General features: G+C 39.7%; 2 protein-coding genes across 4 annotated transcripts; both read left to right on the plus strand.

Annotated features, from left to right (window-relative positions):
- Window positions 1-3,360: 3,360 nt before the first annotated feature.
- On the plus strand, window positions 3,361-4,521 carry htr1d (5-hydroxytryptamine (serotonin) receptor 1D, G protein-coupled). Its single transcript, XM_070920227.1, has one exon. The coding sequence runs from the start codon at window positions 3,361-3,363 to the stop codon at window positions 4,519-4,521; it is 1,161 nt and encodes a 386-aa protein (XP_070776328.1).
- A 20,281-nt stretch (window positions 4,522-24,802) lies between these two features.
- ppp2r5ca (protein phosphatase 2, regulatory subunit B', gamma a) lies at window positions 24,803-47,428 on the plus strand. Of its 3 annotated transcripts, XM_070919808.1 has the most exons (16): window positions 24,803-24,829; window positions 24,925-24,990; window positions 26,006-26,156; window positions 36,609-36,808; window positions 38,724-38,834; window positions 39,174-39,266; window positions 39,360-39,490; window positions 40,199-40,258; window positions 40,473-40,581; window positions 40,892-40,945; window positions 41,088-41,258; window positions 41,365-41,492; window positions 42,232-42,333; window positions 42,493-42,565; window positions 43,790-43,906; window positions 44,760-47,428. In XM_070919808.1, the coding sequence occupies exons 1-16, from the start codon at window positions 24,803-24,805 to the stop codon at window positions 44,892-44,894; spliced, it is 1,728 nt and encodes a 575-aa protein (XP_070775909.1). In that variant the 3' UTR covers window positions 44,895-47,428. The 3 variants fall into 3 exon arrangements, with proteins under 3 accessions (XP_070775909.1, XP_070775910.1, XP_070775911.1); XM_070919809.1 differs by lacking the exons at window positions 24,803-24,829; window positions 24,925-24,990; window positions 26,006-26,156 and adding an exon at window positions 30,963-31,132; XM_070919810.1 differs by lacking the exons at window positions 24,803-24,829; window positions 24,925-24,990; window positions 26,006-26,156; window positions 43,790-43,906 and adding an exon at window positions 30,963-31,132.
- Window positions 47,429-72,089: the final 24,661 nt, after the last annotated feature.

Here is a 72,089-nt window from a genome sequence, read left to right on the forward strand (position 1 = left end):
CTATAAAATCTGTAGTACTCTGGTCCTAGCAGTGTATTCGACAACCATATTACAGTAGATATATATATGGTAATATAAAAAGTATATATATATATATATATATATATATATATATATATATATATATATACTTTTTATCCCAGACATTCATGGTCCCCAGATGACAGTTTCTGGATGGATTGCCTTTGGTACACACATTCATGCCCCCATTGGATGAATTGTAATCGTTTTGGTGATCCCTTAACTTTTCATCATCAGCTCAACATTTAATTTTGTCCAGTATTTTAGTTTATGACCACAATTCTGCAAAACTAACGACATTCCCATCAGCCTCAGCTGTACTTTGTGTTTAGTGCTAATTAGCAATGCTAACAAGGTAAACTTAGATGGCAAACATGGCAAACATTATACCTGCTAAACATCACAATGGTGGCTTTATCATTGAGAGCGTGTTAGCATGCCTCACAGAGGCACACAGTTGACTCTTAGTCTTGTTAACTTTTTAACATTTAAAAGCAAGTCATATCCCTTACAGTAGTCATGTCTTTTATTACTAAGGACACTCGTTCATTTCTGCCCAAAAAAATATATTTTAGAGTTTTCTCCAAATCATTTAGATCAGTGAATGAAAGTTATTTTTCATCTGTGCACCATGAAGGGAGCAAAAGGAGGCTTTCCAAAATAATCCACTGCCTGCAAACATACCACATCAAGAACAAACAGGGCTCCAAACCGATTACTACTGAGTTTAGTTCATAAGAATATTTATTGCTCACCTGAGAGTCTGTAAATTAATGCGCTAAACAGACAAGGCTGTTTTCATCTACTATTTAATATGACTATTTATTGTCACAGCCGAAGCAAAATAATCCCCCTGAAGAGCCCAGATGCCGATCAACACTTCACTTAATGGAGAATTTGCAGAGAATTTGTATCAGGAACAAACATGCACCTGGAAATCAGACTTGACACTCGTAATGTGCTGGCAGGAGGATGTGTTAACAGTGAAAAGCAAACATCTGTAATTACTGTGGCAAACACCGTTGTTTGTTTTTCTGCAGCTTTGTTCCTTAATTTTCCAACATCACTTCATACTTTGTTGGTGTGTAAAATACAAAATAGTCCTAACAAATAATTAACCACCATACAAACCTTATTCCAATAACCACATCTTGAATATTTCTCCCTAATCTGTTCCAATTTTAATTAAGCAAAATCCATCTCTTGTAAACACATCAGTCACTTTGACTCTTGTAAATCATTTTCATTTTCAGTGCAAATGTGCATTTGCAACATTTAGGAAAAGTACATTTTAGTGAAGCATTTAGAATTTGTCACCAAGTTCATGAAGGTTTTGGGCTGTGATACAGTGACAAATGCTTTCAGCAGTCATAACTTAAACTTATTTCCTCAGAATCATAAGTGGTCAGCATCCATGCTGCTGCTCTTCAATAATAAATTAAAGCAAACCTAATATATACATGAAAAGCTGGGGGGCGGGAATGCCTTGTGTGGTGATTAACAGTCATTTGAAGTCCTCATCCCCACTGGGACATAATACTGCATTTCCACACTTCAGTTCTTATCTCTTTCATTGTACTTGAAAGTATGTTGGCTCTCCATCCTGTGATAATTTTCTGTTACTCGTACCTGGGGGCAACCTAGTCTTTTTGCACCACTGTGTTCCAGTTTCTGAGCACCATTAACAGTAATGTGAAGCAAGTAGAGTTTATATGTCAAAGGTCTATCTGGGGCCTCTGAAAAATAAAAGTTATTATATCTTTTTGTGCGTTAGACAATATTTTTTGAATATTTACAGTCAATTCAAATTAAATCCAGAGGCAATCAGGCAGAGAGAAAGGTGTGAACCAATTGCACGTTTGTTTGTTTTTTGGAGATAACATTTTCTAGTGACAGAAAAGAAAGGAAATGACATGCAACAAATGTCTCCAGCCAGTTTTAAATTAGGGAAGTTGCAATCACATGGTCAGCATCTCAAACCAATAGGCAACTGGGATAATACCACAATAATCTGAAATATATTATATATATTATTGGTATTAATTGCTTTTATGTTGAGAATTTACATGCATTGGATACCTTTGTAAAGCACTGCTGTTGTGATTCATATAGTGCGAATAGCAAAGCAAACTGGTTATAACTTTAGTGAAATGTTTTATATTTACCTTGCCGGGAGAGTTCAATGTCAGTCTTACAGCAAATGTAATAAATGAACATGAAGGCTGGAGGTGTGTGGGTGTTAAGTCTGTGTATCAAGTCATAATGCTCCATTTACAGGTCGAGTTTACAGGTGCATTTATTGCCCCGTATGTATGGGACTTGTCGTGTAGGTGGTTTGTTTGTGTATGCACCGTGTGCGGGAGGGGGTGATGGTGAAGCTGAAGATAACTAATCTTCCTTTCTATTTCTCCCTCTCATTTGTCTCACATAGGATGCTGCAGAGGAAGCTTCATGACATGTCAGACAAAGAAAAAACCCTCTCAGCCGTATGGACACTGCAAGTGAAAGTTTATCTGACAGTGAAGACGAGAAGCTAACACACAAGCATTTAACGCTGGGAACCTTTGCTGATCACAGCATTTCAGCAAGCTTCTATATAACTGCCAAAAGCTACATGGATATTGAACAATTACCTGTAAGCGGGCTGGATGACTAGGATTTTTTCCTGGTTTTGATGTGTCTCACGTAACTATAATGTTCTGGCTTTCCAATATCATCAAAGACACGAGGCACAGCCAAGTTTCAGCACAGACCTCAATCTAGGAGGCTTCACGTGGACTTGAGAGTAGATAAGAGAGAGAGACAACAAGCGAACCTGTGTATCTGTCGTCATCTTCTTCCTACATTACATGCAGTTCCCCGCTTAGCTTTATTGAAAAGGAGGAGCCCATTAAAGCATTTGATAGATAGGAAGGCTTGGTCTGCGGGTGTTGTTGCTGGCTGGCTGCTGGTTGGAGATGAGATAAGAGCACTGGAAGGAGAGAAGTGCCTGTCTGACAGGAGCTGAATACAAATTAGGATTCGTCTCTCCTGCAGCTACACCAGAGCGGCGAATCAATATTGGAGAAGCGAAATGAACAAATTAGTTGGCTTCGATTACAGGAGCATTAGTTGTGAACTGAAATGATGGAGCTAGATGTTTGCTAAAGGTTGATATGAAATCACATCGCAATACAGGGGATGGGAAATAAGGGAAAATAAGGAGCTTTTTTTTTCTACAGTTAAAGCCAACTGTGCCACACCACTGTACAGCCTTCCTCAGCGCCATGCCTGAACTGATCCATGTGCAGTTTTAGATAAACCTCGGAGAAAAGAAGGTTTAAAAGGAGCAGAGGCGAGATGGAGCTGGATAATAGCTCACTGGACTACTTTATCAGCAACTTCACAGAGATTCCTGACACCACTACAGCTCCACCCTGGAGCGAGGCCACGTTACTCGGCCTCCAGGTCTCCCTGTCTGCGCTGTTAGCCATCGTCACGCTGGCCACTGTGCTTTCAAATGCCTTCGTCATCGCCACCATCTTTATGACCAGGAAGCTCCACACGCCTGCCAACTTCCTGATCGGCTCCCTCGCCGTCACAGACCTGCTGGTGTCTATTCTAGTCATGCCCATTAGCATCGTCTACACTGTCAGCAAGACCTGGTCGCTGGGGCAGATTGTTTGTGACATCTGGCTGTCGTCTGATATCACGTTCTGCACGGCCTCCATCTTGCACCTGTGTGTGATCGCGCTGGACCGCTACTGGGCCATCACAGACGCACTGGAGTACTCAAAACGCCGCACCATGCGCCGGGCAGGGATCATGGTCGGGGTGGTGTGGGTGATCTCCATATCGATTTCCATGCCTCCACTTTTCTGGCGGCAGGCCAAAGCCCACGAGGAGCTGACAGAGTGCATGGTGAATACAGATCAGATCTCTTACACCCTGTACTCCACCTTCGGCGCCTTCTACGTTCCCACAGTGCTTCTCATCATCCTCTACGGACGGATCTATGTTGCCGCCCGCTCCCGTATCTTTAAGACACCATCGTCCTCTGGGAAACGTTTCACCACAGCACAGCTCATCCAGACCTCTGCAGGCTCCTCTCTCTGTTCTCTTAATTCTGCCTCCAACCAGGAAGCACACCTACACTCTGCAAATGCAGGAGGTGGAGGAGGAGGAGGAGGAGGAGGATCGCCTCTGTTCATGAACAGTGTGAAAGTGAAGCTGGCAGACAGCGTGCTGGAGAGGAAGCGTCTGTGTGCAGCTCGGGAGAGGAAAGCGACCAAAACGTTGGGCATCATCCTGGGCGCCTTCATCGTCTGTTGGCTCCCGTTCTTTGTCGGCACGCTCGTCATGGCCATATGTAAAGAGTGCTGGTTTGATCCAGTGCTTTTTGATATATTCACCTGGCTGGGATACCTGAACTCCCTCATCAATCCTGTTATCTACACCGCATTCAACGATGAGTTCAAACAGGCTTTCCAAAAACTCATCAAATTCAGACGGTGCTCCTGAAAAAACTCACTGTGGATTAAAACTGACAAGGAGTGAAAAAGACAACAATAATAATGATAATTATGAAAGTTCTGCGCATTTAAATGTTCCATCTTGTAAACACATGCTAATTGTGACATGTTCTTGTGTTTTTTTTACATCAAACTGCACCGTGCCATAGCTCTTTAGATTCCTACAGAATATCCTTCATATAGACTTGTGCATGCATGCTTACAAAAGAGACAAATCTTGACCCCCAAGAATTGTGGAACTCATCTTTGAAAAGATAAAGAAGTCTATCTCATGTCACAGTGACACTGCAGTTATTTCTTGGACAAAAGCAAAGAGGATTGGTGTAACTGTGTGGAACAAGCAAACTCAGAGTGACTGGATTTAATCCTGCGGAAATGAAAAGCCATGAAATATATATGTTGTCTTAATCTCTGTGTCATACTGTATGCTGCTGCTCCCATATAATGTTTCTGTGGCACAGTAAAGTACTTAGAAAGACTACAAACTCTAGAGATTCAGTAAAACTGTCGCCATGTATGCAATTATATGTGAAAGTAGTGTGTGTGTGTGTGTATGAGTGTGTGAGTAAAGGTAGTTACTTTACTGTAATATATGCGTGTTTGAGGAAGGGAGGATTGTAGAGTGTCTGACATTTATACATACGATTCTCCGGTGAGGCTCGCCTCGTCATTACAGAGGCTGAAATGGAAACAGCATTTTCACTCTGAATTTTAAGTAACACCCAACACCATAGCAACAAATAAACCCTTCCAAAAAATCTTGTGAAAATACTGCGCTCGAGCAGAAAGGACAAGGCAAGGGCACATGAACAGAATGACTAATTTTTAGTGATTTAATGTTTGTTTTCTTTATGTAAATGCTCGTTTCACAGTTATGTCACTGGCAGATGCTGCGTACTTGCAGGAAAACTTGATCACTGATGTTAAAAATGGCAAAGATGACGCGACTAATTTCAGTGTCTAAAATAGCGTCTTCATGAAACTGCTGTCTGTAATTTTAGTACATCGATATGGTCACTGCTGACAGCAGTGGGCTCACAGGAAGCAAAGAGACAATGACGAGATGGAACTCAAAGTTGACAATAAAATTTTACTGATAATTTGATTTGAAGACACAAAAGATTTGATAAGAAACACATCTGATTTGATAAACATAACCATCACACTGTGTATGCTATTTACCATTCAAGAGTTGCATTTGTATGAGCAGTTATCATTTAACATGACTAATGTCGACGCCTCTGCGTTCTTAACTCTCCTCCTCCAAAAGGTCTTGAAACTAAATTTTAGTTGTCACATTTTGAATCAACTCTTGGATCTTAATACATGTATAAAGCCTATGTCTGTCTTGATGGTGATCAACAAGCAGCTAAGCATCTGTGAGGTTTGTGTAGGATAAATTAATACTATTAACTAATTTACAACAGCTCTTCTACTTGACTGGAACTGATTTTACATTTAAAATACTTCACTTAAAATATGTAAATGCCAAACACAGTTGTGATGAATGATTAAGTTAAGAAATAGATATGAAAATGATGTACTTAAGTCTTTACTCAAATAATTAGCTTCTTTTTCAAAACAAGCTAAATTATCAAATCACTTATTGTATACTTAAGATGAACAATATTGTCCTCATTTTAGTTCCATCAGAGACATGTATCCTAAACACATTGAAAACTCCTAACAGCATGAATAATTTAGCACCTTAACATGAGTTTCTTTATCGAATTCTGCATCAGATACAAACAACAACTTTTAATGCAAGACAAGTTCAATGTCAACCTTTTCTACAACAGTCATTCTGATTGTCCAAAAACAAGGGATACAAATTCAAAGCGATTTCTTAAAGAGATGAGAAGATGAGAGACTGTATCATATGCACCATATTTCATTGAAGATATGGTAACGTGTCAACTTTTTATGTGTGACAGACAAAAGGGAAAGTCATCAAATCATGTAATACGAACAAGATGGTGAAAAACAGAAGTGATGGGTGAATGGATTTGAAGAAATGAATCAGTTTGAGGTAGAATATAGAAGAGTTAGTAAAAGAAAACAACAGCTCCATAATAATATATCAAACATGACCTTTGCTTGACAGAGAAAGTAACAACAGGAGTTGGTGGTGAGTGGGACATTTTAAACCTGAATTGTTATTATATTTGCTGCAGGTCGCTGTTTTCAGGAAGGACCACTGGTCACGGTTCAGTTTGTGCCAGCTGCCTTCAATATGTTGCAGGCATCAGTTCAAGAAGCTGCTGGGTGTCAGGAAACTCTTATGAATCAATGACTTTGAAATGTATTTGATGGTTCTCCGTTCAGTCCAGTAGGATATGGAAAGTCACACAAAAAGAAACTATATCGTAAAATAGTTTTAGTTTGGATATAAATGCGTTAAAAGATGCTGTATAGGCTTTTTGTCTGTGCAAGTGACTCGTCCACAGAGCAGAGTCAACCATCACCACCTCTGGAGCAACAAAGCAGAGCCACCTAATGGACCTCCACCTGTTCCTGCCATCAATTCTTCATGTCCGTCTCTCAGAGTGCCTGCTGTGTATACATATGTACATCTCAGTGATACCATAACCTGCAGCGCTCTCACTCTCTCTCCACTGGTCTGAAAATGACTGGCTGGAAGAAGCAGCGGAGTGGAAGGTCTTTGAGATAGTTAGTGATTGTGCTGGATTCAGTCTGCAGGAATACATTTATTAATTAAGTGTAATTTATTTGTTTACATTTCCAAAGAGATATGCGGTTGAACCACTGGCCCACTATGCCGATGAGTATGACTCTAATAAGATATTATAGGTGTCAAAAGTCTGGTTGATTGGTTGATTTTTAGCTAGCAGCATGGCTCTATGGATGGCGATGACGGTCAGTCGGTGCACTGCAGACTGAAATATCTCAACAACTACAAGATGGATTGTCATGAAATTGTGTACAGACATTCAGGGTCCCCAGATGATGTATTTTACTGACTTTGGAGATTCCCTTTAACTCTAGCCCCACCGTGAGGTTGACATTTGCTGAGTGAAATGTCTGAACAACTATTGCCATGAAATCTGCTACACACATGTCCTCCTCAGGATGAATCATATTTGGTGTTGTTTGGTGATCCCTTAACTTTTCATCTAGTGTCATCATCCCTTTAGCCTCAGATGTACTTTGTGATTTGTGCTAATTAGCAAATGCTAGCACACTAGACTAAGGTGGTTAATATAGTAAACATTATACTTGCTTAACATCAGCATGTTAGCATTGTCACTGTGAGCATGTTAGCATACCGACGTTAGCATTTAGCGCCAAGAGTCGCTGTGCCTCAGTACAGCTGCACAGAGCTGCTAGCGTGGCTGTAGACCAAATCTATACTACAAACTGATTCTAAGCAGGTTTTTAGTATGTAGCGCGTTCACACTAGAAAAATGACTAAATAAAGTATACGCAATATGCACACTAAATAAATGTGCTGTTGATGCACACTATTTTCCCATAATGCAATGCACAAATGGAAATGGAGGAGCAGCTCACAGTCGGAAAGAATTAAAATTAATTATGTGTGGTGATGAAAATCATGGAAAACAAACACAAATAATTAAATCACTTAAAGTCACTGTTTGATTGACAAGCTATTCTCAAATATTGTATAATTTCCTAGAATAAAATGGTAAAGTATGTTGATATTTTTGTATACTAACTGCTATGTAGTACATATTGTATAGAATTAATATGTAGTAGGGATTTGGTACACAACTTTAGTCTTATTTGTATCAGTTAAGTTCAGCAAAGTCATCTCCATGTTGGGTGAACATTAACCGACAATATATGTCATATATATCAATTGTTGTCACACCGACAGCTAAGTAGGACAGAAGGAAGACAAAATGCATTCAAACTTGTCCTTTTAACATACCAGCTACAGCTTTAAATAAATAATAAATTGTCATGGAAGCTAATGGATAGTATAACCTTCAAATTGTCAAAGTAATTACACTGTGAATATACCAAGCTCTGTGAAGAGAGATCACATTTCCCTCGCGGTGTAACAAAATTAATGTTCTCTCCAAATTTATAGGTGGGTCACATTTAACAGCGTTAGACAAATAAAACCTAATTATTCAGGATACAGCATTAATGATACCACAATTAGCCCACTAGCTATTGATTTCTGCCTTTGGGAATCACTGAGGCATACAAATGTGTCTTAATTAATTAGTATGTAGAGAACAAATTGAAATAAATTACAATAAAGGAATACACATCTGTCCCAAGATAAGGCACAAAAGAAGCATCCTGACAGCTGAGTTGGGTAAGTTAATGTTAAGCGATCGCTACATCTTGAGTTTAAATGAGGCTGCATGTGTCTCTCTCAACAGCGAACTATTAAATAAAGGCTAAAATGCCAAAAAAGTGTACGCTTAAAGAAGAAAGGGGGCCAAAAGTAGTTCTGTCACACCGGATCAGCATGGATGGGAGATGGCTTCAGATAACGTTAGGCTGCCTAGAGCAGTGAAACCAAAAAGGTCAGGATGCACTTAACCTCATGGGATGGGGACTGTCACTTCTCGACTCATGTAAGGAGTGAAGCTGAAAGGAAGCACAGAGGAAAACTGTTGGAGGAGGGGAAATGAATGGAAAGAGAGCGACAGCCCTGCTAACAAACAAAATTATCCCCCTGAGACCAACAGACACTGTTAACCAAGTCAGGCCAAAGGGTAATAAGGTCCCACTTCAACATATACAGCACATTACTTAGCCAGCTGAAAATATCAAGTCCAACAGATATATCAACCCCACATTCACTGCAATGTTACTGTAAAGAAGTTGCCTTTTAATAAGTCAGCAGACACCTTTATCTTTGATTTTTCCATGTATATAGGTTGAATCCAAAGTTCCTCCTCACATTAATTCTCAGTCGGTTCGGTGTCACGATTATATGTTCAACACAGTTTTCTTTAATGAAGGGAACAATACAGAAAGGGCAACATGGTATGCAGCAGATTAATGTGACAGTGTGTTTTATGAACGCCCCCCGCTGAAGCACGAGGCATGGTCTGTTGCACTAACACACAGTAAATATGGGGTCCGTACAGATCGAATATTAGATTTTCATATTTTCACATTCAAATTTCAAATAGCAATACTAAGAGTTATGCTAGCAGCTCTGTGAGGCTGTACTCTTGAGCTAAATGTCCCAATGCTAACAGGCTGATGTTTAGCAGGTTTAATGTTCACCAAGTTCACCATCTTTAGCGTGTTAGCATGCTAGCATTAGCACTAAACACTAAGTGCTGCGGAGGCTGATGGGAATGTCATTAGTTTTGCAGATATTTGGTCATTAAACCAAAGTATTGGAGAAATTTAAGATTTTATTCTGATGGTGGAGCTAGATGAAAAGTTAGGGATCATCAAAGTCATTAGGATTTATCCTCTGGGGACCATGAATGTCTTACAAAATTTAATGACAATCCATCTTATAATTGTTGAGCTATTTCAGTCTGGACATTAGCATCCTTAGAGCTAGCCACTAGCATGGCTAAAAAAGGGACAGCCCTTATAAGTAGAGATCTAATATTCTCACTTCAAATTTTTTGCATTATTTGGAAAGATTTGGCTGTTTGAAAAAATATCTCTTTAACCTGACAATATCCTTACAAAAAAAACAAATATCAAAACCCTGTTTGTAATTGTCAACATTGTTAGAGAGACACACTGTCAAATGCTCCTTCCTTACTTTCTCTAGTCTGACAAAAAGAGTTGCAGTAGCCTAGAAAGAGAGGATACAGTATCTAAATTATGCAATCGTTCTCAAGATGAGACGGAGGGCTGTCCACAATTGGCTCACATTTTGATTAACAAGCACATATGCAATCTGACAAGCTTCTCTCCACCTACACACATGCATAGTCACTTAGACTGCACCTCATGTATCTAAAACACATGCATACATTCAGTGTGGTCTGTATGCTTCTCATGTATACACATCACCTTTGCTAACTCATCGTACATGATCGCAAACATGCAGGATAAATAATTTGAGAGGCTTGTGCAAGACAGTCAAGTTAAATCCCATCATACGTGCTGCGAACAAAAAGAAAACAGGGAGTGGTGGTAAAATGCAAAAACACGCTGGCTCCTTTGAAACTGGAATGAAATTAATTATTACACCACCATTACTACTGCAAAAGAAAATTATTTTTTTCATACAGTAACAGTGAAATATTTGACTCCAGGGAGACAATGAATGAGACTGAAGAATAAATAGAACCGCCCTCACAACCAAAACTGAAGTAATCAATCACGTGATATTTGAATCATAGCTGAGATTCAAAATTAATAACCTAAATCAACACTGAGACCAGTGTCAACTGTGTGTACTCTTACCTTTTTTGCAGTATTCACAGTACAAATTAATAAGTAATGCTGTAAGATTGTTTCAAAGATTACTTTGTTCTGTTCCCACTCCAGTGTGTGTGTACATACACGGCTGACAGTTTTTCCACACAAGCCGAGAAGTCATATTTTATGTATGGAGCCAGAGCAGCAGGAGTCCCTAAAAACATTTCTTTAAAACATGTATGAGCCTCAGACTCATTGCTGTCGACATCTGTATATGGCACGAGGTCAGTTTCTTTTAAGGTGTCATGGTTTATTTCATATACAACATGAGGGTGTGATGTAAAGTATGCTGCAAGGTCATGACAACTGTAAGTTTACCAGCAACCTTTGTGCCAGTTATGCAACCCCCATCTGAGGCTTTGATTTTGACAGGATGGCGGGGCAGGATACCGTAGGAAAGAGTTAAAGTCAGGGAGAGCACTGAGTATTTGCTGATTCCACAAGAGGCTATAGATTGGACTAAAGGCTAACCAAGCAAGAAAAAACTCGACTGACTCAGAGGCAGCAGTGTTGTGCAGCAGGAGGAGTTTAGTTGATGGGGTGAGGGACTAAAAACATGATAAATAGCTGTAGGGGCAGAATTCATAAGTGAGTAAATCAGTGTACAAAATGAGTACAGCTCATCTGCCTCAGGGGGCTTTACAATCTGTACAGCATACAACACCCTCTGCCCTTAGACCCTCAATTCAGACCCCCCCCCCAAAATATTACCTAAGAAGAGCAACAGAGGAGGGATCCCTCTCCCCGGATGGACAGACATGCAATAGTCGTGTATACAGAATAGATTCACAACAGAAAATCAATCTACAAAATGTAGATCGTAAAACATAAGTGAAGAAGATGAATCCAGGAGGACAAGTGAGCGGGTGTCACCCACTAAGTAGGATCTGAGCCACGCCACCTCCTCTCCACCATAGAGACCTGAAAAGAGGGCAACAGCATTCGCACAGAGAGCAGCATTTAGGGCACAGAAACATAAACAGCAGAGGTTCAGAGAAATGTAGTCGATAAACATGGACCATAGTACTGATGTTAATAGATTATTTGAGACTGAGACCGACCAACTGGAAGTAATGAGGCCTGAAGTATGGAAGGATAAGTACTATTTGAAAGTTAAAGCAAAAAGATAGCCTCAACAGAGTCAGACTGTCTGATGTCAGCAGGAAGATTATTCCAGAGAAAAGGAGCACAAGCCCCCATGCAAGGACATTTTTATATTTTTATCCTAAATCTCTCTTACTTTTTTCTTTTCAGCCTGATTAATGCCAGCTGTTAATGAGGAGGAACACGTATGTGAGATAAGATCATTAGCCTAATCTATGTCATGTTAAAACTGCAAATTCAGATTAATTCTGATTTGGTCTAGACCACTTGTAAAATTACTTTGAACCAAAATGCCATTCTAAGACAATTAGTGAATGCCGCAAATTAATCTCTTAAATCGCTCGTATGGGCCACTTAAGAACAAATCTGTCCGTAGGAGTGGTTCTTGCATGAGGCCCGCTGTCTTTCTAAATTAACTGCGATGAAGTGCAGTTAACCCGTGAGTGCATGTCAGCAGAAGGTTTGTGAGAATATAGTATTTGTAGGGAACAAAACACTTCTCATCTCCTCTCTCCATTTTCTTTCTGTAATACTTTCAACACATAAAAAACAAGACTTTCTAGGCCCGTTTGCAATCAATTTGGACCTGTTGTCCTTTGAAATGGGTTCCATAAAATCTTCAGCAAGCACTCCCTCAGACAACTGCCTCTTTCTCCTCCTTCAAAAGGATCTGTGATGCAGCCGTTTAGTCTCATGTACTTTCGACAGTCAAGGAGAAGTCTCATGATGCCGTTTATGAATTTTTAAAGCAAGAGGAGAGTAGAAAGAACACGAGAATGAACAGATACATAAAATAAACTTATGGGTTAGAAAATAGGGATTGTTAGTGAAGAATAAAAAAAACCCCACAGTCAATCAATCCACAATCCTTCAGTTAAAATATCCTTTTGAAACAACAGTTACACACGGAAGTTTAAATTAGTACCTTCTGTGTATAATATTTTATGGTTTTATCACTTTACCGAAATGTAACTTTTGTGATCATAACAACTGAGCTGCCCAAAAACTGAAGCTGCATTCAAGTTGTACTGTATAATGTCAGTCGTGCAGTTTTACGTTGCCATGACACAATTAGCCTTTGATATTCTCTTCTTTGGGCGATGGAGAGGTGCTGGACAGGAAAAGGTCAGGATATTAAAGGTGACTAAAGGTCCCTGCAACATTTGGGTAGCTGAGGCTTCAGCAATTAGCCAACATACGGTAAAGCCTTTCCTAAAGGAAATGGGCAGTCACTATGGAAGAGCAGATTAACCTTATAGACCCCTTTTGTAAATAAACCTGCCTGGTTACACAGTGAGGGCAGGTGAGGGATTGGTTTGGGGAAAAAGCTACTATAACAACAGCAAAAGACCCTGAAACTGAATATACCTTTGTACATGCATGCACACGTTCACATGCACTGACCCAAGACAATGAGCTTGCATGCGCAGGTCACAGATACAGATACAAAGATGCACAAACATAAGCAATTACGAAAACGTCTTCCTTAACAACTGCGCAGTGACGGTGTGTACGGCTCACAACAATGTTAATCACACTGAGGAGCTCCTGGCAGAGAAGATGCAAGGTTTTAAAGTGGGGGGAGAAGAGAGAGAGAGACAGGGGGGGAGGAGGGTGAAGGAAAGACACACATATACAAAGACACGCACACACACACACACACACAGCCCAGAGGTTGTCTGTTCCAGTCAGTGATCTGTCTATTTTAGAGCAGATGAACCGCAGTTGAACCCAAATGGAATGAGGCATGGCAATCATCTTTATTATTTATGAAGAATACATTGTTCAAATTATTTAAAGCAGATGTTTTCAAAGTCTGTGGATCTAGAGTTGGGCAATGAAACAAATTAAATAATCTCCAATTCTTTTTTTAACATTATTTTTAATTCACTTTTTTTTCTTTGACTGGAGAGGATGCGGTATGAGCCCACTGGAATCATTTTAATTATGACCTCCAGGTAATTTGAATAACATTTTGCACAAAGTTAGAATCAGTGCCTTATATACACAACCACACTAAAACATTATGGGGTTGGATGAACCGTAACTTGCTGCTCACAGACCAGATGTAAAGCATTAAACACAACAAAGCAAATACATGGCTGCCTTAGTGTTTTTTGATGATCCTTATCTCATAAACCAGAAAAGATCCTGTAATAAGGAGAAAAGATTTAATTATCCAGAGTCAACTTAATTATAGACAGATCCTTTCTGACATCAAAAGATCTCTTTACAATGACAAACTATATTGATACATGGTGCTAATATAGAATATATGTCTCATATTTGGACCTGGCAATATCTTTACAAAGATGATTGTATTTAATTTCTTTAGATTCTCCCTTTAAAATGAATAACACATTAATAATAATATAGTAGGAATATTAATTTGGTTAGCTTTGGTTTAACCTTGGTTTCCTACCATGCTGTATATGTTTTCCCAACTGTAACACAACTTAAGAAGCCATATTTGGAGATTGTGGAATGCATGTTTTACTATGGAGTCCTCTTTATGGACACTGGCAATTCAGTTGCAGCTAGATTTAAATTACATTAATACAACAGGACGTAAGCTATCAGTTATGGGCTGCCACTGCCCTGCTGAGAGGACAACCCAACCACAGTGATCCTCCTACACTGTCCAGTGACAGCTCCAATAAATACTTCATAGCTCCTGCTCCTTCAAGGATAAAATAAAATATGTCTTGTTTTTCAGACCTACACTGCAGCAGTCAATCAAAACAATGCCAATGCCAATATATATTTTAACAGTTAACATGTTGGAATGTTAAAAGATGGGGGGGGGGGGGGGGGGGTCTACTTTACTCTGTGAAGTACACATTTATCACATTCTAAAATACCTCTAAGAGTCTTTATCCATGCAATTTGATCATACACCAAAAGTACAGGAAAAATAAAAAAATGATAACCTGATGGTAGTGCTGGAAGAAAGGGGACCACCAAAGTCATCTAAATTCTTATATAAGAATACATGTACATTACTTAAGCAAGTTTGTTTTCTGATGTTCCCTTCCAGCTAAGTTGTGCACACACACTTGCAAAAACACACACAGGCAGCCATCAGATCACTGCTCCATCTAAAGGGTATCAGAAATCCTCCAAGAATTCTCTCTGCCTAACTTTGCCAGAAAAATAATTTCATCCCAATTTCCTCCTTTGTTAAGTGCTTCCATACAACCATGGGGTGCAATAAAATGTGATTTCCATACTTGCTATAAGGCCGCAAAGTAGCAGTGGGACTAATTTGCGTGGAATGGCAAAACGAAAAGTCTGGTTTTCTGCACATTTTGAAATACCCCCATTAAGGCTAATTATGTGAATCCATAGCTGGCAAGAATCACATTTTACATTTGTGAATCTGTGCCTTGAGCTGAGACGCAGAGCCCAAAAAACATTTTATTGCAGTGATAAAAGGTTTTAACCATGAATTAACAAAACCCTCATTAGCAATCTACAACTCCCCCACATACAGTAACGTTCAATGATGTAATTACCCATTCAAAAAGCTGTTTATTTACAGACAGATGATTGATGTAAAAATGCTTCATATTATTATTCCCCTGTTGATGGTTTATATTTTTTATCCTCAAAACTGCCGATATACAGCATCATCTTTTCCATCACTCTGAGGTCCTACTGTCAAATTTAAATTTCGACTTCTGCAGGGTGATTTTGAACTTCATTCAGGCGATGGAGCCGCTCCAGACATGAAGCTGCATTTCTTTTTCTGTGGCAGTCGAGTACATTTATAGGTCAAGTTGGATGGTATCTGATTTGAGACACGAGCACAGCCTTTTATCAATGTGGAAAAGCTGGCCTTTCTGTCAACCTCTGTCTCGGTTCTCTAGCCGCCTGTATTCCCCAGATTAGCCCGGGCAGCTGGCTCATTTTCTGACCCGAGTAACTCACCAGTAGAGAGGAGCTGAGGCTGAGAGAGAGGATCGAGTGAGGAGGAGATACGATGAAGAAATGTGAATAGGACAGAGAGAGAGAGAGAGAAGAGACGGTCTGAGATAGTCAGAGGTGCACAAGAGTAGGGTCAGAGCGACTGCTGACTGACAGAAGGACCGAGCAATATTTCATTTCAGAAGCAAGCTTCTCAGTAGGACTTTATCTCTAACGAAATGTGGTGAAAATGCTAGAAAACCTACCATTAAAAGCTACCATCATAATCCACTAATTTCCCCACTCACTCATGATATTATTAGTAAAATAGAAGAACTAACTTATAAATAATACTGCTTTTAGTTTTAGCAAAAATAGAGTAGAAGAAGCATCCAAAAACATCCACCTTGTTGTCAGAAGCAAGTCTTAAGTCCTGCTTTCTTTCTTTGGCAGCTCAACCCTCAACAAAGTCTTACATTTCATGTCAGCACAGCAAACACAGTTATACCATCACAAGCTGTATCTAGGGAAGTGAGTAGCAGTGGAAATATTGATAAAAGCAGAGGTCATTTTAGTTTGCTGCTGTGTAAATGTGCGTTTTTATGTGTGAATTCATACATAAAAATTGGCTAAAGCTAAATGCTAGATGTCTCTCTTCATTTTGACGCTCATGTGTTATTAGAACGAGTATATTGTAATGCTTCAAGAGTTGAACCATTTTCACAAGTTTAAGAAGTAATTTAAGGGGCTGCGTTCAACAATTTTCAAAACCAACAATCTTACAACTACGCAGTGATTGGCCAGGTGTGCAGAGATAAGAGAGATAAGAGCTGAGTTTTAACTTCCCTCCCAACAACTCTTTTCTCATTTTTCACACAACTGCTTCTTTCACAACACTATGAATGCCTTGAATGCCTAATGAACCAACTGCCTGTCTTAAAAGAAATGGTATAATATGCCTGGCCTCACCAGACATTTTAATTTTAATGCTAGAACCGTTGGATTGCACCATTCAAGCCAATCAGAATATAACTGGTATAATTCTGACTGATTTCAAAGCAAATCTCTATGCTGATGATATTTTATTAACATTATCTAACCCAATTCACTCAATACTACACTTGTTAAAACTTATAGAAGCAAATATCTGGATACAAAATTAATTGCAGTAAAAATGAGGCTCTCACTCTTAACCAACTAACCTTTGCAGTGGCTCTGCAACCTTTGTCTGGAAACCTGAAGGTATGAAGTACCTCGGAATAAATATCAGATCGCCAATTAACAAGATATTCGACTTAAACGGCCCTAGAATTTTAAAACTAATTAGAGAGGATATAAGGATATAAGGAGATGGACAGTCCTACCTTTTTTGCTTTGGGGCAGAGCAGAGGGGATGAAGATGAACTTTCTACCCAGACTCTGCTTCCTTATATCAGCCATACCATTACAGTTTCCCCAGCAATGGTTTAGGTAAATTGACAAATTACTTTCAAGCTTCCTATGGCAGCACAAGAAGCCTTGAATCAAGTGTTAGAAATTGGCCATAGGGTTAGGGTTAGGGAACAAGCCCAGAAACAAGGTTGGTCTTGATGTTCATATTTTCTATTTATCATACAATGCAAGATTCATATTGTCATGAGCATACACAGATGAGAATCAACATGCAGTGGGTGGTTGGAGGTGGCTTGAGTAGAGGATCATATTTGAATTATTTGAAAACAAATAATCTCTTTAACGTCATAATGGTACCTTCCCAAATATTTTTCTAAAATAAATAATCCGCTAATTGATTTTTCTTGTGAAATTTCAAAGGCAGTACTCAAACGATTGCCTATGAATGGCGCGTCTCTTCCATCATGTCCAGTATGGAATAATCCATTGTTAACTGCAGGCGTTATAACACTGGCTAAACTGGCACTGGCACTTGGCAACACCAAAATATCTATAATATCTATCCTTAACAAAATTCACATCTAAGAGTGTCCTTGATGGCAAACCGATTGATGCTGCTACTGGGTGAGGAGCTGTCTCAGCTATATATATCCCCAACAAATTACAATGGGAAGGAGACATTGGTTCATGCCTGTACTGTACTGTACTGTACAGTAATGTACGCCTTACGGCATACTATTGTATTAATTCAGAAATCTGAATCTAAGGTAAATCTGATTAATAAAGTAGAGCATCTCTTAAGTCTGAGCCTTTCCCTCTTTCAGCCTTTCCTCTCTTTTAATGTAGCTCTAAGAGGCCTTTTCTTCCCCTTCCTACTTCTTTATGATAGATAAAGGGAGGTGAAGACAAAAAAAAGAAAAAAAAGGTCCTGACCCCCACACAGAGGGGATTCAGGTACACTGTTGATATGTTCCCCACGGTGTTAGAGGAGATTTCATCTATAAGAGTGATCCCTTCTCCACTCTGCTACAAGAACCTGAACTCCTGAGCTCGTCTCTGTCATAATTTCAACCCAAAACTGACAAACTGACAAACCAGCGTTGGAACAAACAGCACAATGACATGACAGCTGTAGCTGCAGACTGTCAATCCCTCCCAACAGAAAGAGTCAAAAACAGATGACAGCTGACTGTATGAGATAACTTACAGAGCAGAGTTCATCCTGACCCTGGGCATATTGCACTGTACAGTAATTGGTGCTTGTCAAAGGGATTGTGTTATGTTTGAGAGGATGTTTGTGGGTGCATGTGCTGATCTGTGTCCGTGCAGGCATGCGTGGGTGTGCAGATGCTCTTATAAAAGCAAAAGGTGTTTGATCTATCTGGTTGTGTATAATCGTCATGGCTAGATATTCAGAGGTTAACATTTGAATAATGAACAGAAAAATCTTTTCAAATTTTCAAGATTTTCCTTCTTTCTTTTACAACTTTGACCTTTTTCGGCAACATGGGCTTGAGGTGAGATCCTGACATAAAGATGTTGAATTTAAGGTATAAAAAGATAGTTTAAAGAGTATGCTTATTTGCTTTTTTGCTGAAAATATGGACCACTCTCATATTTGTCCATTGAATATGAAGCTGGAGCCTGAAACAGGTTAGTTTAGCAAGGGGTAAAACAGCTGGCATGGCTCTGTATGAAAGGTAACAAAATCTGCCTACCAGCATCTGTAACATGTCACATCTCGTTTGTTTAATCCACAAACATAAACTCTCTCTAACTCTTTGCAAGAAAGCAATTAACCCTGCAATTACCAAATAACATAACTGCAACCCAAAGCCTTTTAAGTGGATACACAACCATTATGATGCGGTCATGATTCAAATGTGTGTTTGTGTGCGTTTTTTCCCTTGTATCACATAAACATTTAAAGCCTGTGTATGTTTGTATACAGGTGGGGAATACACATGCGTGATGACCCTTCCTTTTAATGTTTCATAACCACCTGACAGACAACAGAGCTCTTGCAGGCTTTTCTTCATTCCTGCAGTCTCTCACATGCCTTCGTCTAGAGCTCTTACAGACAAAAGGCGAGAAATATCTGCGGTAAAATCATGTTATCACCTCAGTCCCAGCTCGGGAATCAGGGGGAAAAGCTGAAACCACAGGTTTGTTCACAAAGACTTAGCTGTGTAACAGTGATTCAGTTTCATTCAATACTGATTCAGTACGGGCCTAATTCATTCATTTAAATAGTTAATAAAATGAAATAGTATATGTGCAGATCCCAAACCATATCATACTACTGTAACTCCATGCGGTGCGAGTGTTATGCCAGCTGTATTCACTCTTGTATGCATGTGTGTGCTTTCTGAGAAACAAACCAGCAGGCTTTTCTTAAAAGCCTTCTGACCCACCACAATCCAGACTAAACTCTGTGAGAGAAGACAAACATCTTCTCTCTCAGAGTGATCAGAGATTTTAAACGTATAGCTGAGGAACTGGGCTTTTGTGGCTCTCACAGAAACCTTTCTGTGACCAGAATTTGATTCTTATTCTCTGGACTTTTACACAAATTATTTTTGTAGGAAATGTTTAATATCTAGATTAACCTTAGTTAGTTTAGTTCAATGACTGCAATGACACATAATGCTTTCAATTAAACCACAAATGCAGGATTTTTTAGAAATAAATCAAATGCAGAATTTCTGAAAGGCGAGACTTTTTATTGAGATAAATTCCCATTTCATTCTGGTGTTACAGACTTTACGAGCATAACCAGACCTAACAGCCCTCACTGTGAGTCTCCAACGTTTTCTGGTGCTGAAATGAATGAGGAGCTCGGATACCGGCACAAAAGGGAACGTGCGATCTGATTCTGAAAAGGCCTTTAATTGCTACATCGAGACAGAGATGCATATGGTGGTAGGAGCCTACTGAAACAAAGTGTAACTAGTCAGCCAATCAATAGCCATTATGTCTGTTTCAGAGCTGAATGGTTGGCGTAATTGTTCTTAATGAAGTTCTGGATTAGAAGCCACTTGTCTGACATCAACCATAATGACATGTAATGGATTGGAGATGAAAAAACAAACTTCCACTTTGAGGATGTTACCTATATTCCCATACCTATATACCCATATTCTCTCTGTTAACAGTGTACAGGGATCTACCTGAAATGAAGAAAGATAAAAAAAAGTTATGAATAACACTCAATGTTTATATGAAGTTGACAAGAAGATGTGTGTCCTTTGAACAGATCAAATTTCTTTTCACTATAATAATGCAAATATCTTTACCATAGCAGTGTTGTTTTGTGAGTATATGTGTGTATGCAAATGTATGTATATGTGGTTACAAACTTTACTGTACTCAGTATCGCCATTGCTTAAAGGCCCAAGCAGTCATTTTATGACCATATCAATGTGAGTTATACATTTTTTTAATACATAACAAAACGTTTTGTGTATTTCTTAAATGCTCATAACTCAAAATATTGGTGTGTTTTAATTCAAGGAATACAAATAAAATTGATGTTGATGTTGCATTAAAAGATTTGTTAATTAAGCTGAGAGTGAAAACACGTCCTGCCGTGGCAAGATGTAATTTCAAAAAAAAAATTCTGAAAGCTAAATGTGCACAGTCAACCTCAATCTTTTCAGGTTGAATGAAAGTTGTGTAAAAGCACAACATCTCTGGAAAAGGCAGAAATCAAGCTGCAACACAAATGCAAAGGGTAGAGTCAAGGGAAGAGCTATCTGGGGAGTGCTCCAACACCCCAGGGAAAGGAAAAGAGGTTGATGCTGGTGCAGCATGAGCCGTGGGCTGCAGAACACGAGATGAGATCCAGTAGAGTTGGCATGAAACAGCAAGGTGACTAGAAAGTCGCTACAGGCGAAAAGACGATAAGGTCACCTTGGAGAAACTGGAAAGTTGAATCCCAGAGGAGGATGTTCCTGAAGCAGGTCGTACATGATGTTCTTCCAGGCCCATCAAGCGAGCCATATGCTGGGACAAGGTGAGGGCACCAGGATGCTATCTCTGTACACAGAGTGAGAGCGCTACATCATGCTAAACATAATGTCATGTCAACATCCAATCGTTGCTAATGTGCTGAAGGTAGCATGCCAGTAACAAGAATGGCTTTTCCTCTTGCCCCGGGCCTCAAACCAAATTACATTTTTGCTCCACAAGTTGTAAAGAACTAAGGAACTTTCAACATTTAGTAGTTATAACATAATTATTAAATATCATAAATAATAACTGTTATTGTTTTATATGATGTGAACAGTCCTTGAGGCTGAATATGTTTTGTCAAGTGTGGTTTCCAAGGGTGAAGATGAACTTTGAAACTATACTCTTAAGCCAACATGGCTGAAATCCTCCTTAATCCCGCCTTCTAAACTCTGACTGGTCAACTGTTTCTCCAAGATGCCATTGGGCACAATATCACTCCCATTTGACCCATCTTGGTGAAAAAATGTGAGACCTGGGCGACAGTTCAGAACTGGAACCAGGCTAAGGATCTAAGTATAGCAAGACTTTGTTTAATTTACAATTTATTGTATAATGTGTTTTTCCTTTTTCATGGCTTCAAATGTATCCATGTTACACTTGACCTGGCTTGGTCACTCTCCCGTATGTGACATCACATCCAATTAGTCTTTCTTGAGGTGAGGTCCAGATGTTACTGTAGTGTTTATAATTTTATCATTGGGGATCGTACACCTGCGATACAACACCGTGATTACAGTCAACCAAGCCATCTTTCCCCTACTACCCCCTGGTTCTCCTTTGTTCTCTCCAGCAGTCTTCTTCCATCACAACAAGCTGTCCATGTCTCTCTCCCTTTACCCCTTTCTCTCTCATGGAAAAGTAAACAAGCTCTTGTTGAGCAGCCCCACTCATTAGTCCCATTGGCTGGACAGCTGTCTCAATAAAGATTCATTAATTGAAGGGTTGTAGAAATACAAATTGTCCCTCATATCACATCACACATATCATTACATGAGCGGCCTGTAAATACTACTTCATTTACTGCATTTCTTTGAGGGGAAAAAAGGACATATTGTGCTGCACAGTCATCCATCCACCCAACCATGTACGCACACATGCACACACAGAAGAAAAAGCAACCCCCCCCCATGTTGTTACATTCACTGCTGAGACAGGAAATGAGGGGAGCCATATCACCCAGTAATAACGCCATGCTGACGATGAAGCTCTGACCATGGATAGAATAGAGAGATGGAAACACAATGATTCAGAGAACAGAGCACTCTCACAGGCTGATCAATACACACCAGTGTACTGCATCGACAACCAGAATAGAAAACAATCCTACTCTGTAGCCCACACATGCATTCATTGCTCATGTCAATCTGTACTTTCTTCACCAATCAGTCACGATAAAAAAAAAAAAACTCAATGTAGATAAGTGTCCTGTGTAAAAAAAGGACAGGTAAACTGTAGTTTAAACACTCTGGCTTACATGGGAGTTCATTAATCTTTCAAACTGCAGGCAGAATTGATAAATTCAAGAAGAAGAATCTCATTGAGGCTGTTGCAACGCAAATGAGCATTAAAGGATCATGGGTGGTATTTGCCCATGTTTTTGCCCAATTTTACTAAAAAGAAATGTTGGGCCGTCAAAGCTACATTATGATAATCTCTATATGACAGCATTTCAAACAAACCACTCCCCAAATGTAAGATTTATCAATTTCCTCATATCCACCTGCCTTTAGGTAAATGAAAACCACTAGGAATAAATGTCACACAAAGTTCAAAAGCATGCAGCACTGCCACCATATGGACTGAGTTATTTATTACAACACCATAACACAGGAGTTAGACAGCCACAAAAAGCCAATGAAATCACACTTGAATAAATCAAATATATAGTTTTTCATTTAAGGGATTTCATCTTTACAATTCTATTTGGTTTCTGTATAACTTGGTTGGTGTTTATATTCAGTGTAGTTGGAGATGCGAGTCTTGTAGCATTAAACTACAAACAGTTTACATAGACTTGCAAAAACTTGCATCAGGGTAGACATGAAACATTAATTTATCATTATTATGCCATACTCCACAATACAAACCAAGGTTACACATCAAACAAATGTTACCTTACAAACTTCAAATCCATGTGATATCATATTAGCCAAGATAGATGTTCATTTGAAGTTGATGCCATGATGAAGTTTCTACTTGATGACAAAATAATTCTACATATTGCTGTAGTTAGCCTTTTAGCTAGTATCTTAACATTAGCCACCTACATGTCCAGTGAATTTGTTGCAATGTCCACACAACAAATCCAGCAACTACAACAAAAAAATGTGAATTGGTTGTTTAGAAATTTGCAGGCTAGAACGCATTAGCTAGATTTTACAGCAGTTTAGCTGCATATGGTGGTTGGCGGTTTGCGCGCCAACTGGTAAGATTAGTGTATTTGGTGAAGAAAGGTGACACAACTTAATGTTTCTTCCCTTTTTGTGTGAGTTTATGTGTAACTTTCCTAACAGTATATCTAATGTCAGTACATACAGCCACTAACGTTAAATGTAGAATATTGAAAGCATGAACTATGGGAAGAAAGATGAATTTAACTTCTATCAGGAGAGAAAAAGTCGAGTCAGGCTGATGTAAATTAGCTTAAACAGGCCTTAGTGAACAGGGAAGTCAATACAAGTCATGTAAAATTAAAGATGGCACATATAAACCGTTGAAACACTCCCTCCGCACTACAGTTGAAGTACTGAGCGAGGAAGACAGTACGCGCCATCTTGGAATTTACATGAGTTATGCAGTATCTACCAAAAATACTCATACCGCATCGGAATAAACGGCGTTTCTGCTACTTTACACTTTCCTGACATCTACATTTTTAATCCTGGTAGGTGGCTGAGAAGTCCATCTCTACTTTGGTGAATGCGTATTTACAATATTTATTGTTATACTACTTTAATGAGTGGTGAAAGCCTGAAATGGGTGGCTCACTAACGTAGCACTCCACGACCCAGATTCGATGACGGTCTTGGGTCACAGCCAAAGACCCCGGTCAACCCCTCATCTCTGCGGTTATAACTCTACCTCCTCCTTGATACAATACTGCCCTCATGTGGCACTTACCAAATATTACAACCGCCATAGGACACACATCTCTGGCGAGGCTGGAGGATACACCGGGTACCAGAAAGTGCAGCCACGGCAGCAGTAAGTTGGACGTTAACAGCGAACATAATCGGCGTTTCCCTCAATTATGAACTATATCTTTTTAACAACGCATGAGTTGTGGTATGCAGCCACCGCGGAAATAGGATGACATCTTGCTGTGGCTCGGACTCAGTCACATGGTGTTTGGATGGTCAGTCGTGAAAGCCACATCAGAGTGTACAGACGTGTGCAGGCGTCTGCTGTCAGTGTCAGACCAGTCTCAACTCCGACCTGGGGCTTCTCATCTCAGCATGCCTCACAAGAGCAAAAAAGAAAAGGTTAAGTGTTTTTTTTTTTAATATTTTTATTAAATGTTAGCATAATGTAATTTAAGTTGTGTTTAATTTTGTCTTATTGATTCCCCACTCTTTAGGAATCCTCCAAATCCGGAAGGTCCAAAAAATCTGGAAGTAAAAATGGGCCTGCAGACGACCAAGATGTAAGTATTTATTTAACTTTTCACTATCCAGAGATGACTTTCATTGGCTACTTAATAAAAAAAAGTACAATACATAAGAAATGCATTACTAAAATATAAACTAAGCTGCACAGAGTGTGAGTATTGTGAAGATACTCCAGGATACTACAATAAATACCGTAAAGTAAGGTCAGTGTAAACTAATTATGGAGTAGCATTTCACTGGAAACTTCTTTTGGCCTTTGGTTAACCAATGTTTAGACTCTACTCAGAAGCTTTACTGTGATACATACATACAAATATACACATCATATAACATATCACAAGCAAGGATATTACACAGATTTGCATTAATTCTCACTTTTCTTTTTTTAACTTTAACATTTGCCTTTACACATGCTTTCGATGCGCAGTTGTTTCTGAGAAAACTCACTATTCATCTGTTGTTTTTAAGTTTAATGACCTTTTGTCCTTGACGTCACCGCATGATCTTATGACTTTATTTTCCCTGAAAATACTTGCATTCAATCCCCGGTTCTCCCCATCATGACTTGTTTGGCCTCTGAGTATAATACCAGGCATTGTAGCGTCTATTTTTGTCCTTATCATTTCTGGCGCACAGCAGTGATGTCGAGCACAGCACACTGACATTGGAAGAGACCTGATTGATTGACTGCCGGACCTGCTGTTTGTTCCCATTGACATCTTTATCAGCTCCATCTGTGCTCAATTATTCTGTCCACTGAGGTCCATCCCAAACTCTGTCAACAGATGCAGTACAGTACACCGCCGACTGTGATCAGGTTGCCTCACTGAGAATTACCTGATCTGATTCGGAAAGGAACTTGACCCTTAACCACAACACCCTCACCCCCTCTCCTCTCCTTTCGTCTCCTCTCGTCTCCTCTGCTCATCTCAACTCCACGGTGACACTTGAATAAACTGATTCCTGTGTTGTTTCATTGGGGCAGGAACTACCTCACCTTACCGTGCTCCAGTAACGGGAGCCCTTCCTCTGCGACTCTTGTTTCTGCAGGGCTCCAATAAGAAAGTGCCTCCCGCAACTCAGCTGATGAGGGTGAAGCAGCCGGGGTCACACTCGGCCGTGAAGAGGGAGAAGAGGTTCAGCACTTCCTCTTTCCCCCTCAGTGCAAACAGAGAGCTGCAGAAACTACCTGCACTGGCAGGTATGCCTCCCTCAATATACAGTATCTCTCCCTCTGCGCTTTCCTCAAATGCAGCTCCACTACATTCTGCAGTAACTCATATACATAGGCACGCTTTTATTCTTCTCCTGGAAAACACTAGATGACCTTTATCTACGATTGCATGTTTGGCCCATGTGGATGAAGGGAATCATATTAACAATTCATGGTCTTGGTGGATCCTCATAACCGCCTTTTTAACCTTGAGGTCTTTGCTCACTACATAATTTATAGCTAAGCAGACTGCCCATCAGCTTTATCTGTAATGCAAATGATGTGCAATCAGCTGCATCTCCAGCCGTACCTGGAAGAAACAGATATTACCCCCGCAGGGCTCGCTCACGTAAGACTGACGGACAGGAGACCAGAAGACAGTGGCTGAATCTGGGCCGTCCAGCAGTAACTCAAAATGTAAGCCCTAATCAAACAGAAACTGTAAACTCTGACATGTCTTGGAGCATCAGGCATCTTAGAGTCCTATCACCAATAAGCAAACTAACCGTATTAACTACTGCAAGCTAGCTGGTCGCGCTATCAGTGTTTTAAATTACAGATCAGTGACTGACTCTATTAGAACGTATCACACTGACACCGATTCTGAGGCGATGCAGCGAGTTTGAGGTTTGAACATTTACATCAATCTTTCATGGCTTCTTTGTTTACACACAGCATTACAGGCAGGATCTGGCCTAAGTGGTTTCCTGTAAACTATACCCAGCTATGCTTTGTCCTCATACCTGGATGAGCTGGGTGACACTACGGAGAAACAATAGAGGTGCACAGCCCAGAGGATGTGCAAGTCTGAGGGAGACGCGGCCACAGTTGGCAACGTGTGACAATTATAAAATAATAATAATAATTAGCTCGTTTCATTTGAAGAAACACTTTGAGAAGAAGAAGGTGAGGAAGAGTGGGAGGAATAAGAAAATAATCCCTCTGACCCGTCAGTCGACGGTAGTGACCTGGAGAAACATGCATGAACAGGCAGGGCCTCGGATATCATCACAAATTCCACTGCTGACAGTTTGAGGACTGCTCTGTGATTTTCGGCTCTACAGTTAGAGGTCAGATGCAGTAAGATAATGACTGTTGTACTGAAGTCATAGTATGTATGTAGTATCTATCTTTGTGATGAATAGTAGACACTAATATTTCAGACGTGAACATATCTGGAACAGAGCTATCTTGATAATTAATGGGTTAAAATCATCTTTTAATGGAAAATTGTCAAATATTACTCAGCTCCAGCTTCTCCAAAGTGAGGACGTTCTGCTTTTCTCTGTTGTATAGCATTGTAAATTGAATATCTTTTGGTTTGGACTGTTGGGGAAAAAAACAAGACAAATGAAGATGTCACTTTGGATACAATGACATTGTAATTAGGATTTTTCACAGTTTTCTGGCATTTTGTAGCGATTAACGGTTGACTAAAAAATCAGCAGATTAATTGATAATACAAATAATCTTTTGTTTCAGCCTCACCAGAAAGATATGTGATTGTGTGACGTTTTTTATTTATTTATTTCTGATTTTTCTGAATTGATCATTATGCAAAAGAAAAGATGGTCTGTTGATGTGTGGAACAAGCCTAAATCACAAACTTAGTGTGCAACATGTAGATTTTGTCAGTCTTCCTGAAGAGGAAAGACTTTTCTTGTTATGTTGTTAAGGTAAAATTGAAGATAAAGTCCATTTTATGTTTTCTTTCTCCTTATATGATGATTTAATAACTACTTTTTAGTAAAAATGTCCTTCATTTCTTCTGGTTGGACTTGAGTTGGGTTTTAGGGAGCCTGTTGTGTGGCACATTTTATCGGTAGAGTTTGGCACAGGAGAGAAAATTCTTTATTTTACGCTGTTTTCTAACACCTTTTTGCTTCACCTCTTCTCCATAGTATATTTGGTATCTTTTAAGTCCAAGTGGGCTCTGCACTTGTGTGTGCATGACATAAATAAACAACTGCAGCTCCTGTAGCTCAGCAAAATACAACTACAGAGAAAACTTCTAAAACATATCTTGTCACAAATATCTTGATTGATGGATCAAATATGTGACATTTTGTCTCACTGTTTTGTCTTTAATATAACGTGTCCACAGTTGACAGAGTCTTACTTGCTGGTGAGGACAAACTTTTGTCAGTAGGGTAACAATGTATGTTTGATGAAGAAGGGTAAACAGTATGTCATTCCAAGTGTTAGTAAAACATTTAGTGGTGGGTTTGTGTTACAGATAGCAGTTGCTGCCATCTTCTGGCTGAAAATGGAGATTCTGTTGATTCCTCACTCAACGCAGTCAGCTTTTACAGTAAAATGTTTAGAATTTTCACAGTAGTTTAATGTGATGTCTTGCCTTTTTATTTGAGTTAAGCTGCGTTATTCTGTGTTTTTTTCTTTGTGTCAACAAGAAAAGACCAACTCTCAGTACTTTTTGACTTCCTGACCTTGTCTGTGGCACTCAGCTGCAAGACTGTTTGTTTCTAGTGAAGATGTGAATCTCTAATCTGGTTACATATATATATTGTTTTATTTTTGAAAAGGGCTCATTAATTTCCTAAAACAGCTGGTCAGCTCAAGTTTTTATCAAACAGGAGTAAATATTGCATTTGTTGGGGACTATTTTCATCTGCAAATCTACACACATTGGGTTAATTTGTATTTATGGCATCAGGATGGTGTGTGTGTGTGTGTGTGTGTGTGTTCTTGGTAATGAAGGAAACATGTCACCCAGTGCACAGAGGAATAACATATGTCACTCCACACAGATAACACGTGTTAGTAGGATCAGTTCATGTTGGTTTTGGTCTTTTCATGGGATTTGTTGACATTAAGAACGACACAGAAGATAATAAAGAATCCAGAAGGAGGTATTTCTGTACCTGTACACACTCCTACCCAGCCTGTCCAACCAGTAGGAAGTAAGTGGCAGCTTTCGGAAAACACCGGCGCCCGTTGTCATGGCTGTGGAATGTAATGGCACCTCATGGAGAGGCTTTGGCCCCTCAGTGAGAGAATGCCAAGAGTGATACGCTTGGCCTTCCTCTCCTCTCCTCTAGTCCTTTCCCTTTCTCCTTGTCGTTTTAATCCAGTTTTTACAGTTTTGATACAGACTGCAAAACGTTGTAGTATAGAAAGAACAAAAAGAAATAAAAACGGTACGAATAAACACAGCACAGTGAAGTTATCACTACATGTGCTGAGGCAGAAAGTACCTGCCGAGAGGAATTCTTACTCGCCAAAATGATCCAGACATATTTTTGGGTCATATATCTTTAAAATATATGCTGTTTTGTTTTCTAATTAGATATGCATTTAAACAAGGCATTCAGACCTCAACATTTTACTGGAATTTGGTGCTTCGTGAGTGGTAGGACAGCTGTAACATCCTCCTCATTGGTGGATTCTTAATTAATTGTTAAATAATCATCTGACATCGTTCATTGATGGAAAACAGCACAGTCCCTTTGTTATTAAATGACTGTGAAATGACGCAGAACAAAGTGGTGTTGAACCCCACTGTTGTGAAAACCCTGGTCAGCCTTGTGGCATGAATGTGGTTTCACTTCGTGTGTTGTCTGATAAATCACATGAAATGAGGGAAAGCTACTTCATTATGGAAAGATGACATGCAGATTATGCATTTGTATCCTTGGAGTTACTTATTTTGGTGTACAGACTCATGAAATAATTACTCACTAAAGGGTTAGTCTAAATATACATAGCCTACATAATTAAAAGTGTGATATTTAACTTGAATGATATATATATTCAAACAGATGTTTAAGTCACTAGATAAACTTTCATATGCTGCTCGGAGCTGCAGCGGTTTCCTGCGTTGTGTTCCCATGCATTTAATTTTCTGTCCTCTTGCTTTCATTTCCTGTTTACAGCTAATTTTTCTTAAGCTCATGTACGTCACCCAGAATAACATAATGCAGCAAATTCTGCCATAGTGTGTGAGTCATAAAACCCTCTCATAAAATATATTATATAAAGCCACTGAAGATGGAAGCTTCATTTTGTTCTGTTATTGGAGAGTACAAAGTGTGCAGCCATCTATTTTTTCATCTTCCCAAACTCTTACAGGACTGGAGCTAATCATTAATTTGATTTCATATTATTTTTGTACATTCAGGATGACACTACACCAAACATTTACATGGTCTTTCATCTTGGGTAGAGAACAATCACACCGCAGCCTTCTACTGAATTTAGTTTTTCCTGCTAGAGAGCTCTGGAATTTAAGTCCCCAAGAGTCCTCGGTCCTCAGCCCCTCATGTGGTTTCTTCGTGTCTCCTTCTGTTCCTCACTGAATCCAAAGATTTGAGGCCCCCTCTGACCTTCTCCTCCACCTCCCTTTGATAGAGAAACCAAGCAGAGCTGACAGGAGGAAACAATGAGAGACTTTGAAGATTCAGCCAGGGTCTCTCTCTCTCTATAAGCACATTCAAAGTAAGTTATTTCCAGCTGCTTATCCAAAGTCAGATTATGCTGAAAACCCTGCTAATGGTTAAACTGTGGAGAAGACTTAAGTCAATCTGATCTAAGATCTGTAGCAGGGCCTGCCTTGCAGAGCGTCACCAGAGACCAGCGAGTGGGGAGGAGGAGCCGGGCTGAAAATTCCAAAGCATGTCCCGCCCTCTGTGTGTCATCTCAGCCAATCACCGCCCCTCTCTCCCGGTTGCCTTTGCCCTCATTGCTCCAGAGCAGCCCGAGCTCAGCCAATCAGCCGCCTCCTTCACTGCTTACATCACTAACTAGCCAGTTCCCTCCAGCAGCGGAGAGCTTCATTTTCTGATCTGCTTTTGTGCTAAAATGGAGGCTGGCCTCTCGCCCTGAGTGGATCGCCTTCCTGGTTGAGGTTTAGATGTTGACATGCAATAAATCTGGAGACAGGATGGTTGTGGATGCACCTAACTCCAATGGGCCTTTTCAGCCGGTGGCTCTTATGCACTTCAGAGGTACGTAAGGACGAATTATTCTTCCTGTATTGTCCTAGGGAATTAAGGGGAGAGAGAGCTGTGTGTTGCTGTGCTCCTGTTCCCCTCCACTGGTTACTGCTTGGTTAGTCAGCATTCAGACGTTTGAGGTAACATCTCTGTTTCTGGGCTTTGGAAAGCAGCTGTATTGTGTTTGAAAGCGAGATGAGGAATTGTTATTTGTACAGCTTGTGTGCGTTACTGTGAGGCACTGGAGCTACATAAAAATCTGGTTTTACTAGCTAGCTGCTCTCTCTGCCCATCCCCCCGCCAAGCTAGTGATGTCAAAGGAAGTGAGGTCATAGCCTAGGGAAGGGTCTTCTCAGTTTTTCATGTTTGATTCTAATTGTGTGTTTCCGTATTTGTGTGTGTGCAATTATTAATGGTGGCCTCTGAGGAAAAGTTAAAGACTAATCAAACGGCATCTCCCCTCCTCACCTCCTCCTTGGCTGTTCTTCCCAGCCCAGCGTTTTTGTCACACTCCAGTTCATCTGAGCACAAATTGGTCATAGTGTGTAGGCTGTAGACAGCCACAGCTCTGCAGCAGCAGCAGCAGCCCCCTTCTCCATCTCCCCACCCTTTTCCCTGGTTGCCCTCCTGTGAGCGACATGCTTAGGCAAGGCAACCAAATCTGAATGTCTCTCTTAAGTGTTTATCTTTGTCAACAAAGCACCGCTGTCAATTTGACTCTGCCATTTATGTCAGAGCATACAAGCTATGTTTGAGGGTTACAGCATCGAGCTTGGCCTCTTAATGTGTGTACAATGTACTCAGTCATGTTTGAAATGCCCAGCCTGTTACCACTGTACTTGGGTGCAGCCCAGTGTTAGATGAAGCCTCAGGCAATTATTGATTACACTCTATTGAGCCACAGAGGCGACTGCCTTGAATGACAACTCAGTGTTGGGGAACAATCGGACTCTCTTTCCTCTCTTTGTGTGTCTCTATCATTGTGACCCCATTCAGACCAAATGTCTCGTATCCAGATTTTTCCAGATTGTGCCCGTAGCGGCATTAACAACCTTCTCACATCACATCCGTTTCAGAGGAAACTGAAACTACTACTAAACCAAATAATGTACATGCTCATTTGTACATGCACATGTATGTGTACAGGATTGTGGTGTCTGACCTCAGGCTTGAAAACCAGCGTCAGTGTTTGTTTAGTTTAGACAAATTAACTGTGTTTGGGAGCTTAACACGCACACTACAAAGTGTTGTTATAAATGTATTTGCATTCACACGGCACTATTTTGTCACCTGAATCCCTGACCACCTCTGAATCAGGCTCAACATCCCGAGTCCTCAGTATGTTTTAGGTGCGTTCATGCCTGTGGGACAAAATGTGTCACTAAAGATGCATTTTTGTGTGAACAGGGTCTCTGAATCTCTTTTTCTCTGCGGCTGTTTCTTTGAGATGCAAGACATCGTCTTAATAACAAGCGCCATGAAGCACTTCTTATTAGTCACAAGGGAGCCTCCAAATTGCAGATATGCGTCTCAAGTGTGGCAATGATGCACACCTTTGAACTATTTCCAAACACCACACAGGCGATGATCCATGAACTGCACTCTACTGTATATATCCCGGATGCATTCTCAGGTGTTGCTTACAGTGCATCCAAAACTACTTTTAATGAATGAATTTGTCCAACCGAGTTCCTCATATGCCTTCAACTGTAACACACTGTCCCTCTACATAGCTATAAATAGGAGTCAGTCAATGTTTACATTGATCATAACATACTGTCGATAAAGCAGATTGCCAAACCAGTCCTAACTTCAGACTAGCAGCTGTTCATTTGACCCATTTACAGAGAAAAAGTAGAGACGTGGTTCCAATGTGACTCCAGTTATTTATTATCTCCGTTTTGAACAGAGGGGGCATTAAGATCTTTCTCTGTTCTCCACAAGTGTGTGTGTGTGTGTGTGTGTGTGTGTGTGTGTGTGTGTGTGTGTGTTCATGCACATGCTTGTTCCCCTCCTAAGGCTTCTGTTGGTTACATTAATAGAGGTCACATTGTGGTTAACATCAATTTTAGGATCACAATACTGGTCCTTTATCTGTTACACAACAACCCGCTGGGTATTTTAGGAGTGTACAGAAACTTTATAACACAGGCAGACAGACTTATGTAATAGGAGCAATGCCAAGTCTAACACGGTCAGGGGTGCAAGGCAACACATTCCAGTCCAGCTTCATGTCCCAGTGCAACCAGCACCAATTACAAAATATCTTGAACCTCATGCCAAGGAGAGAGATGGTTCACTAACAGAGTTTGGTGTTGAGAATAGAAATAAACACTAATAAATAAAAGGTAATCTAATCCTCCTACTTACTCTTGCTCCTCAATTGACCCAACAGGCCTTATTCTGAAACGTGCCATGTCCTCTTAAGAGAAGATTCTTAGTTTTTTCTGACTGCATAATAATGATGATGAATGTCTTGGATGAACCTCTCTCTCTTATGAGTTTTTAATCAGGAGTACTGGCACTTGCAGTGTTTTCCTCTTGTGACACCGGCCGCACTTTTGGCCATCAAATCTTTATGGAAATGGCCGATAATGGCAGCTCACACACTTACCCTCTCTCCTCTGGAATTCCCAACCTCTCACCGTCATCAAGATAAATTGGCCGGCTTGAAACTGACACTGCAGAAGTGTGTGTGTGTGTGTTTGTCCAAGCCAAGTCTCCATTATGTCTGAATAGGATATCTCTCTTCTTACTTAGAATCTGCCTATTTGTAAGAATGTCAAGCACTTTTCTATTCTGTGGTACAGCCATAGTCACTCTTTGTGTACATTCGCTGGAATTAGGGCATGAGCGAGGAGGTTTAGCTGCCTATTATTTCTCTGTATCAAGTTTTTCCCGCAATATTTTCCTTCTTCTTACACACCAGCATGACTGAATTGGCAGAATAATTTTATGCCAGTTTGTTAATTTGCTCATTACTTCCAGTCTAATGAAAACAAGATGGAAGGCAGCAACGTAACACGGAGACCAAATTAATTCATCTCAGAATAACGTAGGTTTGATATACATTTCTGCATTCATATAGCATGTCTGCAGTGCTCTGTTCGCCATCATCAGTTGGATATTACTCATCCTTTTCTCCTTATTTGAACCCTGTGCCAAATTCATAAATCATAATTCATCTCACAACCTAATTTGCTTATCTCAGTAATTGGAAGCGCCCCATCCACAGGTAACAGTTCAATCATGGAGGACTTGGTTTCCCTCTGACGTATATGCCCAGTACATATCTGATCTGATCGGTTCACCTGTGGCATCAACATCCTCATCATGTACAGACAGCCTGCAAGCCTCACTGCCAGCCTATTGTTAACACCACACCCTTTACTGATTAGTAATTATGGGGTATAGGAAGCTTTTGCAGCACTGGTATGATTTATTGATGTTTGACACCATAAATAGGCATACAGCCCAGACAGTCTATCTAGATAGATATGCTGTATATTTGTCATGGAAGGATTTTATGAATTTGCTCACTGCACTACCATGCATCCTTCTATTGCATTGGAACTGTGGAATTCCTTGTACAACATCTTTTATGTAGAGGTGAATTGAATTTCAGAGAGTACCTGTTGATATGAGGCCATTGTGGTTACGTGAGTACAGCAAAATCCTGATGTAAAGCTACTGTATTGTAGGTGTCAGGTGCTGTGTGTGTGCGTAGGCAGTGATTGCCAAACTCCTCATCTTTTATCAGATACAGAACATAGGTTACCAGCAGAGGCTCCAATGAAAGCACAAATGCCAGTCCAGCAAACTAACCACAAGTCTGTTTTGTTGTTTGGTAAATCACTAGCAACCAATTGAGAGCATCTTGATTTGACATACCTCTTGTCTATGTCGCATGCAGCTGTTTCTATCTGTTAAATTAACCCACACCTGACTTCAGTGAAGGAATACGTTGACGTTATGAATTTGCCTGTTTTATTACAGCCACAGAATCAAAGTCAGTCAGGGAAGAAACATGAGATAACAATCTTTAAAAACATGTCTGTTATTTTATGGAGAACTATCTAATCTATAAAAGGAAGCAGAGTATATTGTGAATTGTCATTTTAACTATGAATCATACTATACAACACCATAAACCTCTTTATCAAACTTTATTTTGATAAATAGGGCCTATGCTTAATTACATTCTTGCAGATAGTTAGATCAGTCGATTGATACCAATCTCACGTCTGTCCAGTAAATATAAGTAAATCGACAGCCAGGTAGCTTAGCATAAAGGCTGGAAATGGGGGAAACAGCTAGCCCGGCTCAGTCTTGTGACGAGACGACTAAAAATGGGGTATTATGTATGAACTAGTGAGCTTTGGAGGTGTTGGTAGGTAGACTGTTACCTTTGGACGGAGGTATGCTAGCTGTTTCCTCCTATTTCCAGTTTTAATGCTAAGCTAACTGGATGCTGTTTGCAGCACAATATTTAAAGGACAGATGAGTGAGTGGAGTTGATCTTCTCATTTAACTCTCCGCATTAAACTGAATAAGCACATTTCACAAAATGTTCAACTCTACCTGTTTTAAACAGTTTATAGCATCATAAAAAGCAACTCAAATGAAATCAGCCATGTGTATTTTAGATTTCCCGATTTCATTTCTAAAGGAATTAATCGTGCCATAAGAGCAATTATTTGGGTAGCTGAGGAACATCTGTAGATTTTCCTCAAATGTGACTATCAAAGATGAAACCAAACATAAAAAAAGAGAAGCAAGGGACATAAAAGTTGTGTCACATAACAACATAATTATGGTGTCACTGTGTGAGTGTGTTATTACTGCACCACATGAGCAGGTAGGAATTTAGAGTCACTGAAATGGATGTTTTCTCTTTGTGTTGTCATGTGAGAGGTGTTGACTGTTTGTTTGTAGTGCTCGGGTGGATTCGAAGTGAAACAGGAAGTCCTCAAACCACCATGGACAAATGTAACGACAGATTTGAATAGCTAGTTTTCCTTTTTATACATTTTTTTTTTCTCAGCTTGTGTCAAATGGCGAGACTATGACCGTTTACCTAGTTCTCAAATCCTTCATCCTTTTCTCCTTCTCCATCCCGTCTTTTCCCCTGCACTCCGCTCTGTCGTTATCCTCCCCCTGGGCTCTCACCATCTCAGCCTTTCTCTCAATGCACTTTAGTCTTCATGACTCATTTGCCAGTCTTCATCACTCTCTTGCAGCCTTGTATTTCTTTTTCTATCACATGGCTGTTTTAACTGTCATCCTAGACAGTTAAAACCGCCCCCTCCTTTCTCTTGTGACCCCTCTTTGAACATGGCTCCGCTCTCCTATATTCTCAACTGCCTTATTTCATCACCACTGTATAGCCTTGTTATGCATTCAACTCTCTTTTGGGAGTCCCTGGACTCTTTTCTCTCCTTTTCTTCCCTTTACCCAACTCACTTTCTTCCTTCTCTTGTCTCCTCAGATGTGGCCCCCGCAGAGCAGGAGAAGCTCTTCATCCAGAAGCTACGACAGTGCTGCGTTCTTTTTGACTTCCTGTCTGACCCGCTGAGCGACCTGAAATGGAAGGAAGTGAAGCGGGCGGCGCTGAGCGAAATGGTGGAGTACATCACCCACAACAGGAATGTCATCACAGAGCCCATCTACCCGGAGGTGGTGCACATGGTCAGTAGAGCTGGAGAGGTTACATTTGTGGTTAAAGATGAAGATGAGAGTGAAACATGGGCAGAGAGTAGAGGATGTAGCTGCGCGGCAGAGCTGGTAGAAGTTGAGTACAGATTATATGATTGAACAGTGGGTTCGTGTCCCAGCTGATGTTTGTGATCAGGTTTTGATGGGGCTTTTTGCTTACGGCAGAAGATCTGGTTTTCTTGAGTTGTTAACTTAAGTCATCTTTTTTGAAAGTATTTGTTCAGTAAGTAAGCTTTCAATTTTCAATCAAAGATGCACAAGATAGTGACTCTATTGAACTGGACTTAACTTCATCTATAGCCACCATCAGGTCAAAATTAAACTCCAGTACTTTGGTTTATGACTAAATACCTGCAAAACTAATGACAGTCCCATCAGCCTCAGCTGTACTTTGTTTAGTGGTAATTAGCAAATGCTAGCATGCTAACACTCTAAACTATGACTATGTGAACAGGGTATTATTGGCTTCACATTAGCATGTTATCATAGTCATTGAGAGCATAATTGTATGTTGATGGTAGCATTAAACTCAGTGCACTGCTGTGTCTAGGTACTATAATCCTAAATAAGTAATTAACAAACCTGCCTTTTCGCCTTTTATGTAAAATCAAACAGATTTTGAACAAGGGATGTTTACACCACGTGTACTGGACTAGTCTTGTTTATACTCTGCATTGTCAGTTGAGTCAAGTAAAACTCTGTACATGAAAGCTGTCCTCCCCAGAAAAGTCTTTCATTTTCTGCAGAAGTGATTTGTTTGAAATTAGAGGAAAATTTGCCGTATTTATTTACAACTAATCTTCACCAGCAGAGAATCCAAGCAAACTAAAATGATGATGATGATGATGATGATGATGATGATAGTTTACTTACCATCTCATCACAATCTTTAGTGTTCAGAGATGGAGTTATAAACTTGATAGAAACACTGCAGTCTAGTGAGATACCCATAGCCAACGGCAGAATTGTTATATTCACAGTTATGACATTTCCATTTATAGTTTCCATTGTGGAGTGAATGCACAGTCATCTTCACAGCCTGTTCTGGGTTGAAGTGCAGCACAGCCCAGATAGTCTATCTACCTTGTAGCCCGTCTTTTCAAACAAGGCTCCCAGTGTTTTAGTAGGCCACCTGCACTGTCCCATGATCTGCCTGGCAGGGAACAGCAGCCCACAGGGGAGTCAGTTGACACTGTGAGAGACCAGAAACACAACACACTTGGATTATTTGTGGGCCAAAGCCTTGGGGGCCAGTTACAAGGACAAAGTTAACATTAACCTAAAAAGAAAAAAAATATTTTAAAATACCTAAGATGAAACATTTCATAGACCTTTACAAACATTGCTAAAATGTAGTTAAATGAGTCTGTCTTTTTAAAGATGGTGATGCTTTTTTAGATTTTTTAGAGCAATGAGAAATCAAGAAACGCTAAACATGTTCCTCATCATTTAACACAAGGGCTAGGAGTGAGTAAATGAGCTGTACTCCTCATATGAAACCAGCATTTTTAAGCAAACTTAATGTACTTAATGGAGACTTGACCCAAAGAGGGTTTTCATGAAAATAATTTCAAAATCTGTTGTGTTGAAAATGTTCTCCAAATTCAAGATACAGTCTATTCATGTGGTTTCACTGTTCGTTTCACCATATGTCATGGCAGTAAACATTTATTCAAGAGTGGGAAACTTCTGACAGGAAGTTCAAGTTCTAGCTGTGCGTTTGTTCTTTTGTAACCTGTTCTGTGTCGTACTTTTTGGCATTGGTACGGTCGCAACATGAACTTAATGACTTCAGGTTATTAAAACAGCAAAAGGAAGTTAACTTAAATAGCGTCCTGTCAAGTGGAATAAACATTTGTGGTATCATTTTCATTTCTCTTCTTCCCAGTTTGCAGTGAACATGTTCAGGACATTGCCTCCATCGTCCAACCCTACTGGAGCAGAGTTTGATCCAGAGGAAGACGAGCCAACACTTGAAGCTGCATGGCCGCACCTCCAGGTTGACATTTAAATCAGTTAATCACCTGCAAAACAGTGGGAGGTTTATAACTGGTTATTCTCAGCCTAGAAGAGCCAGAAGCATGCAATTCTGTAATGATTACTTTTATGTGCGTGTAAGAAGAAAATAATGAACAACAATCCTCATATTAATGCCCATGAAGAATGAAAAACAGAATTTACAAAATAAGTTTACAAAACAGTGGCTGTAACAGATTTACAGTTGTGTATTTGGTGTTGGAGCATTTGTGAACTAGCTCAGCATTGAGCCGCTCCCCATTTAGCTTGAATTCCTTCCCTGCATTCATTCCTTTCTGTCTTTTTCTTGTCCCTGTTGCAGCTCGTCTATGAATTTTTCCTTAGGTTTTTAGAATCGCCCGACTTTCAGCCTAACATAGCGAAGAAATACATCGACCAGAAATTTGTTATGCAGGTAAGAAAACAATATTTTGGCAAACTCTCAGACTTTACAATAGGGAAAACAAGACTGTCATTGTGGTAACATTACTCTTCTCTTGCATTGTAGCTCCTAGAACTATTTGACAGTGAGGATCCCAGAGAGAGAGACTTCCTCAAAACTACCCTCCACAGGATCTATGGAAAGTTCCTGGGGCTGAGAGCGTACATCAGGAAACAGATCAATAACATTTTCTATAGGTCAGTGCAGTTCTCCCACTGCTCTGCTCATTTTGGAAAACTTGTAAACTAAAGCAGTGTCTCCACCCAAAGTACCTGGAACTTTTAGACCCTGGAACTACTTTTCAAGGAACTAAAAAGGTTCCTTCAGCCCATTGTTGTGTGCGTTTCCACCGCTGTCGAAAGACCCTCAAAGATTTGGCAAATTATTCCACTGACGTTTGAAAAATAGACGGCTGTTTTTGCACACGACTATACAACAAAAACGGGGATGCCATATAAAGTGTCAGACAGGCATCAATATTGGTGCGGCTCTGCAACAGCAAGCATGGAGGAGTTTGAAGTCATGCTGCTGTTGGTCGTGATTTACTGCTTTCGTACGCATCCTTCTGTAACTCAATTTTGTCGAAGCACAATGAACAAAAAGCAATCTGGTTTGCGGCTGCAGGTTTCTAAAAATGGTGACTGAAATAAAATGCTGTGAGTAGTCGATCAGAAATGTCCAGCACGGCAAGCCCCACCCCCAAAGTTCCTGTACTTTTGGAAAGGACTACCCCCAGAGCAGGGAATTTTTGGGTGGTAAAATAATGTCCCCAAAGGATCCTTGTCCCCGGGGAAACCTCCTGCGGTGGAAATGCGGCTCAAGATAAATAGTCAACATATGAATCATTTGTTTTGTTAGTTAATATAAAGTCACTGAAAAAAGTCCCTGTTTGTTTGTTCTTCTAGGTTTATCTATGAGACAGAGCACCATAATGGTATAGCTGAACTACTGGAAATACTTGGAAGGTACGGCCTTTAGCTTAAGTTACAAGCTTTGTTGAATGCTGCTGTAATGTCCTAGTGGCTTTTATACAACTTTTAAATGATATTCAGTGTTCCTCTTAATAGCATTTTATTTTTGTCCTATATGTTAAAGCTTAAGTTTAATTCCTCACTATCTATTCAATCATTCCAGACTGCTTTTAGGTGTTCTGATATAACTTTTGTGTTTATTTCATAGCATAATCAATGGATTTGCCTTACCACTCAAAGAAGAGCACAAGATTTTCCTGTTGAAGGTTTTATTGCCTCTGCACAAAGTCAAATCACTCAGTGTCTACCATCCACAGGTAACTTTGTTGAACACATAATGAGACATGAGAAGCTAACTTTGTTTTTGTTTTTCAACTGTGAAGCTGTATGGAATTATGGAAGTTATTTACAGGTCACATTGCTTTTGAAAATATATTTAAATATTGTCTGAAGGCGCTTTGAGTACATTCCTCTTCTTCTCGGGAGATGCAGCAGGTCACCCAGCAGGTTGAGTTAAAAACACAGGCATCACATGTCCGCTGCCGTGTTACCTTTTAGTGTGCTTGTGTGTAAATTCAAATACTTTTGATGACTTTTAATGATTGTGTTTGCTTATGTGTTTTGCAGCTGGCCTACTGCGTGGTGCAGTTTTTAGAAAAGGACAGCACTCTAACTGAGCCGGTATGTCAAAAATACCTCATCTCTTTGCATCATAGTGCAACGATTTTAACTGACTGACGCTTCTTTTCACTTCCCAAAGCTGCTGTCCCTTTATCCTCTCTGATTGGTTGGTCAACATTATCTTTCTTCATCATCCCAACAGGTGGTAATGGCTCTACTAAAGTACTGGCCAAAGACTCACAGTCCTAAGGAAGTGATGTTCCTCAACGAGCTGGAGGAGATCCTGGACGTCATCGAGCCCTCTGAGTTTGTTAAAGTGCAGGAGCCTCTCTTCAGACAGCTGGCCAAGTGTGTGTCCAGCCCGCACTTCCAGGTAACTGATCACAACCATACCTTCATAACTCAGGGAATGAGCTGTTCAGGTGGAGTGGTGGTGGGTGTCAGTATGTTCCTGACTGAGGTGTTTGTGTTCTCTGTAGGTGGCAGAGAGAGCTCTGTACTACTGGAACAACGAGTACATCATGAGTCTGATCAGCGACAACGCAGCAAAGATCCTGCCGATCATGTTTCCTGCTCTGTACCGCAACTCCAAGACCCACTGGAACAAGTAAGACACACCAACGCTGCACTGATGTCTCTAACAGCTCTGTACTTCACACTGCATGTAACACCAGCCTGACACAATGGCTCACATAGTGTTATCTCTCATGTGTGTGTAGATATTTGCATGTGGTCACAGAATGTACTCTCCAGCACATCAGTTAAACACTTTGCATAAAGAATCTCCAAAAGGCTGTTCATCATAACATATAATGCATTTTTTATTGTGTCTATTGCTGCAGGCCACCTTCTTATACACAATTTAAGTTTGCTGCTTTTGGTGTACAACAAAATACTTTTGGGACACAATTACAATTACTTTAATATGTTGAATATAAAGCTGAAACGATTAGTCAATTAATTGACTATTATACCAACTATATTTATATTAATTGATTCAGTAATTTTTCAAGCAAAAATCCCTACTTATTGTAAACTGAATATTCTTTTACGTTTTGGGCAGTTGGATGGACAAACCATTTGAAGGTGTCACTTTGAACTCAAGCTGCTCATTAACATAAAATAAATTGTGCTTCAAAGTGTTATAACCAACAGTTCATAGCATTATGTTTTGTAGTCAGTTAGTGCGGTAGCTATTTCCTAAAGTGTCAAGCATCATTTCTTTACTTAAATCAATCTGTGATGTTAATTTAATTTGTTGCTGGGGGATAAAAGTGGCCTTTACAGTAATGTTGCTTGTGTTTGTAAAGATTTGACTCTTGACCGACTTGTGTGTGTGTTCACAGGACCATCCATGGGCTCATCTACAACGCTCTGAAGCTTTTCATGGAGATGAATCAGAAGCTCTTTGATGATTGCACACAGCAGTTCAGGGCTGAGAAAAACAAGTAGGCACCACAGACTCTTCTCCCACTCAATTTATCTTTTTAAAAAACAAAATGATGTCTAAGTGACATGTAACTACAATCGGCCTCAACACTGCAGCTGAAGTAGTGTTGTTGAGTGGAACAGGTTGATGACATGAGGTTTGGTTCTTTGTTCAACAGAGAGAAGGCAAAGTCAAAAGAACGTGAAGAGGCTTGGATCAAGATCGAGAACCTCGCCAAGTCAAATCCACAGGTGAGCAGTGTGTGCCGTTGTTTCACCACACCTGTTTTTCCATTACTACCAAATTGTGTGTGTGTTTGTAGAACTAATATATATGAAATGAGTGTCTTGTGTTTTCTGTAAGCCAGTTTTGTTGTTGAATCGTAGTTCCCTTTCCATCTTATCCCCTTTCTGTTCATACTCTGGTAGTTCACGTTTTCTGAATTACACTGCTGGTAAAGATGGAAAGATCTTGATGTGTTTGTTGTGGTGAGTGGTTGAATCAGACATCTCTAAAATTCTCTCTGAAGCATTTGATCCATTTAAAGAGCAGCTACATACAGGTTGGAAGCCCTTTCCCCTCCCCCAAACTCACTTTAGCGTTCTACTGTAGGACAATATTACTTCAGTGTTGGGTATCTAATAGTTCAACATTTTGTGAAAAGCGCTTATTCACTTTCTGAGAGTTGGATAAGAAGTTTGATACCACTCTCAGGGCCTTACAGTAAACTACAAGCTACAGCTAGCAGTTGGTTAGCTTAGCTGAGCACAAAGACTGGAAACGAGGGAAATGGCTAGCCTGGCTCTGTCTAAAGGTCACAGAATCGTATGAAATCCTATTTCTTGGCCGGGCACAGTAACTTCCTGGAGTCTTGTTGTCACTGTGAGGTTGCCCGGCAACCAGTGGAGACTCCAGGAAGTCACTGCGCCCAGCCAAGAAATAGTCCAGCACATAACCCCCCCAGTAAAATGGCAATTGTTGTTTTTACCCTTCGGTTTTTGTATGGATTAAACAAACGAGATATGTTTGTAAACAGTGAGCTTTAGAGGTGCTGGTAGAAGGATTGTGTTGTTGTTGGACAGAGCCATGCTGGCAGTCTTTGTGCTAAGCTAATTGCCTGCTTGCTCTGTCCACATGCAGCAATTACAGTACAGACATAAGAGTGGTATCTTTCTCCTCTTCTAACTCTGCAAGAAAAATAAAGCAAATAAGGGTATTCTTAACATCTCTTAACATCATTTGACACAGTTGCTTTTTCATAATCAACATATGCCATAAATCCCAACAAATCATTTTCAATCATTTTGATTCTTATACCTCAGCTGAGGTATATTAAACTGATAACTGCAATAGATCAGACATACTTATTTTTATCAGTTCAGAGCCTCTTGATTCATTCTTCTTTGCATGCGACTGAAAGTCTTTTCTCCATCCTTTTGTGTTTTTGTTTTTGCTTCCCTTTGTTTTCAACATAGTTCTCTATGTATGTTGATTCCTCTGACCTCAATAGTCCTGTAGCAATGGAGACGGATATCCCTTTGATAGAAGATGTTCAGAGGTTAAAAAAGACAGTTGAGGAGGGCGCGACTCAGGTAAACCTGACTTTCTCTCTGTCTCTATTCATCTTTGCTCTTATAATGCTCTCTATACATTATTAGATCTGTGTATTACCAAAGCTTGCAAAGTCTTCTATTTGAAGCTACTTGCACTGCAGTAATCATCACTGTATACTTTCTGTGTAAATTACAGTCCCCTTTTTTTTTTTTTTTGTTCTTTTAAATCAATCTTCTGATAAAAAACCAACAACAAATCTGGCCATGGACTAAACACTGGAATCAAGAGCTTTCTTTTCTGTGTGCCTGTTTCCCCTTGCATGTTTAAGTAGTATAGAGCCCCAAAGTGTTCAATATTCTATAAATAAATAAGTAATTATGAAATAAATAACCGCATTAATAAATTGTGTCAACTATGTATGAATTAACCAATAATGTGTATATATAATGCATAAGAATTGTAACAATAATGCTAAATTATTTAAACTAGTTTCATTTTTATGATGACATGAAAAGGGTCATTGGAGGGAAAAATGCCAGTTTTAATAATTTCTTAAATTATTTAACAATTTATTGGTTCATATATGTTTGACACAGTTTATTGATATAATTATTTATCTCACTATGCATTATTTATTTATTCAATATTGAACACTTTGGGGCTCCATAAATGTAGTGCAGGACGTCTGATGTTGTGTATTTAATTTAACGTTGTTGTCCAGGTATGGCTGGCTAAGAAGGCCGTGGTTTTAACTGTAAATTAGATTTTGATGTGTATAGCTGTGCTTCATCTCAAAGATGAGATCAGAACAGGGACAATTTGATGTGATGACATTAGATGAGGTGAAATGTTATAATGAAGCCTAACTCAACTCGTCTCGTCTCCTCTCAGTTGCAGCATGACCAGCGGAAAGAGCGGCCTATGGTGCGACGCAAATCTGAGTTGCCTCAGGATATCTACACCACAAAAGCCTTGGAGTCCCACCGCAGAGCTGAAGACATGTTGACCACCCACGACGGACTCTAGGTCCCGCCATCTGCCGGCTCTTGGTCCAACTGCCCCTTCGATCCTCGACAGCCATGGACATCCTCTTTGCCCAGGCACCAGAATTACACTGGTGATTCATGTTGGGCTCTCCATCCCTCCTCCCGCCATCAGTTTACCCAGAATCCTTAGTTCTCCTTCATTCCTGCTGCCCCTGTGCAGAAGCCCTGTATTGCCTCCCTCAGATTTCTGCTTTCTCAGGTTTTTTTCTTCATTTGGAGAGGAGCGGGAGTGTGTTCGTGTGTCTTTTAGCCCTTGCCACATTCAGTGTGTTCTCCGATTATTTCCCCCATCAGCTCCTCTTACCTCCCTCTCTCCCTCCACCCCCCCTGTGCGCTCACTGTAAATGTGGAACCTGGGAGTTCGGACGCCACAACGCTGGTTCCTTCATTCCTTCTCGTAAACGTGTTCACAATGGATGGGACATGGAAACATAGGAACCGACTGACTCACTGTCTAAGGATCGTCTCTTGGTCTCTGCTCTTTGGTTTTCTTTTCCGTCAAAGGGAACAAAAACAGAACCTGTTGGTCAGATGAAAGATGAGACTTTCCTGTCATCTGTTGTGCGTTTTTTTTTTTAGTTTTTGCTCAATCTAACGGACATCTTGTCAGTGCCAAGACCGTTGTGTTCTTTGTTTGTTTCTTGTTTTTATCTGTGACTTTAACAGGGACACCTGCCTTTGTTTTTCACTGGTGTTTTGAGAGATTTTTTTTTTCTTTTTGTTTAGCACACCAGACCAAACTGAGGCCTGTCCTTAGCCTTGCAATGTCCAGGAAAGATGGCGAGGAAAGTAGAAGTTGTCCTGTGGACATCTGACACTTTCCATTTTATTGTTTTGTGCCATATGCCGTTCTTTTTATATGCTTGCTTCCTTATGTTCATTGGCAATATTTGAAAACCAGACCATAGTGATGCCTAGGAAGTTCAAACAATGGTACTTACTGTTTTTGAGTTAACTAGATGAAGATGAACCTGAATGAAAGCTGTATTTGCTTCCTAAGTTGCAGTAGCAATATCTGGGGCTTGGATGTAGCCAGGAGAGCCCTCAGTTGCTGTGGGATGTTCAAGGTTGAGTGGTGGGTTTTATTCATTCCTGCTGCTGTAAAATGAATGGGGGTGATTGTCTTTGTAAAGAAAATATAATCAGATTAGTTTTTATTGAAGGGGAGAGGAGGCACAGATCTGTACTGTTGCACACTGTTTGTGTGTCTCAACACCTAAAAACTCCACAGCAGCTGTTTTCACGTTAGGACCTTTGCTAGTTATGTTTCTTTTTAAAGAGCATAAAGGTGTATTGGTATTGTAAGCTATAAAGATTTTAATGTCCTCTAAGTAAAAATAGAAATTAATTTATTAAACATAAGAGCTGGTGACCTCAGTAGCTATTAACATACTGACATTAAATGATTAATACACAAAATGACTTGATGAGAGCTACCAAAAACAATGAATAATTGAAAGGTGTGGCATGCTTGTGTTGCTACCATTCCTAATTTCAGTCGTCTGGTTTGTGGGTTATGTATATTGTATCCTTCTCAGTCAGGAAGTTATTTAAGGTTGGAAAATATCTTTCAGTCAGTACCATTGTTTAAACTAAGGAGGCCTGCTAGAGTTCTTCATATTTGATGTGTTGTATTTCTTTGTCTTGTCTCTGGAGGTTAGTAGCGTGGATGTCAGGTTTTGGATTTTTTTTTCTTCTGGCCATTCAGGATGCCCAACGCTGAAACACACTGGTATCAAAATGGCCACAAAAATGCCAGATGCTGAAAATAAACTGACATTGTGACTTGGCTTGTTAACTGTATTAATACTGTATTTGCTTGAATGCAAAAAAATGTAAATTAAAACTACCATGTTAAACATGTACCTTTTACCCTGGAGGAATGCCATTCACCAAACTGATTTGATTTCTGTTGTCGAGGTCATTGCGTTTATGAAACAGTCCTGCTTGCTGGGAGAGATGTTTTATGGATTTTATGAGTTTGAGTCAAGAGATGTTGGAGGTTTATTTTAGTGCTGAAAAACAAGTCATCCGTGATAACAAGAGATGATTTAAAAATGATTCGGTGGCTTGTTCTCTCTCTGCAGGATCTTTGCAGATCTTTTAATTTTAACATATTATTTCAAAAAACATGATAACTTAAAGTGTCCTTTTGTATGTGATCTGTACTATATGATTCATTTAATATTGTATATATGATTTACCTTGTTTCATGTAGTGTTATATATCTAGATTAATTTTGTACAAATTGTCCCTCTGTACAGAATAAAAACATCAATAGCAAGTGAAAGAAGTCAATCTGGCACATACCGTCTTATTTCTCCTGTTCTGGATGTACTTTCAGCGACACAAGGATTTAGAAAATGTTCTTATTTTTATTAAAATCTGCAAAGTTTCCTCCCTCCTCTATATAACTGACAAATGTTCATGCCCGTTGTGTGCTCCTATCACTGTCTTTAGTGGTGTACAACTATATAGAATGAATAAAGAGATTATTTGAATATATATTTTCAACCATGCATCCATTTTGGCTTTACTTTATTGGAAGGGCATTTTGAAACATACTCACATACTACAATATATAACCTACAGTCCATTTTATGACTGAACTATCAAAATCACATGACCTATGGATTATATTTGTCTTCTTAATTTGGTTTTATGAATTGTAGCCACTTTGGCGATTGGCTGCTTTGAACACAAGGGGGAGCCAGATACCTGTCTATTACTAAAATGCAGAGAATAACATCTGCAACGCCACTTGTTAATGCAGTTTGAGATGTAGCGTCCATCCTGCAGGTCTCAATGATCTAATCTATGACTGCATATTAAGCTGCTCTGGAATTCAGTAATCATCCATATCTCAACCAAAGCTAACGTTTCTACAATACTCAGCTCCTCACACACACTGCAGTGCCAACACAGTCAGTCTGGGACATTTATTTTGTTCTTGCGTATGAATTATATACTGTGTTCACAGAAGTACACATTTGAAATGTAAAACTGTACAACATAATTTTGCACATTGACCTTCAGTGTTAACTATCATCACCATGATAACACAGTCTTTCAGGTTCATTTGTTTTTTGTTAATACATAACAAAAACTTAATTAGCAGTTTTTCAAGCAAAAATGCCCGGTTTCAGCTTCATAAATATGACGATTTGCTGCTTTTCTTCGTCATATATGATAATAAACCTATCTTTGGGTTTTGGGCTGTTGGTCCAACAAAACAAGAAATTTGAAGATGCTACCTTGGGCTCTGGACAATTATAATGTCCATCTTACACTATTTCATATACAAAATGAAGAAAATAATCAACAGATGAATCAATAATGAAAATAATCATTTGTTGCAGCCCTACATTGAATTCAAACATATTCCAGGCACTAGCCTTAAATCCATGAAGTATTTAAATGACCAGTGAAAGTAAACATCTGCAGACATTGGTGGAGAGTTGATCAATTTCATTAATCAATTTAATGATGTTCCAAATAACTAATATAAACACTCTATCACTCTTTTGCATTGAGCAGATTACATGTGAGAAAGTAACGTGAGTGTGCAAAGCTCCTTCATGGGAAGAGAAGAAGAATTAGGTTTTTCTCAGAAGTGGAGAGGGTCAACCTTTTTTTTTATTACGACACGTGCTTTATGGATTACTTCCTGTTTCAGTAATGAGAGTGTTTTTGTTTTGATGTTGTTGGCCTTGTATTCTTGTATCAGTTGGCTGTAGTAGCTTATCTCCTGTTGCGGAGAGAGTATTAAATCTTGATGTTACACAAGGTGAAGGTGAAGCTGTGAGTCACAAAGGATTGGCGAGCGGAAGGCCAATTGTAAACAAGTGTGTTTGTTTTTTCGGAAGGGGATGATTTCAGGAAAACCGGATATTTGTTGTTTCCCTGAGACGTTTCCGCAAGATCTGTTGCCTTGTCCTGAGCTGACACTGCTGATGGAAATAACCCTGGAATTCAGAGTTGGCCTGAAGTACCAATGTTGTAAACTCACTTCTCCTTTACTCCAATAAAAGAAGGTAAGCGAGGGAAAGGGAAGGCTGCACTTATTTGAACATTTATGGTCCTGTTAGTTGTTCAGAAGTGCAGCACAGCAAATGTCAGCATCAACTATCAGCAAAATCATCAACAAATGATGTATCTAATAGATGCATACATATGAAGAAAACACACATTTTAAACCCCACTCTCTTCTCGTTCACAACAGTGTATGAAAATGAGTAGCGCACTTATCTTCAGTTTGTTTCCTATGCTTACCATCTCAGGGTTTGTGGCATTTTTGTGTCAGCCATTGCACCCACTATGCATGCAAAAACCAAAATGCTAGAAAACCACAGCAAAACTAGGCTACAAAAGTTATGTTACTGTGTCTTTGTGGCCTGGTGGTTGAGACATATAATGTTGTCTATGCAATAAAAAGGCAAAATTGCCAAAAAAAAAAGGTTACTATCAACATTTACATTAAATGATTTACTTTCCTCCTGACTCTGGTGATGGCAATTTCAAGGTTATTCATTATTGTGAAAGTTGTTAAGTCCGTGCAGAGGCTACTTATGTTTACCATCATTCTGTCCTGATGTCTGAAGATTTAATACGATCACATGTATCTCCACACAAGAACGTTTCTTTTTTGAGCTCTGCTATTCATTCCAGCACAGCTGCAGGCCTGAGGAGCTTTAAACTACCGGCCGTGCATTCAGTCTGTAATCACATGAATATTCCTGACACGTGAATGTATTCAAATGATGAATAAATAAAAGCAAATGCACAATAACTGCTTTTCCATGTCTCACAATCAAAGGACTCACTCAAACATGAGTACATATGATTACATTAAGTTTAACAGTTTTTAACTTATGTGAGTCCTAAATTAGTCCAGACCAGATGTGTCATAAGATTATCATTGATTCTAATTGTATACAAGTTACAAGAGTTAACCATATGACTGTGTTTATTTTATTGTATTTATTTAACCTTTTTTTAACCAGGTAAGTCCCATTGAGGTTTGAAACGTCTTTTGCAAGGGAGAGGGAAAACAATACAATACAAAATCAGAAGCCAGATAAACAACACTAAATGTGTGGAAATACATGCAAAATACATAACTACTTTGAGTCGTGGGAACAGTGCAGTGAAACAGTCGGTGAAACATTATGCAGCATGCTAAATGGGGATTTAAATTGTTGTCATATATGTCAACACAACACCAACATTGTAAAAGCTAATGTGAAGCTGAATTAGTTTTTCAGCAGTGTCTTCTGCTGTGGTGGTGTGATGTGGTGCAGCCGCTCTAAGTAGAACGCTTTAATGCGCTGTCTCTCTATCTTTCCACATCTTATTAACCATGACCCAAAGTGAACCTGCAGCCAGGGTGTCACTCATGTCTCTGTTTGGGACTTTTTAAGCATCATGACTGAGAGATTGCTTCAAGAGAGAGATTTGAAAAGACAAAAAAAAACCTGGAAATGCTGGTGTACTCCCTCATATCTTCAAGGAATTTAACAGGACATTAGCTGATTTTGTTGAACGTGTAATGAGTTTGAGAAATAAAGGCGATACCGAAATTAATTCTTACTGATCCAGGTCAGAGAGCGGCCTGCTCTCCCAAATCCCACAGCATCTCCAGCTTGTGTATCGCAGTGTATTGTTGCCAAGCTGTCCTCACTTGCCCTACCTGACTCACAGGTGGCTCAGAGCCAAGACTGACAGACTGCTGGAAGGGAAACCTGCCACCATCTGGAACATCTCAGGCTGCCAGTAACAGCCACAGCCAGCTATAGACAAAATGCTACATCCTCTCGCTATCTATCTATCTATCTATCTATCTATCTATCTATCTATCTATCTATCTATCTATCTATCTATCTATCAAACACAGGTGTATAACATAATAGGGAGGTTTGTGGTGGAGAAAAAAAGGCCCAACATGGGCTGCACTGTAATAATTACTACTTGTAAAGTTAATACTAAAAAAAAATTATGAATCCAAAAAAAGAGAGAAAAAGGAAATGCAAATATAAATAAACACAATGGTTGTGGTGGTGCACAGTTGACAGTTGACAGTTAAGACTGTTCATGGTTTTAACTTAGAGTTGCATCCATAAGGATTTTCAAGGACTTTCAGGGATTCACTCCTGAGCTAGGGCAAGGTACTTTCCTATTCATCAGTTGCGTATTACCATTAGTATAATTTTTTTATACTTTTTCTGGCATGCCTTAATTTCAAAGGTGACAACAGAAAATAAAAAGGTATAACAGGCAACCAACGTCCCAGGTCTCTCATATATACTTAGAATCCCATTCTAACTTTGTAAACGGCAAATAAAGCAGAAGCTATATTGTTTCTGTTGTGCTCTTTAATTTAAATGTCTGTAGACCATCAACTAAATGCCTGACAGGGCCAGCAGAGCTTTAAAACAAGCTTTGAAACAATTACATGTTATGATGGAGGATGGTTTTAAGTAGACAGAGATCTGGGGATTCATGGGATTTGATTCCCACAAGTAGAAAACAAATTCAGCTTTTCATTTCACCATCCAGTCCGCCTGAGGTATTGCCTGACTCTATGAACAGAGCCAGTGATTGCTTACTAGCCTTATTTTCCTTCAGATACTGGGCTAAAAAACACGTGAAGCAGGGGACTGAAAGAAAAACTGATGTTTGAAGTCATAAAGACGTATTCATAAGCTAAAAGCCTCTGAATGTCTTCATTGTTGAGTAATGAAATAAACCAGCGTACCGTTCATCTCTGGGTCCGCTGTCATTTCTTGAATATGAATAACTTATTTATGTAGGACATGAGTCAGTCTGGGAGACCTTTTCAGATCTTGACATTAATTGGCAGCGACTCTAATACAAGTTTTCTCTGTCACTTTGGAACATTTCTCAGATCTGAATTGAAATTCTCAAAACTCCAACACTAAAAGCAATTTCTCATTCTTTTGAATAAACTGCAAATGCTTTGGCACATTCATGCAAATGATTATGTACAATTGTCTGCTGTTTCCTACGTAATTGCTTATGTTATGCTGAACTCTTGTTCAATAGTCTCACCCCCGAAAACATCTAGGCATTCATTGCATAAATCATCGCATGCAAAATGGTTGTATATCTGTCAAACATATTTTCTATACATTTCTATTCGACCTTTTTTGTAAATGTGTGAATTGATGAACTGCTCTCAGGTGAATCCTGACTCTCATTAATGAAGAGTGTGTGAAGAGTTTCATAGAGAGGTACAACAGGTATGTAATCCAACAGTGTGCACTGTACTGTAATACTGTATACTTACTGTAATGCATAATTCATATTACAGCCATGTGCATTTTCAATCATTGTCATCAAAATCTTAGCCGTAGTTTACATCAGATGATACAAACTACACAGTTATATTGACAACATGGCTAAGCATTTTGACTATCTTGTTTGTAAACAATGACAAAAGGATCATTCTGATTTCACTGAAATATTTCCTTTTGAGTGATGGACTAAGGATTTTGAGCAAGGTACGGGCTTTTGCAGGTAATCCATTGTTTGGTGCTGTTTGGACGAATTGTTTCGAGAAATGCATTTGCTGTTTTGCAAATATTAAGGATGACTCGAGAAATGTACCAAAGTGACTGAGAAAAGGGTTAGGGTTAGTAACTGTTCTAACTGTAGAACAGGACATGTTTTTGTGCACCTGACTATTGTGTACCCTTTGGTGTTAAGCAGCCATAACACACACACACACACACACACACACACACACACACACACAAACACACACACACTCTACCTACAGATCATTGTTTAGGATCATTAAGCAATGTGTTGCTGGACAACTGGACAGGCTCTTCCTCTAGTTTTCCTTACAGCTCTCCACACTAATCCGACATGCAGGATTTTTCTAAAACTTTTCTAAAACTGCCCATGGGATGCACATGTCTTTAAGTGAAATTTTAATGTTACAAATAAGCTTTTACAGGTGAAAACTGTAACACAAGGGGTATAGAACATGCACCACCTGTGTCCTGAGTAGTCTTTAACCAACAGCAGAAGTCATTATGGTTTCTTTCCTCGTGAAATGACAAGAAAAAAATAATCCACTGAAAACATGTGCCGTGGCGGTTAACTCACCTCAGAAGCCTCCATGAGATGTGGCCAGGCGGTTGAAGTCCTGCCTGGATCCTACAGGGGGAGGTGTTACTCTGCAGGGATTGGGCCACGATCCCAGAATGAAGGCAAGATGAGAGATGGAGGAGAGGGCAGCTGAGGTGAGTGGCGGTGTGGCAGCCGCAGCCTAAAGCCTCACCACAGCCCCAGCAGGGTAATCTAATCAGCTGTTTCAGAGACTCTCTTGGCCTCTGCTTCGCTCTCTCTCACTTCCTGGGAATGGAGAAGAACTCATTCCTCGTTTTCAAGTGATGTGCCTCATCTCATTATCTTCAATCAGGTATGTAGAGGTTTGAAAACAAGTTATAAACACGGCTGGTTTTTCCCTGCAGGAAGACATGGTTTAGTGCTTTTTAGTAATTTTGTTTGTGGGGGATTTTAATCTTTGCTTGTCTTGTGGGTGAAATTGCCCTTCATATGAGGGATTCTACAAACTTCAGATGATGTTATTATGCTGTTGCTCATAAACCACTTCAGTGCAAAGTAAATGCTATTAGCGTACTGTATTCAATTCAAAGTTGCATTTCCTTCTGGTGCAATTTAATATGAAACTCTATTCACTGTACAGCACAACACATTAATCATGAGTGAGGGTGCTGATGTTAAAAAGCCAATATAGGTGATAACTGGCAGGGTTCTCATAAATAGTCTTTCAATCACAATGCACTGCGGGAGCAAGTGATGGTTAAAGCTGCAGTACATAATATGTCAGTTGCACACTTGCTATTGTCATAATAACCTCTTATAAAAAGAGGAATGAAAGAGGTTCAAAACACAAACCATAAACATAATACATCCACAGGAAATCCACTATAGATTAACAGCAATGAAAACAACAGCGATGAAGTCAAGGATGTATTCTGAAGAGCTGAAGGAAAAGATTTTTAAGCACCTTTGCCTTGCCAACAACAAATGCAATTCAATAACTCAAACATTAAACATGAATATCTGGTTATAACCCAGTTAATTTTAGAGGCATCTGTGCTGACTGAGCTGTGCGGCATCAAAACTTCTGTTGTTGGGTCACGCAGCTGTCAAAATGACAATATTTCCAACAATGAAAGTCAGCGGGAACCAAATATATCCCTTAATGAGAGTGGAAATCCCACAATCAGATTGGATTAAATTGTGTTTGTGTTGGGCAAACAACACACAATCCTTTAATTGTCTACACATTGATGGTTTTAGATGACTAGGCTATGGCACATATGGCCCCTTTGAATTGAACTATGGGTAAAATTTGTCAAGAATGGATCAAATTCAAGGTTCAACTAACCTTGCGACCAGAATGGACACTGCTACATCTGTCAGAGCATCTAGTGTCTCCTGTCATCAGGTCACTGAAGTTCCATACTTAGTTTACATGATGACAACTGATCTATCTCCATCAGCTGACGAAGACCACAGATATATATAGGTATCAGCGTATATGCAGGAGACAGAAATTTTGAAGAAATAATTGAGATAATTCAGAAACAGTGACCTAATGATACAGTTTGTCCACCAGAGAGCACTGACAAGATCATTTTTCAACTGTAAAGTCCTTTCTCAGCACACATTTTGGTCACACCTTTTGACTATCTTTTGAGCAAAAGTAGCATGTAGCACCACTTGTCACACACATGTCGATACTTGTTGTCGAAACTAAAGCAGCCAACATTCATTTTATTATTTACACCCGTGCTTTTCTACTGTAGCATGTCAAAATGTCTTCTGTGAAGAAGGTCTACTGTCTGTAGCCAGAAATCTGTTTTTGATTAGCCTATATCTAATACAGGAGTATGAGGACCAACGCAAAATCATTTCATATTATTATTTCGTCCACGTCATTTACATAAATGAGGGTAGGCTGAATAACAGAAACACCTCTCTGTATAATGCAATAATATTCAACAGCACCACAAACTATCCTCCAGAATGATCATAAAGTGAAGGTAGGATTTATTGCAGGGCTGTTGTGTTAGACTGGGTTTATTCTAGCTAGGTGTACCTAATAAATTGGCAGCCTAATGTAGCATTATCCAACGCACATTTTTCAACATGGCGGGATATTTAAACTGTCGCTACTCTGCTCACTCTTTTGCGTTGCTAGGTTACCGCTTCCTACACTGCTAATGTAAAGCGTCATAATCAAGATCACCTGCCAGTCGGACCGCGTCGCTCCAGAGCGTGTTTACGTTCTCCTCCCGTCATTATTCTGTAACTCCATTACTCGGTAGTTTCTTACATCAGCTGTCGACCTCAAACGCAACTTCTGATTGAGAGTTGAGCTTTCCTGTCCTGCTTGCGGGAAGCTTGAGACCACGGAGAGAGGAGACCCTTGATACACCGTCCACTGGGCTGCCAAGACACCGCTTCACTTCTACAAGCTAGCTAAGTATTTGCTGCTCATGCTAACATGTGTGTTATGAGTTGATGTTGGTTCTGTTCAGAGTTTATGTGCTTTGCGGGCAATATCAATTAGCTACGAGGCTGCTGTTTTGTTTATTTGCTTTGGTGTTAATTGAATTAGTTAGCTAATTTCTTGTAGTGGCTGAGTTGGTTTTTCTGGTGGTTGTTTGGCGCACATTAAGATGATTTCATGCTGTTATGGTCTGATTTAGTCTCGGGCACACTTCTCCCTGCGGATTTCCCAACTTATTTTCTCTAAAACATTGGGTTTGTAGAAGAGGGCAATATTAGAGCATTGGCTCAAGGTATGTAAATATGACTGTTGTCTTGCTTTCTTGTAATATTGGCTTCATGGGAAATGTTAAAAAAGTTAAAAAGAAGAGTGCTCTGTAGTTTAAACTTCTTATCTTCGACAGAAACTCTGCATACATACTTTGTATTCACATTATCAACAAGTAATCTGCTACCAGTATAAAAAAAGACAGTTTTATGCAATATAACATTCAGGGTAAAAGAGCAGATGGACTATTTCACACAGCAAATGCCATATATTGAAGGAGTGTGGCTGTTGTTTAAGCTGTCGTCTTCTAACTAAATTGATCACAAGAGATGTGTCAGGATCTGGGTGGATTATCACCTCTTTTTAACAGTTTCATTGGGTAAACCCTGTAGTCTATCGACGGCTTTTTCTGAAAATACACCATCTGGAGGTTTTTCAGCTTCTTGGTGTGCTCCTTTAATGATATCTGAAATGTCATATATGTTTCCAAGGATGCTTCTGTCCGTTTGTGGAGGCCCAGCAAAGTATATTTATGGACGCCACCACGGTTTTAGGCAAAAGTGCTATGAAATGCGCTCTAAACTAGAAGGTTGTTATGAATTGGTATGATCCTGAGATAATTAACTTGAGAGATGGTATAAAATAGAAAAGTTAAAAGACATTGAACAGTTTTATTAAGTTTATTTATATTAACTTAATGAACTAAAGCTCAACAGAGCTGCATGAAATATGCTGTGTGATGACCTCTTCAAACGTGAAATAAACCAGGTTTAGCATTACTAAATCCTCAATGAACATTTGTTTTGCATTTTGCTCAGTGAGTTTATGCACTCGCAGCAACCAGGACATGGAGTGTTCAAATCAGAGCAGAACAAATTAGAACAAATTAGAAACACATCTCTAGATGTCTTTGTATGGTGTTTACAAGCAACTTGAATGTCATTTTTAATTTCTGTCATTTTGTGCACAAGAGGCACTGGGTGCAATGTGACACAATAAACCTCAACAAAAATAGAAAAATTGAGTGGGTGGTATTGGGTGTAACTCAGAGCAGTCAAGAGCAATCCTGCTAATCGACTTTAGGGTAGTTAGTTAACCTGTCGTCAAAAGGAAACAAGTGTCTACAACTTGTCTGTACATTTTGAAAGTAGCAATCCAACGCTAAATATTTTTTTAGTGCTGTACACATAATGACATAGATTCGACGTATCATGTTGATACAGATGATCTTTCCAACAGAAGACATTGTGTGTAAAAACTGCTTTTTCTGCTCAAAATTAGCTTGTATGTGCTTGATTTTGAAAGTTCAGTTCAGCCGAATTCCGTGACCCCTCCGCAATGGACTCCAAGGTCTATTACAAATGTTACCTCAGCATGGCTACGGCTGTGTACTGACACTCCCCACAGAAACACACACTGGAGAGCCTCTCGTAGTAGAGCTGTTAGCCCAGCTACAACACCAGTACCCACACAGTAGCTGCATTTACATGGACCCTAATATTCCACTAATAATCTGAATAATAGTCCCCACGGGCGAGTAACATTAGGTGGTGTTAACGAGTGTCTGGAAGGGACAGAAACATGGCGGAAGCAAAAGAAAACTGGTCTGTGTGGATACAGCTTTTTTTGTTGGAGACCTTTTTAAAAGATTTAAGGGTTGTTGAAAGCCTCGATGGTCGAAAGTCTTGAAACGAGTGTTTGAAAAGATGAACGTGGCCGGAATCCACAGAACCATCGACTACATTAGAAAGCACTGGAGAAGTTTGAGGGTGCATATTACAAGGACGACAGTCTTGTTTACAACCCTGACATTCCGCCTTTGCATGTTTGGTTGAATGTATATCAGGATAATGCAAGGATTAATGTAGCTGCTACAGCGACAGCTGTCTCTTAACAGCACAGAGACATGTTCTCCAGTTTGAATCTACCTATACTGCAATCTAAAAGGCATTGTATTTGCACTTTTGAATTAAACTTAAAGCCTTCTGCACAATGTGAACTTATTTTCAATGTCCATTGCATAATATTGAAGCTCTATGGACACGTTTTTTATTGGGCACTGTCTGCAATTGTTTTTTTTTACTTTTATGTGCCCTGGCACAGCTCAGCACAATTAGTTTTTTATGCAGTGCACTGGTACTTATTTACAAGAGTCACCTTATTTGAATGTTTGAAAGTTTTTTTTCTGTCCATTTATCCATTTAAAAGAGCATTGACGAGCCTTTGTCTCTCATTTGTGTTTTTTCTATTGTGATGTTCTATTAATGCAGATGCCCTGTACAGCGTGGGAAGTGGGTGGCCATATATGTGGTCAGTGCCCCCCTTGCGTTGCTACCACGGGTTTGCACTGGGCATTCACTGACTGGTTAGGCTGAGGGTAGTTGGCAGTACAGTCACCAGCCTCCTCCAACCAACGTGAAAGTTCTTCTTTTTGAAAGTACCCTCCACCTCGACTTTAACATCCTGAATCATTTCTACCCCCACTCTGACAGAGCTGAGGTACACGTTAAATGAGTTCTTCTCTGGAGTTAAACAATCCACATTTAAACTCACAGTAATAATATCCTTTGATGCCAACATCTTGGTAAATATGCAGGAAACATTCTGAACATTACCTGCACCCTTACAAATACAGGCTTTGATAGTTAAAGCTCATTGAGACCAGCCTGCCCACAGCATGTGGTTTCAGTGCGGACCTGAGGCAGGTGACAATGTTCCCACTGGTGCTGAAAGCTCTCTCAGATAGGGTACTGGTGGAGGGACATTTGTTTGGTGGCATTTCCACCACTCCAAAGGGTCACGGTCTGCAGGTAGCTTCTCAGCTGCACTTTAATAGTCTCCTCGTCTGAGAGAGTTGCTCTGCTCTCAGCTGTGCTGCTGCTGCCCTGCTTTTTTAAAAAGCTGGCCAACGTTTTCCTTTTTACCTCAGGTTCAGCTGCTGCTGCTGCTACAGCCCTTGGGAGAGCTGATGAAGTGCCAGTGGTGTCTGCCTGTTGGGGTGTCCCCAGTTCTGCCTGAGCAATGTCCAGGTCCCTCTTCCTTTTCCAGGACTATGAGAAGGCACCAACAATTTGTTTTGCACACCGACCACACGTTCTATGCGGGCATCTTTTACACTTCTCTCTGTAAAAACTACAAACAGGCTATTAATTACTTCAAAAAAAAAAAAAAAATTCACGATGTTGGTTTTCCCTCTGTCAGTTGTTAGGGCCACCTCCTCACCTCTCCCAGTCCTCAGGCATGAAGCGCCTCTCTCAAGCCTTGTGCAGTTATTTCTCCATTGTGGTCGCCCAGGAAATACGACGTTTGCACACCGTGTTTGTGCAACTCCCAGTCATCAATGATGAAGTGTACCGTTATGCTGAGGTATGGCTCCACAGGGCTGTTGTAGAAAAGTGGGCGACTGTACGTTGCTCCGCTTCCAGCTCGCTTCGGTGTTATTGGTAGAATGTTGGGATAGCAGTTTGGCTATTGAAGTATTTTCACCCCAGTAAGACATACCTCGAATCCAGTGTTTTAATCATTGCTCTGAACCCGTCTTTCTCAACTGTATGTAGTGGGACCATGTCCTTGCATAGGTGGATGGTGATTGCGTTTGTAAAGTTGCTCCTCCACTTGCTTTTCCTGTCGCATGCAGTATCTTAAATATTACATTTTCATTCTGATAAATTAATTTATTTGTGCTTTAGTTGCTGCCTTTGACGTCAGTGGCTCCAGTCTTATCCCCATACACCAATTCAGAGCTACGTCATGGGAATAGTGTTATATTATTAGATTAGATTGCTGTTGAAGTTTTCTGCATACATTTAATTAACTAAATGACAAAAAGTCAAAGTAGTTTTCATCTAATATAGATTATAAACCTAAATCTGTTAACATTTTCTACAGATGAATTTAGCAGTGATGGAGAAAATGTTCAATATACTGACTAATGATTATCTGGCATGCACTCCTCCCACATGCAAGCTGTTTTTCTGACATTTCCTCTTTTATTGCATTCATGTCTCCTGCTGATCTCTCCATATGGTTTATATGTTTACTGCACATGTTCTGCACTCGGCCCCTCACATATCTCACACATCTCCTCCATCACTTTCCAATCTGAGATGAAACCGAATCTTTAAAGGAGAGCATATTTGAAAGTTACTGATCAAAAATGTAGAAATCTGTAATCATATGGAAGCCCGCAAACTTTACAAGGCCTCTATGTGACAAACATCTGAAGGTGTGCAATGTTGATGCATACTGCTTCATGAATATTGCTTGAATGTGGGAGGTTAATGGCTTGAGCTTTAATTATCACCTTAATGAAAAGGCAAGATGTTCATACTGACACCTCAGTAATGATCATGTTTGCCGAATTATATACATCCACATCCTACATGGCGTGACATGCTAACAATTTAAGTCTGGGTGTGAAAGTTGAACTGAAAGCCTGAGTCGTTCAATTATTTAGATGCCCTTCCATAACCTGCAGTTTCTCCCAAAATGTGAGGATGTGGGTTAATTTGTGTCTTTTTATTAGGTGCGAAAGGGTACCATTTTCTTTTTATGAGCCCAATATCCTGGAGATTTGAATCAGATTTGAGGCACCTAATGATGGGAAGGATGGAAAATTCATTCATCACTAACTGTCTTTTTTAGTTTTCTGTATAGTTATTAAATGTTTATATACTTCTTTGAAGAAAACCTTTCAGACAGCACAGATGCACACATTCTTTTCTGTAATTGCTGGAAGTGTGGCAATAAATTTCCATATCCATAATAACAGAGAACGTATATCTCCAGTGTTTACATTTTGAAGTCTTGCCCCAACGCTAGCAGGAGCATACCAAAAGCTATTATGACTACTTAAGTGTGACTGGCAGTTTACATTTGGAACTTGTCTAGAAAAAGACTGCATGTAACAGACAAACAAACCTCTTGGGTGGTACAGAGACTGGAAGAATTCATGACAGCATTCACTCTACGGCATAACATGTAGTCATTGGTGTTTTGTATGTTGATGTCAAAGTAATGAGCACAACTGGCAGTAAACTCCTAATAAAATTCAGCATATTCTTAAGACAGCTGTTGAATATGACGCTGCGAGCAAATACCTGGATCCTCACTGTGTGTCCAGGTGTGCTCATTTAATGTTCACGCCATCATCTGGTGTGGACATTGATACCTTATGTATAAATGTGCAAATCGGATAAGGTTGAAAACGGCATCAATGATGCATTGGTAATTATATAAAAAGCTGCACTGTACTTCTAAGATGTTGCAGCTCTGGTGTGGGAGTCTATTTGTTTACTTGTGATGTTTGTACATAGGTATATCTTAGCCGTGCTACAGTTGTGGCTCCATGGATGGCAATGCTGGTTGATTGGTCCACCACTTTGGTCCAGACTGAAATATCTCAACAACTAGAGGCTTCAAAACGGTATGCATGTTCCCCTACTGGCCAACCTACTGACTGCGGCAGGGTCCGAAATTAACTCCCGCCAAGCACCAAATGCAGTGTCTTTGCAGTGTCTCTATCACGTTTTGGTGCCATTTCCTGCTTCTGTCCTCTGCTGTCTGTGTCGGAGTTTGTCACACACACTCTAACGCGTTTTTACGCGTGTCAAAACCATCTCAAGCTCTCCTAGTTTCACGGCACACAACATTAGCTACTCTGTTAAACTACCACTTGCCACCGATCTGCTGCTAGCTACCTTTAGGCTAATTAAATTTACATATTTACAAATATTTACAAGGGCTGACAACCTGTTTAGCACTAAAACACTAACTCTGCCTTTCTCAGGAACACTGCGCTGGCCGAATGCCCTAGCAGTCCTTTGGGTCTGTTTGGTGATCATGCCTAGATTGCCAGAGGGTGAGTCAGAGCAGGTACATTTGCACAAGGTTGATTGCGGTAGAGAATGAGCAGTCTGATGAGGAGGTTTAAGTTGATTAAAATGACATGACAGCATCCGATAAAACCTTACAATGTACTGTTATGTTTGACAGGCAATTCATTATTTTTGCCGGTAAAAATATGTTTGGCCGGTGGATTTTTTCCATCTTCCAGTCCCCTTGGTCGAGTCAGTCAAAAAGTTAACTTTGGATACAGCTTTGGCAACTACCATAGCTGCAGACTGGGCGAATGAATGTAATAAAATTGCTGCTTTCCTGATGAGTTGACATGTGTCAACTCTGGAAAATAGGTCAGCGGCGTATCCTGACGATTTGATGCGCAGCCACCTGCAATGATGGTGTGGGCTTACATAGAAAACATTTGGAGCCACCAGTGTGTTGCCCTGTTGATATGACACATTTGATGTCTTCTGTTCGATATTTATTGTGGTTTGTGTAATAACTGTTTTTGCTCTTTAGAACATGTCATATTATTAGTCAGAGGTGGTGGTTAACACTGTCACAGCAAGAAGATTCTGGGTTTGAATCTGCTGGCTGGCTGGTGCCTTTCTGTGCTGGCCTGCTGGTCCCAGTATGTGGGTTTCCTCTGGGTACTCTTCTTTCATTTCAAAGATAGTTGGAGTTTTTCAGCTAACACAATTGTTTTAACACAGTATTTAAATCTTACATGTCAATAGATGCTCCCTGTGTTAAATTCTATACTTTGCATCTAAATTAGTCAAATTGTTATGTGTCAAAACTTTCTAATAGGCCAAGAGTTACTAAACAGGCATAATATAGTGTCACATTATGTAAACAATTGATCAATTTTACATGGTTCTTATTGTCTCATTTGTGCTTATTTTGGTGACACAAGGATGTTTCATGAATCAGAAATGTGTTTTTGGATGCTTTGAAATTATATATAATGACACAATTGTAACTGAAATTTGTAACTTTTGACTGAAAGATATTTGATAAGGCTTCAAGTGACCGTCAAAACCAAGATATGGTGTAGTATATTCAAAAATAAAAATCTTGTTCCAAGTCTTCATTATACCAGACATGCAAGGCTATCCGTAAATGCTGGAAGATGTGTGGTGCTTCAGAATTCAAATTAAGTTCACAGCAGCGAAGCTGCCTCTCTATGCAATGGAGCCATCACCAGAACAGCAGGGGTATTGAACAGACATTCACTCTAATTATAAATCAACCTCTTGCTGCTCAGCCTGCTCAGATTGCTCACACTGGTCTCTCTCTCTGCCCGTCTCTCTCTCCCTTTCTCTGTCTCTCTCCCTCTCTCTCGCCCACATCTACCCGCAGCCAACTACTTTGGTTCATCCAAGGTAAATCTGCAATGGGTAAACAATCACCACCATAGGGGAAACGAACAAGTGTTTTCCTGTCTGAAGATGGACACTTTATCAAATATTTAATACATATAACCATTAAGGTAGAATTACAGCTGAATAAATGTAAATCAAAACTACTTGATCTCAGTCCACATAGTGCTAAAATGTAACTAGACCAAACATGTTGGAGGCAGCCCAGGAGGCTATAATGCTCATAACACACCAGAAAGCATAACAGACAAAGCTTAAACACTTACCACTAGTTGGACAAAAATGTAGGCTTGAGTGTGGTGCCAGAGGAGTGGACATCTCAGAGCTTGTCTGCTTGTTGGGCTCAACTCTGTCAGAGTTGCTTAACTTTCATCAGTTCAGTTGTAGTTGGTCAGCTGAAATATCTTTAAAGTCGTGGCTATCATGAGAAGGCTCTGTTTGAATGCCCCACTAGTCACTGGTGGTCACTATTGTTATTCAAGTCTTTGTCAGTGGAAATTAACAAATGGCTTGGAGTTAATGAGTCACTCACATTATCATGTTTATATGCTATATTAGAAATATTTTCAAGGTACATCTGAGGCTTACTGGAATTTGGTTATTAGTTGTTATTATTAGAATAGTCTCGCATAGCCAGACCTATCTCTGCACTTCATTTTAGCGCTAGGAGAAGGGTCTGACTGAACCCATTATCAATCTCGTATAGGTGGGAAAAACACTCTGCCTTGTTTGCATGTCTTTAAACCAATCACAATCATCTTGGGTGGCGCTAAACCCAGGATGCAGCGACGGTGCCCTTGCTAAACTGTAACACGGACATAGTGGAAGGGGAGGAGAATTCGGCCCAAATACCCACAGCCTACATCCTGTGAGCTAGACTATTATTAGAGGTATCCTGTACTGTAGTGTTGCACAAGAGTAAATGTAGACCTGTTCCATTAAATAGTTCTTTAGATATTTCAATTTGGATGAAATTGTTCGACCAACGGACCCAAAAAGCTACATTGCCATAGTTGGGTGAACGCTACTAGCTATCTAAAAATGTACGCAAAACATGGGTCATAGAATAATCCCTGCTGGTCTGAACATTAGTCTATGTAATCAGGTTAAGATGTATTTTTTCTTCTGTGTGTACTTATAGAGCTTTACCATTGACTCATTTTCATTTTATCTCCTACAGTTGATGGTATTAACAGGGCACTATGTCACGTTCTTAAGATTCCTACTAATGCACTGTGACGCCTTGTCCTCTGACCTGAAGGTGCAGATCCGTAACCAGGTCACCATCCTAGTTACCTCAGTGATCGTGCCTGTCATGGCTGATGCCAATGTCTGATGTAATCTGTATCTCGAGTAAATCTGTCCTTAATTACGATGAGCATCAGCTGTGCAATGTGGCACCAGGTTCTTATTTCGAATAACAAAGCAAATGCTGGCCCTAAAAGACATTTTCCAATGGATTTCTATGTGCTACTGTGCATGGCTGTCACTTACTGTGATTCGTAGAGGAGGAGTTGTCTGTGTGTTTGTTTTAATGTTTGTCTAAGGTGTATCTGCAGCCATGCTGTGCTACAGTAAGGAGAAAAGCTTTCTACAAAAACAGTTAGGAAAAGATTTCACCCTTTTTAAGGCAAACAAGATCAGGTAAAATGGCAACTCCTTCAAGAGTCCATCATTTCATCAATGACACACAGTTACTGTGGATAGAAAAGTCACATTAGCTAATTATACAGGAGTTATGACCCTTGAAACTGGAGCTGTAGTAAACAAGCTCGGCTAAACAATTAAGTCAAAACCAAAGCACCAAAACAACCACACTCATTGGTTATGTCATTCAACATACCAGGAATTCCTAGAGAAAATACTGTCTTGCACGTGTTAACACTGGTCCGTTTGCCGTAACCTTCCCCTTTGCCTTTCCAGTTGTCCAAACCACACCCTGAGGTGAAACGAGTCCAGAGGAGTGTGGGGGGCCCTGCATTGTGGTGGCTGAGCTTAGGAAGGATTTAAACACTACTACTTAACGGCTCTTAACCTCACTGACCCTTTTGGGACTAATATAAATCCTGTTGTGCTAGAGAATTACATTAAGCCCTTGCTTTGAACCCAGGCCCCAGTGAGCACATGGACTGGTGCGTTTACGGTAGATTTTTCAGCTAAAATTTTCCCTAACTTGGTAAGCTATGAGCCTTGTGTTTTCATGATTACTAGACCACACGGGTTGGAGAGGTTTTAATTGGTGGAGATGGCCCACACAGATTTTTTTGTGTTTTTTTTTTTTTTTAGGTTTTGATGATGCTAATTCAGCTTTTCAGATCAACATTTACTGCCAGTAACCAATTACTGAAATGCTAACTCTAGAAGAGCCAAATTAGACAAGTGCAAAAATCACTGGTGCACATCAGTGGCTTCGTCTAGTTGCCTCATTGCCTGTCTTCTTATTTTTTTATGATCTTTCTCTCTTATGACTTGCATATAATCTAAACAATTAACCTCAATTTCGTGAAGCCATCCTATAAATGTCCTGGTCTCACCTCATTAAGTTGTGACTTAAACAAAGTGGAGCCTGTGCTGCAGGCGCTGGAAGTGTTTTGTTTGGATTTTTTTCCCCCCTTCTTTTCTTTCGCTTGCCTCAGAAAATATCTGGAGCTCATTTGGAGAATAGGTTTCAATTCTCTCCCACCACCTAATGATTGGCGCGATGGTAGGGCTAAAACAAGCACCATGACAGCAAATACATTTCGAACTGTGTTGAACAGAATCCTGAACTCAAAATCCACTTCAAGACCCATGGAAGTTTTCATTTCAAAACCTATTTTTTGTTATTTCTCCCACTAAACGACCAAACCATCATTACATTTTACAGATATACAACATATCACTTTATGTATTACAGACTTCTTAATAGTTAAAATAGTCCATCTGTGTTGAGGAACAAGGGTAACACACGAATACACCTTCTATTGCTTCTCAGCAGCAGGCTTAAGTTTGACTTGAAATGGGGAAAACCATGGTGCCATTTGACTGGTCTGACCTAAAGGTGCTTTTTGTCTCCCAGTTATAACTTGACTTAGCCTGCGCCAAATGTCACAGTGTTATTGCCAAATACATATATTTAAAAAATAATTTAATAACTGTATAACAATTAGTTATCAAGCTAAACATGACCAACACAGACGATGGTTGTGCAAACAGTAAAATTGGGGAATGTGGGACATCAACAGGCCAACGTTGGAACAACACTTGCTCTCAGATTTGAAGCACCTCATGGATCCTGGGATTAACGTGTACTTCACTGCTTCATTTGAATGTTTGATCTTCACTCTGCAGCACTGTGTGTTCAGAGTTTGACACTAGAAGGCTGTTGTCGAATTCATCAACGTTTCTCTGTGGTCAGTTTAAGTTAATTTACAAACATGATTTTGTGACAACACAAGTAGTTGGGAAACTAATCCTGGTCCACTGTGCGACTTACATGATTGCGGTGTGGAAACTTGAAGCCTCCAGTGCACACATACTGAGAACTGGAGCTGACATCTTGTGTCCAAATATTTTTAGATTTTTCAATGAGCAGCAGATGTAATTTTAAATGTAAAATTTTTAACTAGGTAATTAAACTTTTTAGTGAAAAAAAAACTCACAAAAATTACTATTCAATTCAGAGTATAGCGTATCTGTTACCTAGTGGCTAGTAGAGAAATGGTAACTGATACCACACTGAGCCAGAGCTGAAATTATCTTATTTATAGCACACTTTTCAAAACCCAGGTCACAAAAAATCAACAATAGAAAAATCAAAGACCCTATGGGTAACAAAAGACAACTAGACCAGAAAAGAACTGGTTAAACAAAGTCTAGTAATATGAAAAAATAGAGACAATTCATGTAAAATAAAGAAAACTGGTCACGTCTCTTAGCTGACTGTCAATCGATGTTCATCAGAATGTCACTTTTGTATTTGGTGCATCTTTGTAGATGAAGTAATCTTAACCCTAACCCCAACCCAGACATGACTCCTCCTTTAACCTTAATCCCAACCCAAAGATTAAACATAGCCTAGACATTCAACATCTGTGGGCTCCTATTGACACATTCACAGGTAGGCAGACACTCAAAGTCAAGTAGATCTTTAGTGACACTTTAGAGCTCCTTTTCTTCCCGTCTTCCAGCATAACAAGCAAATCCAAAGTTGAGAAACAATGTATTATTGAGAGAAAGAAGAGTATCAATACTGGTATACTCAAATAAAAGCAAGACAAAATAACTAAACCTGACATTACCCTTCTGCTCCTGTTTTCACCACATTCTCCATCCTGCACCCAAGAAGCAAATGAATGACAACCACATCAAATTAACAGACCTCAGTTGCCAATTACATAACTAATGTAAAGGAATGGTTGGCTGTACAGAAAAGAAATGTCAATTTCATGGATGATGTGTAGCTAAAATTAATTTTGGCTAAGAAAAGAAGAAGGCTTATGTCTTTTATACCAAATAAGGTTTTGTAAGGGTATGAGCTGAATCAGTTCTCAGATAGTCGCCTACCATGGACATTTAGAAGAATTGATGTCATTTCAGCAACTCAGTGGCAAAGGAACAAAAGAATAACACACATTTTTAGAGCAGACTAGGTTCATTATACCAGAACCAGTGTTATTTCAGCTGAAATCTGCTGAGTGAGTCACGGTGTTGTCCACCATCCTTTGATTCTGCCAGTAAACGTATCTTAACTAGTCCCAAGCCTCTACTGGAAATGCATCACTTCTTCTACAATGTAAGTTGAGACATGGCTGATGCAACAGCAAATCACAAAAGCATGCCTCTTTAAAAAAAAAAGAAAAAGAAAGAAAAACCTCAGTCTTCTGAGAAATCCTGATAATTTTCTCCAGACAGTAAAAATGATTAGTCATGACTTAGCCCCTTACGTCAAAGTTACTGTAAGTGATTCACAAAGTAGATGAAGGAGAGCTATGTCACACAAGTGAACTTTAAACATGAAAGAAAGATGCCCATTCAAATGATTGTTAATGTCTCTGTAAACTTTGACAAAGTAGGTCAGCGTATTCTTGGCTCATGCTGGCTGTTGCAAATGAATTAGCATATTTCTTTATTTGTTCTTCCTCTTATTTGTCAGTATCTAACTTCTACTAACAAGGCTTAAAAACACATTCACACAAGTAATTGCAGCAGCATAAATGTGGCAGTGTTTTTTTTGTTTTGTTTTCTAAACTCACAAATGAAAACCTGAACATTTTTGGGTGAAAGGCTAATGTGGAAATCAACCATGGGCTCTCATTCACTCAGTCTCTTCACTGGTTACTTCAAGGGCAAGCTGCTGGGCTGACATTCAATCGTTCTTTTTTTGGCATGGGAAAGCTGTTTTAGGTTAACAGGCCCCCTGATTCTTTGAGAGGTCCATACTGTAGGCTATAGAAAGAGGGCCTCACTGCATAGTTTATGGAAACCTCAGGGAATAGTTCACAGTAAATGCAAGAGACGTAGCACAGCGTGTAGGCTGGAACACAGAAGGGCAATCTTTTCTGTCAATATGCATCAAGCTTCAACATTTAGGAGGACATTGATTTAAATGTTTAGTGCTTTCTGAGCATCTGATGAACAAAACATATGAGCAGGGACAATCTGTAGGAAGAGAGCAAGGTCTAACATAAGCCAGTTAACAAATATGCTGTCCCTCACACATGCAGAGCACGTAGGAGCCCTCCACATACGTTCTGCTTCTCATTATGCTTACTTACATGCTTCTCATTATGTTCAGGACATCCTTCCCCCAGGCCTATAGCCTTTTAGCCGTTTATGTGTCAACCGAATTACCACGGAGAAGCTTCTCTGTCTCAGATGGATGTTTTCTCCTTCTTTAGCCCTTTGTTCTGCTCTGATGTGTAACTCCATATGTGATCCTTCCCTAATGCTTGATGAACCCTAAAGGTCTCCCTATAGTGTCTACACATTCATTGTAAACCTTAAAAATGCTACAGGGAGGAATAGTCAGAAAGAATAAGATTGGGTTTTTAGCTTGTGTGTCATCACATAAACATAGCTAAATTTGTTTCGTATTAAAAGACGGGATGCATTTTGTATGGTTGAAATTCTCTCCTTCGCCCCTGTCTGCTGCCTTCCGAAAAAACTGCCTAATCTCAAGGCAGCAAGTGTACTAGTCTGTCCTCATCTGAACTTTGGGTGGATGCAAATACACAGCTGAGTCCTGCCGCTGCGTAGCCTCTCGCTCTGTCTCTCTCTGCTCAGCATTAGCTTGCTTTGCTCCATTGCCTCCCGCCTGCTCACAGCATGTCAACAAGTAAGATCTGAGATGCAACTGTGTCAAGTTGGACTCATATCAGGTCTAAATATGTGAGAGGAATGTCATTTGGAATTCACAGTAGAGGAAGGAGAGGCAGAGCTGCAGACAGAGTCGCAGAGGGATACAGTCAATCAGGAGATGCATACAGATGCTATACACACACACTGACGCACACCCACGTTGTATAAACAGTAGGCAAAGCTATCCGGTCATCTCACTCTTAATGAAAAGTGCACTGATGACATGGATGTAAAAAAGGGGCTTTATTTCCGTGGCAACCAGTGCAACGGAAGGAGCAGGAAAACCAAAAATACTGCATTGCGTCATAGCGTTAAATCCCAGTGACTTGTGTTTTGCATGACCACAGCTACACTATATCTTCACACTACTCCGGAATAAAGTCCAAAACGCGAATGATGATTCTTGACGATCCACAAAAGTGACTTAGCCCGCAGCTTCACAAGCCACCAGCAAAATTAAAATAATCTTTTCAACCCCCTCAAGTGCAAAAGGCCACAGTGACACATTACAGGACGGGATGCTGATGCTTCTCATCAGTGATTTGTAGCCTTCGTTGTGTAATTCTTGAGGAGCAAACTGATTGAGGGCCAGATGTTCTTTATGTACAAGATGAGAGGGCAAGGAGTGTTTCTGCACCATCTGCCCATAAAGCAAGAGTTTGATCAAAGAGATGGTACATTTATCAGCAGAAGTCAGGGTATGAAATAACTAAAATACCTTATTCACATCTTTACACATCATGTGCCAGACAGACTCTGGATTTCGTTCAGTCCAGTAGGATGGGTTAGTATGTATTGTTTGGATGGATTAATCATGACTATACTAGGAAAGCTACTGGAGGTAAATTTATATTGCCATAATTGCAAACAAGTGTATTAAAAAGAGTGAGCCACAGGTTTCAAATTTAAGTCGCACATGAACAGCATATAATACTAGATTGTAATATGTGCTCATGCATATCAATCCCACTTATACATGGAACTGCTTTAAATCATCATTTCATTTAAATAGCCTAAATGAGCTACTTTTACAGTGTTACTTATTTCTAGCAGTTCATTAACAGGTGAACCCAGATACAAACAAACAGTGTATAGCTCCTTTTTTTAGATTAACTGAGCTGATTGTACTAGTGTTAATTTTATTTTATTTTATTTTGATGTAACTGTCATTGGTGGTGCATTTGCAGCCATTTTGCTAACGGTTTGTTGACACATATTTTCGCTAAATGGGAGATATCGTCGTCAGAAATGTGGAAGAACTAACAGTTTTTGTAACTTGCCACTACTTCTTCCAAACTTGTAATGAATGACGTAACATAATATACATGGTCTGCAACCTCAAAACCTTTTCTGATTCTGATTCTGATTGTGAAAACTACTGGAAATATGGCAGCCATGAATGGCCAGAGCAGGCTCACATTTGGTTGCTAGTACACAGCAGAGTATGCTGACACTACTGGCTACCTGGCTAACCTGGGGGGTCATAATAACACATAATACTGTATAGCCTGTATTTGCTCTCTATGTGAGGCAGAGAGGCTCAGTTTTTATGACTCTTTTGAAGGAGGCAACGGATATGATGAAAAGTCATTTCTTGCCAGTGTTTTGCAGCTGCGATTCCTTCACTATGGATAAGAAATGTAAGGTTAGAGATTTATGACCTATCTTCTTACTTTGTTACAAATGTAAGAAACATTAAAATACGCCTGGCAGGCTGAGATCTGATAGCAGTGTGAGCCAGACCACCTCTGGAGATTTGGCAGACCCGATCACATTTTGATCACACTTTCAATTCAAATTCAAATAGCACTTTAATACCAGGTGTAAATTTGGTCCAGCCAGGTTTTTCTATTTCTTCTTCTCGCGGTTAACTCACCCTGTTGGGACTTATTTTGTGATAATGATCTTATATGGTGTACTCTCTTCTTCTTTAAAACCTGATTCAAAAGTGTGTCTGCTTTTGTTTCACGGGTATGTCCCTTCTGAAACATAAATAGTGAATGAGCTTGGGGCCACATAGCAGGTATAATAGCTGTGTTTTGAGATGTTGAAATATAATAACATGATCAGGACATTGAATCACAATAACAACTCTCAGTCCACTGTAGAAATAAACAATATGTGGAAATGTACAGCACATTAATTTCAATAACTTTCAGAGCACGGACTCCAAACTAAAGGTAAACATAATCACACTCAAAGAAAACTTAACACTCTTCCCACCACTGAACTAACTTTCGGACACATTCAATACAACACCTACCTACACATGTCCTCTTAAAGACGGTGTTCATATATGCAAACTCAAACTCTATATTGTTAATGTAAATATTTATAATGATGCAGTTAACTGTGAATATCGGAGGAGTACATTGCTGCAGTGCTCAGTCTTATGACAAAACTCACTTAATCAAGTTTTGATCAAAATCAAAACACAGGAGTTATCACTGAACATAACCACAACACATTTTTTGGGGTTGCAACTTATTCAAATCTGATCAAAGTGGCCATAATGAGTTTTGTAAAATCTTTCCTTATGGCTCTCTTTTTTTCCCTCCAGACAGCTCTAACACATTGGCTGGTACGTAGGTAGGTGTTTACTCCTCAAAAAACCTCTCACCTCCCCCACAAACACATTAAATATGGAATCACAAATTGAAAGTGGACTTGTGTTGACTCCTTATGTAACCAGACTGTCAGGATGCGATGATTTGAACAAAAAGTTTCTCAGTACTGTGTAGGAGGCAGAGGGCATCGACAACAGCTTTTGCCA

This window comes from Enoplosus armatus, chromosome 15 (assembly GCF_043641665.1).
Source record: "Enoplosus armatus isolate fEnoArm2 chromosome 15, fEnoArm2.hap1, whole genome shotgun sequence".
Lineage (NCBI taxonomy): Eukaryota > Metazoa > Chordata > Actinopteri > Centrarchiformes > Enoplosidae > Enoplosus > Enoplosus armatus.

Excerpts from the sequence above, each read along its gene's own strand:
- htr1d (XM_070920227.1), top strand. The coding sequence starts at position 3,361 with ATGGAGCTGGATAATAGCTCACTGGACTACTTTATCAGCAACTTCACA.
- ppp2r5ca (XM_070919808.1), top strand. The coding sequence starts at position 24,803 with ATGCCTCACAAGAGCAAAAAAGAAAAG. Across the intron at positions 40,946-41,087 it reads ACAGCACTCTAACTGAGCCG|GTGGTAATGGCTCTACTAAA; the intron begins GTATGTCAAAAA and ends TCATCCCAACAG. Across the intron at positions 43,907-44,759 it reads TTGAGGAGGGCGCGACTCAG|TTGCAGCATGACCAGCGGAA; the intron begins GTAAACCTGACT and ends GTCTCCTCTCAG.